The sequence below is a fragment of the Delphinus delphis genome, chromosome 12 (assembly GCF_949987515.2).
Source record: "Delphinus delphis chromosome 12, mDelDel1.2, whole genome shotgun sequence".
Taxonomy (NCBI): domain Eukaryota; kingdom Metazoa; phylum Chordata; class Mammalia; order Artiodactyla; family Delphinidae; genus Delphinus; species Delphinus delphis.
In genome coordinates this window covers 40842112-40914200 of record NC_082694.2, presented here as the reverse complement: position 1 = coordinate 40914200, position 72089 = coordinate 40842112, and the positions used below count along the sequence as shown (strand labels likewise).

The following is a 72089-nucleotide window of genomic DNA, read 5'->3' as shown; positions in this document are numbered from 1 at the left end:
ATTGGAGCCACTTGTAGCTGCATTGCATCTTGCCAGTTGTGAGTAATGTGGTTAGCGCAAACCCAGGCACATGATTCGCTACTTTTAAGATAGTTCTCCCAGTCATTTAAGTAATTCACTCAGACAAAGGTGGTGTGGGAGTTCTTGAAACTGTTTCTTCCAGTAGTTTAACAGAGATGAATCCTCCCACATAAACAACTAAAAGTATTGATTTGAATATAAAAATACATATTTTAGGTATATCAGTAGTATGGGAAGAAAGTTAGTTCTCAGAGGTCAAAAACGAAGTGAAAGTAAGAACCCAAGGGGCAAGTAAAACAGTTAGTATAATTTTTGTCCTCAGGGCAATGATCAAACCCAGTTAAACTTGTTTCCTTTTGACATTCTCAAAGGTTGCAGTGCACACAAGTGAAGAATATGGCATCTAAAGGTGACCCTCTCCATAAAGCTGGGACCCTAAAGAGCCACACTCTCAGTAAGTAGAAATATTACCTTTTCCCAAGGGATCAGCAAGATAAACTGCTCATCTTGAACCTTGACTAAAGGAAAGACTTCTTCTTTGGGAATTCATACCACAAGCCAATCTTTACTGGCTGGGTTTGCAGACGGAATCCACAGTGCCTGGATATGTTCAAATAAAATTCAGGCCATGCATCAATTAAAGTGATGCTGAATTACTAGTGTCCCCAGGCACCTAGCCAGAGTAAATGCAGATTCTATCTAAAGGAGCCTATTTCCATCCAAGCCACAACAAATTGGTGTGAGTAAAGTTTCAAAGAATATGAACTCAATTTCAAAAATTACAAAACACAAAAAGCAACAGGAAACATGAGCAGAATGAATGTTACCCGAAATCTTCCTATATTGGAAATATCAAAAAAGACTAGGTTTAGTATATTTAATAAATTAATATAGAGGATAAAAATGAGTAGGAGAGGGGAGTTTATTTAGAACAATGACCAAGCAAGTATAAAATTAACCAAAGAGATCAATGAAAGAAAAATATAATAATTGAAATTTAAAACTCAGTACTTTTAAAATCAAATTAGACACAGATAAAAAGAGAGTTAATAATCTGGAAACTATATCTGAAGAAATTATCTGGAATGTAGTACAGCAAAAACAAAAAGGGAGAACACATGATTGAGTTATCCCAAGTAGGATAAATTTAAAAGTCCACATTTAAATATATAATGCTAAAGCTGGATATCACCAAAGACAAAGAGATGATCTCAAAATCAGACAGAAAAATAAATTGTCTAAATAAATATGATTAAATTAATAGTTGACTTCTTGTCAGTAGCAGTGGAAGCCAGAGACAATAGAATACCTTCAGTGCCTTAAAAGAAAATAACTGTGAACCTAGAATTCAACAAGTATTTTTCAAGAGTAAGGGTAAAATAAGAGCAGTTCAATGTGAAAGGTCTGAGATGCAAGGAAGAATAAGGATCAAAAAAAGTAACTAATAAGTTGGGAAGTCTAAACAAACATTGACTATATAAAACAATACTTAAACTTTTGTGTTTCTAAAAGAAAAAAATAAGATTACATAAAAATCCATAAAGCAATAATGCGTGAAAAGGGAAGAAGTTATCAAAGTTATAGTCTTCTAACATTTGTTCAGAAGGAGAGTAAAGAAAATGATTAGCTTTAGAATTTGATAAATTAGTATGCATGTTAAGATTCCTAAAGTAATCATTAAAAGAAATAGAGTGTTAAGTAAAAAGAAAAAATATATAATCAGAGACCATATTCTGTTCATTCAAAAGAAGAAAATAAAGACAGCAGAAACATATAGAAAAGGTGTGACCAATCTGTACTTCAAAATAAGGTAGAAATAAGCCTGAATCCATCAATAATTATAATAAATCTAAATGGAGTAAATGACACAATGAAAGACAAATAGACATATATAGTACATTAAAATGCAAATAGGTTGAATGTATAAGAATGCAAAAGGTATACCACTAATACTATACTCCCCCCCAAAAAAAGGAAGAGAAAAAAAATCTAGTGCAGTTGATTAATATCAGACAGTGTAGACACTGAGCTAAAAAGGATTACTTAGATTAAAGGAGATAACTAAGTAATGATGAATGACTCAGTACAATGGAAAATAAAAAATTTAAAAATATTATGCACCTAAAATATATAAAGCAAGATTTTATCCTCAAAAATATATAAAACAAAAATTAAGACAAATACAAGTATAAGTGAATATTTAACTATACCTATAATTAATTGAGAAAAATAAATCAGGATATTTATTTGAAAAAATTTATACAAGCTTGATCTAATGAACATATATAGAACATGTTTCATATTCTTTTCTTTTTTTCCTTCAAAACTTAAAGCAAATTTTGACTGTGTTATTATACCATCTCTTCATAATTCTGCAAGAATTTCTAAAAAACATGAACTTGTTTATACATAACCATAACATAAATATTTCCGATAAAATTATCAATAATTTATTGATATCATCCAAAATCCAGTCCACACTATATTAAAATTATCCTGATTGTCTAAGAATGTGTCTTACACTTGGTTTATTGGAAATAAGGTCAAAGAAGCTGTTCTCCTTTATTACCCCTTGTTTTTCTTTTTTTTTTTTTTAAGTAATTAATTATTTATTTTTCAAATTTTTGGCTGTGCTGGGTCTTCATTGCTGTGCATGGGCTTTCTCTCTAGGTGTGGTGAGTGGGGGCTACTCTTTGTTGCAGTGTGTGTGCTTCTCATTGCAGTGGCTTCTCTTGTTGCAGAGCACGGGCTTCAGTAGTTGTGGCACATGGGCTCAGTATTGCGGGCTCTAGAGCGCAGGCTCAGTAGTTGTGACGCGTGGACTCAGTGCCTCTGCGGCATGTGGGATCTTCCCGGACCAGGGCTCATACCCATGTTCCCTGCATTGGCAGGCAGATTCTTAACCACTGCACCACCAGGGAAGTACCCCCGCCTCCACCACCACCCCAACCCCCTGCCTCTGTTTTTCTTTAGGCCATTGACTGATTAAAGAAACTGGGTCATTTCTAAAAAGATCTCACATTCTGGATTTATCTGATTGCTTCACTGTGGTGTTAATTAACTTGTTCCTCATTCTTCTTTAGTCTCTGTAAATGGAATTTAACTCTAAAGGCTTGAATAGATTTTGTCTCAATTTGGGACTGGGAAGGGTGGAATTACTTAACATTCTTGCATTACAATGAGATAGCACCAATTCTGTTTGTCCTTCCTTTAGTAATGCAAAAATCAGCCGATTCATTTGGTGATTGCCTGATTCCTCCAGGCTTCATTCTCCATCAACCTTTCTCCTAATGGTTTTATCCATGATAACCATTGTCTGAATCTACTATTTCAGTAAGTTTTGCGAAATGATATCTATTATTTTCAAGTACACAGAATACTTGTAAAAATTCAACACATTTTGCCATAAAGGAAGTATCAAAACATAAATGTTTATTAAAAATTGCTATCATACCAACTACCTCTATTATCAGTAGGAAATTCAAACGGAATTTATAAAAAGGCAACTTGAAAAATATCAATACATTTCAGTTCTTTTTCAGTCAACCTTAAACGTGATATGAGGTATGAGACAAAAAATTGTCAATTTCATTTTAAACTAAAATTCAAAATTCCTAAACAAAATATTAGAACACTGACATCTAGCAATGTGTAATAATATGAAATTCTTTCCAGAGGGAAGATTGATTAAACATTATAAATATCACATAATGTAATTTACCAAACTAAGAGATGAATGGGCAAAAATAGCATGATTCTCCTAATAGATTTAGCAAAATCCTTCAATAAGTTAGGCATACATAGATAGCTGTTATTTTTTAAAAAGTGATGAAAGAAAAGAGAAGGAAGGAAAAGAACTTAGCAAAGTAAAACTAGAAAGGAATTACATTAATCTGATGAACAGTAATCTACAAAACATAGTACTTATCTATAAAATAATGAAAACATTGGCTTTAATATCATAAAAAACAAAAGGGTGCCTGCTATCTCCAATTCTGTTTGACATTATATTACAAACTTCAGCTAGTACAGTAAAGGAAGAAAAAGGAAGAAAATATAATTAGAGGCCATATGATTTAATGTTTAAGAGTATAGACTTTGGATCAGACTGCCTAGGTTTAAATCATTTCTGTATTGCTTGTGAACTAAGTAATGAATAAGCTCAATAACTAAACTTATTAGCTAAGTATTTTATCCTCTATATGCTTCAGTTTTTAGTCTATACAATGGAGATAATAATACCTACCTTGATGGAGGAAAGTTAAATTAGTTATTATTTAAAAGTGCTTAAAACAGTACTTGGAATGTGGTAAGTACTGTATAAGTTTGTGTTAAAATGAATTGGAAAAAAATCCTATCATCAAAAAAAATCCTATCATCATTAGTCAGAGATGACAAGATTGTCTATGTAGAAAATTCAATAGAATATAGATGTAATTTTTTATAACTAATTAGATAGTATAGCAGTTTTGTTAAATACAAAATTAGCATATAAAAATGAGCAATACTACTACATACCAATAACTAATGCTAGAAAATATATTCTAAAAAAGATAACCTTTACAATGACATAAAAGGTAAATAAGGTGCCTAGTGAAAATTCTAACAAAATATGTATATGATATTTGTGGAAAAATAAAAGTTTATTTAAATACAATAAGAAAATCTAAATAAAGAGAGTTTTACCATGTTAATGGATAGGAAAATTCAATAGTGTTGAAGATGTTAGTTTTTCCTAAATTGATCTATAGAATTGTGGCAGGTCATTTTTTTCCAATATGGCCACAGTAAGATTTCCTTTCTCATCTATTCTCCTTACAATGCCTTATTGACATTTCTGCCACAGAGAGGTGAGGACAGGGGTCTATGTTCATCTCCCTTAATTGGTTAAGCTGTGGCAGAAATGATGGTATGTGATACTGAGGCTAAGTTGTAAATATTGATGTGACTTCTGCCTGGACCCCTTGTGACACTAGCTTGTTCTAGAAATCTAGTCCCTGTGTCATGGGGAAGTAGAGAAACAACAGGGAGAAGAGGTGTGGAGTAGTTCCAGCCAACATCCCAGCTGAGGTCACAGCTGACATCCAGCTTCAACCTCCAGACATGTGAATGACTGGCCTTAAGATGTGTCCAGCCTCCATCATCATCAGACTGAAACCACATGAAAGATCCCAAGAAAGAACTGTCCAGCTGATCCCAGCTGAACCCCAGAACTGTGATACATGAAAACCAAAATGATTATTCTTTTATGTCATTAAGTTTAGGGTGATTTATAACAAAATAATAGATACCTGTTAATAACAAGAGTCAATTTTTGCTATTTAAAATTCCTATAAATTTTTAACCTGTAAGCTAATTCTAAAATAACAGGTGCTCCTGAATTAAAAAAAAAACAAACTCAAAATGAGGAGACTTTCCTTTTCAGATATCAAAAATTTAATAATTAATAAAGCTATAGAAACTAAACTAGGTGACAATGCCACAGGGTTAGACAAATAGATTAATGGAACAGAAGAGAAAATTCACCTTTACAGGAAGCCCACATAAATAAGGCCCACCTCTATAAGCAAACTTCATTTATAACAGAGTTAGCATTGAAATTAGCAGGGAAAGGAAAGACTTTGGTAACTGATTCTGGGTGTAAAAGCACTTATCCTATAAAAGTGCTTTATAAAATTTAGAAGATAATATAAAAGAAAAATTTGACCCATTTTTCCTTGTAGCATAATTTTTTTAAACTTTTGAAAGTATGTAAGTATCAGAATATTTTAAGCTGAAGGGTACAGACTTCCTAACACTCAAAACAAAAAGTGTCTAATAACTTAGCATGCCATATCACAATAATTAGCTTATAAACCCTGAGTGTCATTCTTCAAAAGTAAACCATATGATCCTCTCAATAGATGCAGAAAAAGCTTTCGACAAAATTCAACACCCATTTATGATAAAAACCCTCCAGAAAGTAGGCATAGAGGGAACTTACCTCAACATAATAAAGGCCATATGTGAAAAACCCACAGCCAACATCATTCTCAGTGGTGAAAAACTGAAACCATTTCCTCTAAGATCAGGAACAAGACAAGGTTGTCCACTCTCACCACTGTTATTCAACAGAGTATTGGAAGTTTTAGCCACAGCAATCAGAGAAGAAAGAGAAATAAAAGGAATCCAAATCGGAAAAGAAGAAGTAATGCTGTCACTGTTTGCAGATGACATGATACTATACATAGAGAATCCTAAATGTGCTACCAGAAAACTACTAGAGCTAATCAATGAATTTGGTGAAGTAGCAGGATACAAAATTGATGCAGAGAAATCTATTGCATTCCTATACACTAATGATGAAAAATCTGAAAGAGAAATTAAGGAATCCCTCCCATTTACCATTGCAACAAAAAGAATAAAATGCCTAGGAATAAATCTACCTAAAGAGACAAAACACCTGTATGCAGAAAACCATAAGACACTGATGAAAGAAATTAAAAATAATACAAACATATGGAGAGATATACCATGTTCTTGGATTGGAAGAATCAACATTGTGAAAATGACTCTACTACCCAAAGCAATCTAAAGATTCAATGCAATCCCTATCAAACTACCAATGGCATTTTTCACAGAACTAGAACAAAAAATTTCACAATTTGTATGGAAACACAAAAGCCAAAGCAATCTTGAGAAAGAAAAATGGCACTGGAGGAATCAGGCTCCCTGACTTCAGACTATACTACAAAGCTATAGTAATCAAGACAGTATGGTACTGGCACAAAAACAGAAATATAGATCAATGGAACAGGGAAGAAAGCCCAGAGATAAACCCACGCACATACGGTCACCTTATTTTTGATAAAGGAGGCAAGAATATACAATGGAGAAAAGACAGCCTCTTCAATAAGTGGTACTGCAAAAACTGGACAGCTACATTTAAAAGAATGAAATTAGAACACTCCCTAACACCATACACAAAGATAAACTCAAAGTGGTTTAAAGACCTAAATGTAAGGCCAGACAGTATCAAACTGTTAGAGGAAAACATAGGCAGAACACTCTATGACGTAAATCACAGAAAGATCCTTTTTGACACACCTCCTAGAGAAATGGAAATAAAAACAAAAATAAACAAATGGGACCTAATGAAACTTAAAAGCTTTTGCACAGCAAAGGAAAACAAACAAGACGAAAAGACAACCCTCAGGGTTTCCCTGGTGGTGCAGTGGTTGAGAGTCCGCCTGCCGATGCAGGGGACATGGGTTTGTGCCCCGGTCTGGGAAGATCCCGTGAGCCATGGCCACTGAGCCTGCGCGTCTGGAGCCTATGCTCCGCAACGGGAGAGGCCACAACATTGAGAGGCCCGCGTACCGCAAAAAAAAAAAAAAAAAGACAACCCTCGGAATGGGAGAAAATATTTGCAAATGAAGCAACTGACAAAGGATTAATCTCCAAAATTTACAAGCAGCTCATGCAGCTTAATATTTAAAAAAACAACAACCCAATCCAAAAATGGGCAGAAGACCTAAATAGACATTTCTCCAAAGAAGATATACAGATTGCCAACAAACACATGAAAGGATGCTCAACATCACTAATCATTAGAGAAATGCAAATCAGCAAATCAAAACTACAATGAAGTATCATCTCACACCAGTCAGAGTGGCCATCATCAAAAAATCTAGAAACAATAAATGCTGGAGTGGGTGTGGAGAAAAGGGAACCCTCTTGCACTGTTGGTGGGAATGTAAATTGATACAGCCACTATGCAGAACAGTATGGAGGTTCCTTAAAAAACTAAAAATAGAACTACCATACGACCCAGCAATCCCACTACTGGGCATATTCCCTGAGAAAACCATAATTCAAACAGAGTTATGCACCACAATGTTCACTGCAAGTCTGTTTAGATACAATAGCCAGGACATGGAAGCAACCTATGTGTCCATCAACAGATGAATGAATAAAGAAGATGTGGCACATATATACAATGGAATATTACCCAGCCATAAAAAGAAACGAAATTGAGTTATTTGTAGTGAGGTGGATGGACCTAGAGTCTGTCATACAGAGTGAAGTAAGTTAGAAAGAGAAAAACAAATACCGTATGCTAACACATATATATGGAATCTAAAAGAAAAAAAATGGTTCTGAAAAACTTAGGGGCAGGACAGGAATAAAGATGCAGACATAGAGAATGGACTTGAGGACATGGGGAGGGTGAAGGGTAAGCTGGGGCGAAGTGAGAGAGTGGCATGGACATGTAGACACTACCAAATGTAAGTAGATAGCTAGTGAGAAGCAGCCACATAGCACAGGGAGATCAGCTCGATGCTTTGTGACCACCTAGAGGGGTGTGATAGGGAGGGTGGGAGGGAGATGCAAGAGGGAGGGGATATGGGGATATATGTATTTGTATAGCTGATTCACTTTGTTATACAGCAGAAACTAACACACCACTGTAAAGCAATTATACTCCAATAAAGATGTTAAAAAAAAAAAAAGTTAAGTGGCCAAAGGCTGCTGATCTTTTAGGTGTATATTCAACTATGTGGAAATGGTTTATCATCATCCTACCTAGACCTGATAAGCCTGTAAAGCAATGAGAGATGGAAAATTTTGCTGTCCCCTTTTCTCTGACCATCCCCTAAGCGATGTTCCGTGATCGTATTCCTAGTGTGCCCCTCATTCTACAGAAACTGAAAAACATTCCAGTTGTAGAAAATGGGAAGATAGTGTGTGGTACTTATCTACTGAACTCTGTTACCATTTACAACTACTGGAATAATTAACCCCACATTTTTTTTCTTTTCGCCAGAATTAGTTGAGTAAATGCCTTAGTTTTCAATTTTACTTAATCATTGTAGACAGAGCCAAAGGTTCCCTCCTCAGAACACAAGCTTTTCCAATGCACAAACGATGCTAATGCTCTTGATTGGCATGACACAGCACTCTAAACCATTTGACTCCAGTGAATTAGTCAGGCAAGAATGTCTGAAAGCAGAGTGACCGTTTAAGTACTTAAATGCACAGCAAATAACTGCTTGCCTGTTTTTCTTCACTAGTGCTGTCTCATGAAGCAGTGTATTATTACAGATAATCTACAATGAATAAAAGACAAAGCATTCTGTATTGAAAATATATACACATTTGCCAAGCTGACCGAACCTGTGATTTTTCAAAATAAAAGATACAAATATTTATTTGAAAAATGATATAATTAAGAGGAACTCACTATAGAGCAGTAACTACACATGCTGTATAACCAAACCATAACACCAATAAACAGGTTTTGCCAACAGGCACCTATTGTCAATAAGATTAGTTAAACTAGTGCCAAGAAACCTCTTTCATGCTTCAACAGAACGTAATTTGTTTAAAGTAATGATGACTAGTTATGTGTAATTATCTGATTATCAAAAAAAAAAAAAAAAGAACTTGCCTAAACAACTTTGGTGTGCTCCATTATAAGGTTTCATTTAGACTCTGAATTATTTAATGTTTGTATAATCCTGAGACAAACTGCACAATTCAAAACCAATTAAGAGATTTGCCCAGATCACCCATAACTTGTAAATTGTCACAACATGGTAGGATACTTATTAAGTTGGGATTTTTTTTTTTTTTTGGAAACTAGTAGAGGCTTCAAAAAATAATGGTTTTCCAGAAGGGGAATAGTTTATAAATCATCAGTCAATGAAAATGATTCATGAAATTATATCAATTTTAATATAAAAAACATAATTCTTATCTCTTGTGTAGGTAGACTTTTAAGATGTATGAGAAAGTGAATTGCTTATACTATGTAAATGAAAATAATCATTCAGTGTCTAGCACAGTCTTGCAAATCAGTAAACATATTTAGATTCATACACAGAGAATTTTTAGTCATTCATATTCTTCTGGTTTACTTGGAAGCACAATGAATTAAACTAATATTATTTTCTGTTCAACTGGCATAAATTAACTTTGCTTCTTGGAAAAATTTATTTTGAATGCTTGCCCAATGAGTTAAAATGCTAAAATTTTTCTTCCCAGGTGAGGTCTCTGTTCCTTATGGGAGGTAACTTAATCTTGTTAATAACAGGAAAAAAAAATGATTATAACTTATAAACTATTTCTTTATTATTCAAATTTAAGATACATTTATACATGATACTGAGCTTAAATCATCTCCTTGCATCTACAACACTATCAGTTGATAGTATTAGGAATGCTTTGGCCACAAGTAGTATAAAATATTACTAATATGGGTTAGACAAAGAGAGGCCTATTTTTCTCCTGTAATAAGGGGTTTAGAGATAGGCAGGGGGCTGATGACATTGGTTCCATGGCTCAACCTTGTTGAAGCTGGTGTCAACTGAATTGCTCCTGGCCTTTTCCTCATGGGTCCACGATGACTGCCCCGAATCTTGGCACTGTGTTCACATCAAGCCAAGATGGAATGGGGGAGACAGATATCAGCACTGCCCACTGCTTTATCAGAAAAGCAAAAGCTTTCCCCCAATCCACCCCTGCAGCAGAATTTCTTCCATCTCATCAGTCAGAAATATGTCACATGGCCACCTCTAGCTGCAAGGATAGCTGGGAAAATGAGTATTTTCCTTTATAGTGGAGATAGGCAAGGAAGAAAAAGACTGAGTCAGCTAAACAGCAATGGGTTTTATATTAACATTATCTAATATTCTCATTATAGTCAAGTGATTTAGTTGACTGCTTACACACACCTGAAAAGTGGGAATAATATTTCCCTGTCTGTGTCAGAACTGTGTGAATGTTAGATGATATACATGAAATTGCTCTATAAGCTATAAAGAACTAAACATAGCTTAGATTGTCAATGTTGATATGGGAACACAGCTTCATAGGTACTATGCCATGACTCCCTTAGGTAGGTGGCCACAATTTAGCCTCCCTATTTCCAGAAACCCATCCTGCAGACCTGTAAACACAGTTGTTCTACAAGTACTGACATAGAGAAGTCTTAAGACATTCACAATAAGTGCAGAGGGAAAAGACAAAGAAAGAAAAGTAATTAGAAATAAGGTATTACAAAGGAATGAAGATTAAGATGATTTAATGCAATTTATAATGTGCATCCTAGCATTGAAAATCTATAAAAGGAACATACAATTCCACCATGTAATAGTAGAAATTTTCTCTGAAATTAAGGGAAAAACTGATTAAGTACATTTAAAGATATTACGTTCCAGAAAAAAAAACTGATAAAATTTAGCCTGGTTAAAATATTAAATTTCAAGTAATTAAAAAAATGTTTATTCATTGAGGCAAAAAAAAAAGTATACTATCATATAAAAAAATCATGCTGGCCTCTGACTTCTCCAAGCAACATTTAGTTCCAGAAGACCATAGAAAAATTACTGCAAAGTCCTACTGTTAAGGAAGTGTGACTCAAGATGTTTATCACCCAGGTATCAAAACCAAAACCAGATATTCTTAAGCATAGAAGGTCTAGGGAAGTACAATGTCTGTGAACCTATCTTGAAATGAAGAACTATATGAAGGTGAATACCAGGCAACAGAGAGAAGAATTAAAATAAATAACTCAGGAATGGAGAAATGATTGATAGTGACTGTTGACTATATTTGAATATAAACCTCAGAAAACCAATTGTGAAATTCAGTTTTGGGGACTGAGTTTAAGTGTTATATACCTTGATGATGCAAAAATTATACCAAAAGCAGAAAACACCAAGAGATAGACAAAAGGAGAAGCAGAAAGGGTTTGGGTTTTTTTTTTTTGCATATTTCTAAAAGAAAGTCAAACCTTTCTAAACTTGAAGCTTGTTCTAAAAACATAACTTCAAACATCTAGTATTTTTATAACATTTTATTTTAAAATTTAGAAGCATATTTTTTAAAAAGTAACACAACTTAAAAATATCTATTTAAGAACAGACATGTGGTTGCCAAGGGGGAATGGGGCTGGTGGAGGGATGGATTGGGAGTTTGGGATTAGCAGATGCAAACTATTATATATAGAATGGATAAACAACAAGGTCCTACTGTATAGCACAGGGAAGTATATTCAATATCCTGTGGTAAACCATAATAGAAAAGAATATGAAAAAGAATGTATATATATATATATATATATATGTATAACTGAATCACTTTGCTGTAAAGTAGAAATTAACACAACATTGTAAATCAACTATAATTCAAAAAAATAAAGGAAAAAAGCATAAAATAAAACCATTAAAACACCAAGTTAAAAAATATCTATTTAGAGTTCAGTATTTATCTCATATATATATAAGATATACATATATGTTTATATATATATGTATAAATTTTTTTGCAAGCAAGATGCCCAAAGAAGTCCATGTCCTTATCCCCAGAACCTGTAAATATATTACTATACATGGCAAAGTAGAATCAGGTTGCAGATAGAATTAAGGTTGTTGCTAATCAATCGACTTTAAATTAGAGACATTATCCTGGACTATCTGGTCAAGCCCAAGGTAATCAATAAGGTCTTTAAAAAGGAAAGAGGAAGGCAGAAGGTCAAAAATGATAGAATTTGAGGTCTCAACTAGTCATTGCTGGCTTTAAAGATGGAGAAAGGGGGCCACAAACCGAGGAAAGTAAGCAGCATCTGGAAACAGAAAAAGGCAAGGAAACAGATTCTTCTCTGTAACTGTCAGGAAGAGGCTGACACCTTGATTTTAGCCTCATGAGACTTCTACAGAACTGTCAGATAATGAAGTTATCTTGCTTAAGCCACTAAATTTGTGGCAGTTTGTTATAGCAGCAATAGGAAGCCAATATGCATTTCAATCTGTTTATATGCAAATAGATATATAAAAATGTTGTTCAGTTAAAGTTAAGGTTGCTTCTAAAGGGGAAGATAAGTAGTTTTACTTTGGGGGTGAGGGTGGAGGTTAGCTCCACCATCTAATATTTGACATGACAATATTTTTGCATTCTTATTTAAGAAATGCTGTCAACGGTAAGTAAAAATTGGCATTAATTCCTTAATATCACTTACTTCGTGCTTAGGAGATCCATTTAAAAACCATAGATACACTAATGGTGGAAAATAATAGGTTTACAAAGAATGTATCCTGCTGTGACTAGCAGGGCAGGGGAGTGGGAGAGGATAATAACAATTATCTAAAGCCAAAATGTTTATCCCATAGCACTTGTACCTAAGAAGGAAGATATTGAATTGGTTGAATTTTGTGATCTGCCAGACAAGTACTTACTGAAAATTTCAAGGTCAGGCTCCCCTCTTCCCTTGATGCCAGAAAAATTATTTACATTCTCTCCTCCTGTTTCTACTCTCTTTCATTTTCTCTCGTTTAAACATTTTAACTGTAAGACATTATATTGCTAGTGTTGTTGAGGTTACGTGGAAAGTGAACATGGGATATTTATTTTTGTGAAGATATTTATTTTTGTGATATTATTTTTTGAAAAGAGTAAAAATAATAAGTGCTTACAGAAAAAAATTTCCCTTGCTGAAATTGTATCTCTTTTTTTCTTTGCTTTGGTTCTTCTGATTTGATCTCAGTATGGAAGGCAATTTCCCAGCCCAGGCTCTGACCCTTACAAGTGAATAACATTTTTGCATGCTCTTTTGGCAAAGTAAGTATTCAAAGAAGGATATTCCCACTTTTCTCGGGTGCTAGAATGGATAGTTGACTCGACATCACAGTTTTCAAAGTCTAAGAGGATATACTAACTTGGATGAAAAACATATATACAGGGTCAGGAAAAAATATATAATGTGTAGGAGCTAAAGGGCTTGATTTTCTTGGCTGGCAGAATATATTTTATGCAATTCCAGAGCTGAAGTAAAGACAAATGAATGTCCCCATGGTGTAATCACCGGGTTGAAAAATCAGGTGACTTCAGTCTTCACATTCCCTGTTAGCACAGTAAGTTTTTATGTTTTTTTATATCTTGGTTGGTGGATGAGTCAATGTTTAAATGGTCATTTATCATTTACTATATAAAAGAAAATCTATTGCCTGAAACTCATTTTTACAGTTGCAGGCAAACAGAAATAATCATTTTCAAGGACCTAAAGCTGTTTCTTGAAGAATGTCATCATTTTATCCTTATTTTACTTACTATTTACTTATATATGAACCAGGTTCTGAGAGCTGTACCCTGCAAGTCTTGGATGTAAACAGTTTCTACCAACTTCTTGCTGCAGCAAGTGAGGACAGGAAATTAGACTTTCCAGAAATCAAAGTTATCTTTCAGACAGATCAAAGACCCAGATGAAAGGCATCATGCCAGCCATAAGTGGTTGTGGCTTCCATCAGAGCCAAGTTGGATTAATTCTGGGTAGTTAGGTGATGACCAACTCCCTGTCTCACAGGGAGTGATTGCACTTATTCTCAGGGTGGTCCTGCTTTTTTCAGACATTTCAATAATTATTATTTCAAATATATAGACTTGAGTGTTGTAAACACTTGCTGCCTTTTCTATTCATGAAATGAAATAATCTGTTGGATGTAGAAAGGGATGATGATATACAAGGAAGTTGAACAGTGGCCATGAACATTGATAAGGGTGACTTCATAAAGAGTCTATAGGAGAGATAGGTTGGTGATTTAGAAGGAGCAGAAGTGCTCTAGAATCACCTAGACCTGATTGCAAGTCCTCTGCTGTTTAATAACTGAGTGGATACAAGGAATTTACTGAACCTCTCTGGCCTTATTTTTCTTAAGGTCATAAACAGGAGAAATAATCCTATCTATATCAGAGACTAGTTGTGAGTATGAAATAAAACATACATAAAAGACCTGCTAGACTGGCTGATGTGCCCTAGGAGCTCAATAAATATTAATTCACTCCTGGTTAATCACTCTCAGATCCAAGAATTCCCTTTGACTGGATCAGAGCAACTTGCCCCTGCAGATATCCTTGGAATGTAATCCTAGGCTAACCATAATTCAGACCTACACTAAAGCAGGTGGAATATGGATAAAGGGCCTTGTTTTAGTCCCAAATCCCCATCTATCCCTCCCTCTTCTTGAAACTCCTGTTGGGTGCCAGCTATGTATCAGTACCACGCTGGACCCTTACATACTTAATTTCCTGTAGTCATTATAACTGAAATGAGGTCACAGTGGTTATTCCAAGTTACCACAGAGGGGACTGAATTTCTGAGAAATCAACTAACTCAAAGTTTCACACCTGATAGATATAATTCTTCCCCCAAATCTTGTCCCACTTTCCCATTCTACCTCCCTCTAAGTTCTGTGATGCTAGAGAGAATTCTGAGATACGGTTTCTGTAAATCAGCCTGAGTGTTTACCATAACAAACTAATCAACACATGAACAAAAGGTAGAGCTTTAGGATTACTCTGCAGCCAGGGGGTATTGGCAACACAAACAATTTTGTGCTTCTCTCTGCTTGCTGGTTGATAGCACTGCACTGGGTGCCAGAGATACAGTGACATAACATGCCAGGCGGAGAGGAGAATCACCACCACGTATCAGACAGATCATAGGGAGGTGGTGGGAGAGAAAGCTGGGACCTGGCACAAGGGCTAAGCTGAAAGCAATTGATCCCGCAAGGCTAAAAATGTGAACTTAGAGACCCCTGCGTTACATCTGTACACATGTTCTCTTTTCCACCACCTTTTTTAGGTTTCTAAAAAGTATGACTGAGAGGACAACGCTGCCAAATACATATCATTCATTGAAGCTTCTGTCCTGAATCCTGATCTGCTTACCCTCTCTGATCACCAGAGCTGGAAAGTGTAGAAACATCAGGATACATGTATTCCTTTCTTTTCAAGTCTAGAACTGAGTTAGACCTGAGCAGCCTTTTTTTCCCCCCAAGGCCTTTCTGTACCCCACAAAGTCCTCTAAGTCTGTAGTTCTTATCCAAGGAGAGAGGAAAGGAAGAGAGTTGCATTTAGGCTATTGTACCCTTTCACTTTTCCCTCCAACAGCTGAGGTCCTAGCCTCCCATAGTTCCACTGTGAATTGATAATAGACCCTCTCTGAAGATAGAGTAGGTATTTAATGGCCAGTGAGGACCCTTTCATTATGAAATACAGAAAACAAGTAGCTGCACCTTTAGAATCAATTGCTGGGGAAAATAGAGGGTGGGAAAAAGTTACGATGAAATGTAATTTTAAGAAGCGAATTTGTATTTTAATTATCAGAAAAACATCTATGTACCTTTGAAACATAGAGATAGTGGTGCATCTACTCGGGACACTCAGCATCAGAAAACTCTCAGTGTGTCCAATGGGACTTGTGGGCCCCTTGAAGTCATTTTGCAGCATCCTCACATGGGACAGTCTCAGCCACAGTTTGACAACCCTGCTCTTGGTAATGGGGAACTACTGAGGAGGACTGTGATATACAAAGTGGTGTATAGATAGATCACTGACCGATAGATCACTGGAGACATAAGAGACTGACCACAGGGAGACTGGTGATGACATTATTCTAAGGATGAGGTTTGGGGGTTTAAGCCCTATAGGGGTGATGGCAATAGAAACAAAAACTATTTGACAGACGTAAAGAACATGTGAGTTTGTTTTTTTCTTATTTTTTGCTACTTGGATGTTGGAAGGAAATAAAGACACCAAATTTTCAAATCCTAGTGATTGAGTGCCTGATGTAGTAAAGAGTTGGCTTTAGGGAAAAAATGAAGTCAGTCTTAGCTACCTTGAAGTAATGGTGATTTATTCTTTTGGTGGGTGGGTAGGTGGGGATGCTGAGTAGGCAGTTAGAAATCTATGATTGAAGTTCAAAAGAGAGGTCATGACTGTAAATAGAGGTTGTGGAGTCATTTCTACAGAAGAAGGAATTGAAACCATAAGTAATGAAAAATACACTCTCTGAGAGAAAGTATGCAGAGCTAGAACAGTTGAAGATGAATCTGGAGTCTACCAGGGTCAGCCAACTTTTTTTGTGAAGAACCAGAGAGTAGATATCTTAAGCTTTGTGGGCCAAAGTTCTCTGTTGCAACTACTTAACTGTGCCTCATAGACCAAAAGCGACACAGACAATAGGCAAATAAATTGGCATGACTGTGTTCCAGTAAAAATCTATTACAAAAATAGGTGGCTGGCTGGATTTGGCCTGAGGGCTTTAGTTTGCTGACCTCTGGTATAGAAAGTTAAGTTCCATAAGGGCAAGGACCACATCTGTTTGGCTCACTATTGTGTCCCTAGCACCTGGCACAGCACCTGGCTTATAGTAGTTTCTTAGCAGACATTTGTTGAATTGATGAATGCTGTGGTAGAATGATTATGTCCATTCTTAGCTTTATTGGAGAAAAAAAAAAAAAGCAAGAGCGTTCTAAGAGTTATGAGGAAAGTCAGGATTGTATGACATAGACAAAAATCAAGAAAAGAGTGTGTCATTAAAGAAAAGTCTAGCAACATTGATGACTAGTAGGTTATGAAGAATGAGGAGTTATAACACGTTTGACAATTAGTAACAAGTATAAAGATAAGAATAAAAGATCACAAGAATGTTATCAAAGAAAGGATATATACACACAAAATAACCTGGGTGTTAGGATAGAAGTATCTTTATGAAGGAGTTTGCATGGTGGAACTTCAATAGTTACTGCTATTAATATTTTAAAATTTTCAGTCAAAAAGATATGATTTTAATTATAATCCAAATCTGTGGATTAGGTTCGTATAATTCTAACATGATGATTTTGTGAACTATTTAAGGAGAATCAAACTTGTTTTTTGACATTATGTAGATAAAATAACCAGCTCGACTAATTTTTCTGAGTAGTTGTGTTGAAATTTGTCAAGCGTTTTCTTTTATTTTTTCCTAAATTTATGAGCTTTTAACTTTTGTGGATTTCCAACCTCACTTTATGAAGTCAATATTAAACATACGATTTAAACATTTTCTTCTTATTATGAGAGTCCAATGTTTACTTATTCCTTCCAGATTATCCCACACGGAGCTGTTGGAATTACCTTGTGATGATTTCAAAGAACATTTTCTCCTCTACACACTCTTATCCCAAGGTAAATTGATGGATTTCTAATGAATAAATTTCAGGACGAAAACATCAGCATTTTTATACTTCAGTTCAGAGTATTTAATTCCCTCCCCCTTAACTGTAGCCACGAGTCATTCTAAGTTTACGCAGCCCTTTTTAACAATGGAAAATTATTATTTTTTTGTACAATGTCGATCACCTCTGAATCATTTGTTACCTAGTGTGTTTAGTTTGTTATGCCTATGCAAGTGGGAGAAAAACAATACCATAAACATGTCTAATCATGTCATTGAAGCTTTTCTTGGAATAATTGGAGTGTGATGATGGAGCAGGGAGAAAAGAGGGGCTGGAAATTGAGGAAAAGGGTCTCAGCCTGAATTTTCCAAATTGGCTATTTATCTGGTTAATTCTTCATCTTTCCTCATCACCATGTCTGAATTGAGAAAATCTTCCTAATGATAATAAACTATGTCAAGAACAGATGGCTGATTTGATGTGATGAAAATAGCTGTGTCAATTGAGGGTATTTTTTTCCTTACCCATTTTGCTTTTCATCACTCTGGGGTTGGTGGTTCATATGTTTTTTTTTTTTAATTTTTTTTTTTTTCTGAATTTACCCTCAGCCCAATAGAATGTGGTGAATTTCTCCCCAAAAGCAGTTTGGACCCTTTTTTCTGAAAGAAAGAAAGGAGAAATGGCTTAAAAAAACACAATTATCACCTTTCCTGCCTTTTCTGCTTTAGCTAAGTTACTTTTGGAAGGATCAGTTTACAACAAATGTTTAGTGTCAGGAATTTTGCAGTTTCATAGGCCCTGACAGCTTGGCATGAAAAAGAGGTGGCATTATGTCAATTGTAAATGAGTATGCTATTTACATACTAATTAAACTTTGCACTAGTGGGGTGAAAGAATGTCATTTGGAGCACCCCACTTATTCTGTTTATATCATTGTTGTCTATTTAAACAGTCTATTGTTTGGCATGTCACAGTCTCATCCCCTAAATGCCATTTTTGTAACCTTGCACTGCTTTAAAAGTACTACCCCACTGCTTGGTAAATCAAACAAAATCAGTATATCTAAAAGCAAAGTGAATTCCCAGACTCACCTTGCTGCATAATAGCACTGAGTTTGATGATGCTGATGATGATAAAGATGCTGATGATAGTAACAGCTTTTATCAGATCATGTCTATGGCGTTTTGCTCAACAATTTTTAAATATTAACTCAATCTTCAAAGTAAGGTGTTTTTTGGTTATTACACCCCTTTTACACATGAGGAAGTTGTGGTTGCACAGTCTATGAGGACATCAGGTCTTCAATGTCTGTGTTGTCCTCCACTATACAATACTGCTTTCTTCTCTGCTGTGTCATTGATCCACAAGGTGTCCCACTGCTATTAGATGTTTCCAGGGTTACTGAAAATATGCCAATGGCAGGAATTTCACTTATCATCTCAGTCCATTCACTTAAGGAAAAAAAGTGATCAACAATAGAGAACATATGTGTTCTCCAGTATATTATATTTCTCTGGTATATTTCTTATTTACATTAGAAATCTAACACTAATCCAGGCTCACATTACATACATATTTCCCACTGCCCTCCAGTTGCATTTTTATCCTTTCTTGTACCAAGGCAGGCTGCCCCAGTCTGTTGGTGTATGCTGTAACATAGAATCCGTGTGTGCTCTAGGAACCTGATTCAGGAACACCGGTAGTGTCTGTTAGTTTATAAAATAGCAAGTGATTAATAGCTATTTTATGCTTCTGCTTCACGTCTGCAGAAGGTGGTTTATTGGATTTGGCTAAGGACATTTTTTCTCACTGGATAAGGAACAGAATCAACATTATAGCATACCTGTGTGGGAGGTGGCTTAACATGATTTGCAGCGATAAAGCGCAAATCAGAACTTTTCCTGGCTGGCTCTGCTCACATGAGCTCACCATCCATGTGGATATTTATACCCCAGCGTTGAGAGTGCAGAGTTGGCATTCCTTGGCATTGTCAACAGAGTGCTGGTTTGTACTTCCTTTTTCTTTGAAAATGACAGAAACAGAAAGCCTAGGTAGTTGACATTAAAATAACTTGCCAAGAGAGGGTTGAACATATGATCCTTTATAGCTTTTTCCTCACTATTTTCAACAATCTTCAAGGTTGAAATAATTCCATAATAAAGTCAAAAATCCTGCAGAAGAAAAGAAAGAAAATATACTTTAGCTCTCCATCATTCCAACCACCATACCATATTTCATGAAATGTGACAGAGTTTTGCTCCACAACCTTGCCAAAGGAAAAAAATTCTAAATTTTAAGCTGATAACTTGAATGGTTCCAGAGATATCAACTTGTGAAAAGTCACAATTTTGTATTGTGCTGAAAAGCCACCTTACAACCCAGGGACTACCATCACTCTTTAATATCCAGCAGAGCCCCCTGCTGTGCTTTGTCAGTCACTAACAACATCCAAGTCTTCCCGTAAAAGTAATTCACACTTTTTTCACAACACTGTTGCTTTAATTACCACTGAACTCTGCTGATGCTGAGGCAGGCCTGGCAGGACCAAGGGAGGGTCAGAGACACAAAAGAAGCAAATAGCTTTTTTCCTTCCTTACTTTATTATTAACAAACCATCTTTGATGGAAATGTTCCTAGTTATGAGGCCTAGACTTAACTCTGGGTCCCTTGGCGTATTCATTATCAAAAGAGACCCACAGATGCCATTCAGAGAGAAAGAGAGAGAGAGAAATATTACCTAGAATCCCAATTAGAAATTAGAAATTTTGGTAAAGAACAGACTTAGCTATTCAAAACTGGCAAACAATGAATGCATTTCTCCTATTGCTGTCATTTTGTGCAAATGAACTTAAATTTCATACCAAACTGTCTTGCTGGACCAATGTCAACTTATCCACTTATTTACTGCAGATTTTTTTTTTCAGGATTAGTTGACACAATAAATCATGTACCAAAGGAAACCACAGAACTGCCAAAATCTACCAGTGCACAAAAGTGATACAAGGGCTTCCCTGGTGGCACAGTGGTTGAGAATCCGCCTGCCAATGCAGGGGATTTGGGTTCAAGCCCTGGTCTGGGAAGATCCCACATGCCACAGAGCAACTAAGCCCGTGTGCCACAACTACTGAGCCTGCACTCTAGAGCCCGCGAGCCACAGCTACTGAGCCCATGTGCTGCAACTACTGAAGCCCGCGTGCTTAGAGCCCGTGCACCACAACAAAGAGCAGCCCCTGCTCGCTGCAATTAGAGAAAGCCCACGCACAGCAACGAAGACCCAACGCAGCCAAATATAAATAAACAAATAAGTAAATTTATTTTTTTTAAAGTGATACAAAAAGCCTCTGCTTTATAAATAATATGACAGCAGTATGATAGGCATAACATCTTATGTGTCTAAGGCACCTTTCATTCCATATCACAAAGTATTTCTCCAATAAAACTATCCCTGTGAAACCAGCTTTCACTGTCTCCTCCACATAGAATATAAGGGTGCCTATCAGTAAACTTCATACATACTTTTAGGGAAGAAATAAATAGGTCTGTGACCTTAAGAAAATGACTTAAAAGACTGCTAAGCTTTCTCCTGGCTCTAAAATTGCATGTTTAAAACACTAAAATTTAAAGTCACACTGTAGGCTTGTCTAAGTATCCTCACGTATGTAATGCTACTATTGTTTATCATTTTTCATTTGCTAATTTATAATCTGATTTGTCAACCCTGTGCAAGGTTAGATTTAGCTGAAAGCGTGGTCCTGTGATAAATTAATATAGGTGAAATAATCATTGGCACCTATTGCAGACCAACTGACTCATATCCCAAGTCTTCTATAATTTGGGCCCAACCTTTTTTTTTTTTTTTTTTAATTAATTATTTATTTACGGCTGTGTTGGGTCTTCGTTTCTGTGCGAGGGCTTTCTCCAGTTGTGGCAAGCGGGGGCCACTCTTCATCGCGGTGCGCGGGCCTCTCACTATCGCGGCCTCTTCCGTTGCGTAGCACAGGCTCCAGACGCGCAGGCTCAGTAGTTTTGGCTCATGGGGCCAGTTGCTCCGCGGCATGTGGGATCCTCCCAGACCAGGGCCCGAACCCGTGCCCCCTGCATTGGCAGGCAGGTTCTCAACCACTGCGCCACCAGGGAAGCCCGAGGGCCCAACCTTTTTGTATAGATATCTTTACTCCCATCTATGTAAACCCTATGGCTCAGTAGTTCTAAAATCTGATTGATCATCCAGATTTTCTGGCGGGGGAGAGCATTTAATAAATTAAAACATCTTGGAAGTGGGGTGTAGAATCTGTTGCTCCACAGGGTTCTTGGTTTCAGATAATGTGCTGGGCTTGGAGAGCTTCTTCACCAAACTCTTCTGCTGACTTCCTTACTTTCAACACCTGTCTTCCAGCATCTTCTGCTTAGTAATCTTTCAAGTTCTAGTACTGGTAGCACACATTTCATGCAGCAGTTACTGGCTTCTTCAGCTGGTAGTAGTCCTTGCCCTCTCAAAGCCCTGATAGTATTAAATACCTTCCCCTATGTTTTAAACCTTCTATGACAAGTTGCCATTACCTATGTTTTTCTCTTTATCTTTTCTTATATATTTATCTTATTAAAATATAAGCTTTTCCATCCAAGGTGTAGGTTATAACATTTTTCTCTGAATCCACATTATATAAAAAGATGCATTCCAACTGTCTATGGAATGGATGCCTGAATTTAATTTTATGTAGCACGTAAGACTGCAAACCAAGTTGAAATGACTAACTCCTGTTCATATATTCATTTTATGATACAAACACCGTGTAGCATACTGAATTGTTCAAAGGTGGCTGAACCAATATATATGCCTTCCCACATGCTCTTCTTAAAATGTTGACAAATATGTTGCGAGTTCCCCCACTGAGAGGTGGGGTCTATGTTCTCTTACCTTAAACCTGGGAAGGTCTTGATAACTGCTTTAACTAAAAATAATGTGATGACAGAGATCCTTTGGGACTTCTGGAGCTAGGTCACTAAAAGGTGACACAGCTTCTTCCTGTATCTCTCTTTTGGGAGCCAGATCTTGAGAGCCCAGACGTGACAGGGAAGGAGTCTGGCTCCCCTGGAGCCTCCACGTAGGAGAGACCACATGACTGACTACATGGTGATTAAAAGGAGCCCTGATGCTTTCAGTTCCCAGCAATTTTGTTGGGACCCCAAACACCATGGAGCAGAGAGGTACCATCCCAACTCTGCCCTAATTCCTGATGCAAAGAATCCCATGAGCATGACATATGGCCATTTTATGCCACTGTATTTTGGGATAATTGTTACTCAGAAGTAATCATTGGAACACCTAATCCCAGAGATCCAAAATGAGCAAAATAAACTATATCTCTGCTCTTATGAAGCTTGTATTCAGTGATAAGAAACCAAAAGGAATATATAAACAAGATAGAAACCTTTCATCTTGTTAAACTATTCTTAAACAGCTTTATTGAGGCACACTTGACATAAAATAAACTGCACATATTTCAAGTGTAAAATTTGATAAGTTTTGACATAATATATGCACCTATGAAACCACCACCATAGTCAAGGTAGTGAATATATCCCTCATCCCCCAAAGTTCCTTGTGTCACTTGGTAATCCTTCTTTCCTGCACTCAAGCAACCACAGATCTGCTTTCTGTCCCTTTAGGTTCATTTGCATTTTCTAGAATTTTATATAAATTGAAACCATATAGTATGCTCTCTTTTTGTCTAAAAAGAGCCAAAAAAGTATTCTTTTTTTTTCTTTACTGAGTACTATTCCATTGTATAGCTATACCACATTGTACTTATCCATCTGTGTTGTTTCTAGTTTTTAGCTGTTACAAATACAGCTGCTGCTCTGAACATCACGTGCAACTCTTTGTATGGACATCCACTTTTATTTTTCTTGAGTAAATATCTAGGAGTAAAGTGGTTTCTCCTCGGTACCATAGCCCACGAACTCTCGCAAGGCAGTAAGTTGAGGCAATCTTAGGACTTATCTCATTGATTTTCTATCTCTCAGATATCACTCACTTTAGATACTTAATGTCTAATGTCTTAAAAACTGCATATATATATATTTTAAAATAAAGAAGAATTTACATATATATACATAAATTTACATATATTTATACATATTTTGTGGAAAATACAAATATATGTAAAATACATATATTTTACAAATATATATATATAAATTCTTCTCTATTTTTAGTTGTTTCAGGTGGGACGGGAAATTATATGGTTCTTGTTACTCCACTTTGGTACTGTCTCCTTTAATTTCTTTCCAGGTTAAGGACTGAAGAGGTAGAAGAATGTTTGCCTGTCTTTGTGTCTCCTAGAAATTTGCTTTACAAACGCAGTTGGGTATTTGTGTCATGAAATAGAAAGCCTCTGCAATCTGTTATAACGTCTGGTTTTGACTCAGGGTCCTGCCACTTATTAGCTATGTGACTTTAGACAACTTACTTAGCTTCTCCAAGCCTCAGTTTTCTCATCTTTATAATGATAATATCAGTAATGTTCCAATAAAGGTGTAAAAATAATAATATCAATAATAACAATAACAGGAACAATGATAATAGTAAAAAATAATAACCATAACCATTTCGTAAGGTTGGCATAAGGTTAGAAGAGAACTTATTATGAAAAATACCAAGCGCAATGTCTGGAACGTCATAGGCTCTCAATAAATATTATTGATTATCATTGATATAATTTTTGGAGCAGGTCTCAGAATGGTGAGAAATTGTGTCAAACCCTTGGATAAAAGGAACATGGCAAATAGCTATAATATCATTGTATGGAATACTTAGTAATAAAGGTGGTTCCTCACTCTGAATAAAGGCTCTGGGTTTCGGTCCCTTTTCCAAATCCCATCGCTAGAGAATTGACATTCTGCAACCTTTACACACAGAAGCTTCAAGAAATTCAGTCAAATCATGTTAGGGATCTGGGAAAAGAACTTAAAGTTTGGTTAACAGAAATGATCCTCTCAGAGAAACTTGTTCTGTCCACTAGGGCTGCAGGAGGGTAGATGTGATGTGGAGCCTAACACAATTTGTAGAGTGAGTTTGTAGAGGAAAGCTCTCCATTTTGAACTGATTGAGAGTTTTCTGGTTGAGTGAACTGTGTGGCCAGGCCAGTAAGCTAAGGCAGAAGCTAAGGCTTCTTAGGTTCAATTTTCTGGTGAATTTCAGCCTTTACGTAGGACAGTATTGAATAGCTAGTTAAACTGTGTGTGTGTGTGTGTGTGTGTGTGTGTGTGTGTGTGTGTGTGTGTGTGTGTGTGTGTGTGTGTGTGTGTGTGTGTGTGTGTGTGTTGTCAATGGAGAAACTAAGGGGCGTCTCAAAACTTTTCCATTGTTTTATGGCAATTTGAATCTTTGTGTATGAGCTGGTAGGTATGGATAATGTGGACTGCTGCATGAGAGTTTGAAAGATTTTGAGCTGCTTGAAATTTAAAAAGATTAACATTAAAACTCATAACAACTTTTCAAGGACTCTTATTGAAGACTATGCCTAATGCAGGGCTGCCATGTGCTGTGACATGACTGGGGCCACCTGAGACTGTGCCAGGCTAGTGAAGCACCAACGAGAAGCTTTGGTGCCAAAACAGTACATACGGGTTGTAGGAAGGTATTCTTTTTACTTCTTTGTGCAATACTGTTTTCAGACCCAGGCAAAAGCTGCCCCTGCCTTGTGTCCCATGCTTTACTGAGCCCACTTTGTTCCTCCTCCTTAAGGGGTCAAGTATCCAAAGTACCAAAGGACTTTCCCAACCAGATCCTGAACACCTGCCCCCTTCTAGGCCAAGCTCTGAATATACCAGACCCCTAAATTCCTGCCCAAATGGCCCCAAGTCCACTTCTACGTCCTGTGCAGGCCTTTCCCCTTAGTCCATTCTCTTAGAAGTTGACCTTACCTGTGGCCTTTGCACCCCTGAGAGCTGGGTATGCCCTGAGCATGGAAATGTAGGAAGACGTGTCCACACACACATGAACACCCTCCCCGTGCAGGGATGGGGAGAGAAGGAGGCGGGTCAGGGGCTGGTATAAGTTTTCCCTCTTCTGTCAATTCCAGCACAGAACTCCAAGAAGCCCGAAGATTCTAAATTGACAGCTGGACTTCTTCATTGTTATTACAGTATATTAATCAAGATAGGAGGATAGAACCTATTTTTGTCAACAGTTTACTAGATTGCTTTGTAATGTTAAAATATTTTCATATATAGTATATGGGCCTTGTGGTCTTCCTCCCGACACTTCAAATGTTAGGGGTAATCCTTGCTTTGTGACTTTCTTCCAAAAAGGTGTGTCCTTCTCGCTCTTGCTTATCTCCTTCATTCTCCTTCATGTACAAAGTAAAGGTAAAACAGAGGTCAGAGGGACAAAACACTGATGAATCAGCCAGATCCTTTTGTCCTAAGGTGTCTACTTTATGATCTGCTGTGTAATTACCACTTCTGCCGCCTGTAGAGACAGTGTAATGAAATGCTTTCCTCTTTGGCATCTTCAGAGGAGAGAGTCAGCAGTATGGTCATTAAGTCCTAGAATCCCTGGATCCCTAGTCAGTCTCAGTGTCTCCTTTATCCTCTCCGCAGACTGCTTGAAATTCTCCAGCTGGTGCGTGGGTACCAGTTTTTGATTTGCCCTCGGAGAGGTCATGTGATCTGAGCAATTTCTATCACTATTTTCCCTCATCTTCCTCTGTCAACTGCCCAGTGCTCTTGTGACCCACCACCTACATCTGGTGAGACAGGAAGGTTTCCTCTCTACAAATGTTGACCTCCTTCTTGTCTGCCTTGTGTGCACTTAACACCTTCTTCAAGTTGCAATGCAAGATTTCCCTCTTCTTACAGAACACCTCCCTGATGTAGTCAGAAAAAGTTAAGTTTGGAGTCACACAGAACCGGATTTCGGTTCAATGCTTTGTTCATGACTGTGTCACCTCTCATAGGTCACTCAACCTTTCAGAGCCTCAGTCTGCCAGTAAACAGGTATGACAGCTTTCTGCATGTCTGTTGGGGTGATTCAGAGATTTAATTTCTGTAAAGCACCTGGTGTGTTTCTAGGTCATTCCTTATGTTGACTCTTCCGGTCAATGTAAGAACTTCTTCCTATATGCGTTTAGAATTTTTATAACGAACCTCAGATAACCCGGAACAACATAAAGACATCAGGCCATAAGAAAATCTGATACATTTGAGGAAGGGTTACTAGTTTTTAGTGCCCGGATTTTTGAGCATATATGCTGCAGAGGTAGACTGAAACCAAATTGGGACAGACATTTTAGATTAAATGAAGAAATTTGACCTACTGTGATTTCTTAGAATTCCTGGAGTGGTTAGGTAATCTTTCTATCTTCTTTAGATAAAATGTAATTAAACATCTTAAAACACCTCAGCTTAATGTATACACGGTGATAACATGTTACCAGGGGAAGCGTTGGGACTTCGTTGCCTACAACCATGCACCTGCTTAGTTACCAAAGCATGCTTGCCATCACATCAGAGATAGGCTCTGAATAAATTAGCTATGTTAAACGTGGCCTTATGCTTTGGATCCAGCGAGACTCTCATATTCTTCTTTTCTTCCTACCTTTATGTTACAGTTTATTATGATTATGTTTTAAATTATACAGCAGGTTCTTATTAGTTATCTATTTTGTACATATTAGTGTATATATGTCAATCTATTATACTCTTAATCCTCATTTTCTCCCAAACTAGACAAACTGTTTCATATAGATTTTCTTCGGTGCCTGTGTTTCAAAATGAAAATTCCTACCAATTTGAGATACCAATGCTTTAGCCACATACCAAGTTGGAGTTTCTCCAGTGTGCATGTGCTCCTTATGAAATGGAAGAAGGCGAACTGCCAATCAAAAGACTAGTTGCAGGTTGCAGGCAGAGACCAGATTGGTGACAATTGCTGGCATAGTGCCCGGCACAGTGCCCTGTACACAGACATGCTCTAAAAATGCTGTTGGGTCCGGTCAAGCCTTCTGTATTCCAGCTAAGAGCCCTCCTTTGAAGACATGACATTTGTTCAACCTAGAACTGGGGGGAAGGCAGCAGTATGGACAGTCTCCAATTAGTCAGAAGATTTTAATCTACTTTGCAGAACTAATCGAATGGTTGTGCTTCCCCAGCGTTCACGTGAATTGCACCCTAGCTGGAGGTTAACAGACTAAACAATAGCAGCAGCAATTAAGTGGATGTAAATGAATGTGATAGGCTAATTCTCACAAGGAGAACATCAATGTGTCAGTGTCAATGCACTGGTGCCTGCAATGAAAGAGGAATTGACTGGGATGAAGGTAATATGTAGCAAGTTTGCTAGGTTGTATAGACTTCAACTGCACTAGTTGGGAAATTCTCTGGATGTAGGCAGGAGGAATAAACATAAGTAATGACAACAGTCCTCTTCTATATATGCTCTTGTGGGAGGGTAAGAAAGAAAATGCCATACATTCACATAAATGCATTTAAAGTATTATACCTCATGGTGTACCTTGACTATGAGATGAATTGTTGGATATGGAATTGAGTAAAGCATAAATCTACTTACAATAAGGAGAAGGACAGTTTCATGACCTGAGAGGCTGAGACTTCAAAACAGGACAGACTTCTCTGGCCTTTTTCATATTTAGAAATGGGGACTGATGGACTGTAAAAGTTTATTGCTGCAGGGTTTCAGCAGAGTCTAGAAAGACAGAAGTTGTGGAGCAATAGGGAAATTTGAGGTTTTGCTTAGGTTCTGTTGTTCAGCACTTTGATGCTTTTAGGAAATTTCCACAACTGTAGAATAGAGCTTGGGGCTTGGAGGGAATATGAAATCTGTAAAGGTCAATTCTTTTTGATTAAAGCGTCTGCAAACATTATATGAGCTGTCTGAAAGAAAAATGTATGAATGCAATGAGTATAGACTGACGCCCGTTCTCCTGCTCCTGGGTCATCCCAAAGCACTTCTAGAATCCACTGAGTGAGGCAGAGTTCTGTCCACTCTTCTGGCAGGGGATGAGCCACCATCTACCTTTCCCCATAAATCTGCAGAGGACATCCCTACGTGTACTAGCTCCTTGGTTCTTGATGGACATATCATAGATGGTCCCTCTTACTGTCATAATGCATAGCCTATCAAAAATTAAAGGATGGAAGAGAAGAGTCGATCAGATGTGTAAATGAAGGAAGTCAATCACAATACAATACATGAGATAAAAAGTCTTCTGTTGAAGACTCATTTCTCAAAAAACGACTGAGTCATTACAATAAACCAAGGGAAATGGATCAAAATTATTAGACTGGTAGAATGAGAGAATGATTGAGAGAATGGAAAACAAAACAAAACATCTGTCACCTGGAAAAAGAAAAGTGGAGAGATATATAGAGAGAGATAGATATAGATAGATATAGATATAGATAGATAGATAGATAGATAGATATGGTCTTTTTAAGAGTATGTTCAGAAGATTTTTCGAAAGCATGGTCTGAGAAATCAAAGTTTTGAGAGTTGGTGAAGCCCAATGAAGACCCAAATTATTTATCATTATACAAATACGTTGTATAAACAATGAGATTGAGATAAAGCTGTACATGAATGAAGTGACTTACAGTTTTGGTTCTTAACTTTTCTGTTACTTTTAAAAATTGTTGAATAGAAAACTATAAGTCCTCATTTCTGCCAGGATCAAACCTATGACTTTGTCTACTTATAGAAATAAATTTTATTGGGAAAAGTTTGAACTTGAACAATTGAATGGTAAGGAGTTAATACAAATTCAAGTTCAGGTAAATTAGTAGCATAGCTGATTTAGATCAGTCTCCCAATCCCATCTTTTTGTAGGCAAAGCCTCAAAGAAAGGTGAAAGCAATTTAATGAAAACTTACTTAGCAAATTAGGTAAGTATATTATAAATATTACAAATTAGCAATTTCTTTCCAGTAAAGAAGAGATGAAACAATGAGTAACATAAGTTAGACTATCATGCCTCAGTGATTTAAGTAGTCAGTCATTTTAGAGATACGAGATCTTTGAGGTTGTAATGCATCTGAACTGTATGTTTACTAGGACCATTCTTACAAGCAGAAAATGTGAAAACAACGAAGCATCGGTAATAAGATCCTGTAAAACAAACAGCATGCGTTTAAAAGGAAGGAAAAAATAGAGGCATAAATTTGACTCCATTGAAACAGATGACTGATTTCATCTCCAGGTGGAAGGCAATGACTTAGACATAGCTGGTGTTGTGCAACAGATGTGGAATTTGAGGAAATATTGATCTATTTTGCTATTATTTACGCAGGCATATTGTCACAGAAAGAATACATTCTCTCTCTGTATAAATTAGGTAAAAATGTATTTGTATTATGGGGAAGGTGAGTTAGGAGGTGAGTTAGAACTAGAAAACTTTGTGCCTTTCTTTTTTTTTTAAGTCAAAGAAATAGCAGCCTAAATGATCAACTTGTAACTATGTTCCTGATGAAATTGTGGAAAAACAAAGAGTGTGATAGAAGGTATTTAAATAAATTGTGTTCTCTGAGTCCTGATAAGCAATAAAAAATATAGTATTAAATGTACAGCATGATAACTATAATTAAAATAAGGTATTGAACACTGTGAATACGCTACGAGAGTGGATTTCAGGTGCCCTCATCACACACACAAAAACTGGTAACTATATGAGGAGAAAATATGTTTATTAGCTTGACTGTAGTCATCAGTTCACTGTGTATATGCATATCAAATCATGATGTTGTATACCTTAAACCTACACAATTTTACTAAACAAAATCAAATAATAAAAAAGGAACATAGTATTCTCTTAATTTCTGAATTTTAGTAACATCTCCTGGGAGTCAGTAGGGACTGGAAAAGTAGTTAAAGATAGTTATCCTAATTTTATTGGAGAAGAAGGTGGTTCTCTTACCTGAACTTACACAGTCATCATGGATGGAAATCCACAGATGGAAATCAGGTTTCATAGCATCTAATTTGATTCTTACAAAATGTGTGGACACGTATCTTTTGGCAAAAATGAAGTAAAATGTCTGTCTTGCATGGTCAGTCAAACTTGCATGATCTGTTTCCATTGTGCCTGGAACTACTCCACATCCTTGATGTACATCATCCTATTTCATAGTCATAATAAGTCAGTACATTAAATATTATTATTCCCTCTTTATAAATGAGCAAACTGTTCCTCAGAGAGGGTAAGAAACTTGCTAATGCTCTCCCAGCCTCTGAGCAGCTGGGGCCAGGAGTCTAACAGGTGAACTGCCCACTAAAAGGGCGTTATAAAGTCTATAATGGTAATACGCATACATTTTGGGACAGAAATCATTGCATCGAGTAATAGTGTTATCAGAAAATTTCTGCTAATTTTAAGATCCATCAGTTCATAAATGGCTTCTTCACAAGGCTCTGGTCATTTGAAGTATTTTAGGTATTAAAGAGGACAATTTGGTCATGGCTGAAAATGGACCAGACACCTGAATATTTCCCTTTTTGGGGGCCAAATTCCAATTCCTATGTTAATACAAAGAAAAGGAAGGAAGGAAGAGAGGGAGGGAGGGAGGGAGGAAAGAAGAAAGAAAGAAAGAAGGAGAGAGAGAAAAGAAAACGAAAAAGAAAAGAAAAGACAGGGACTTAGGGTAAAATCTGTGGCCATTGTAAATGTTTGAAAACTTTCTAGATGTGGAAGGGCATTGGTGCATTTTCCTAACAATAGTATAAGATATATACAATCTATGTATATTCAAGGGAGATGAACCAGAATTGACAGCAATATGTGGCCATTAATGACAAACACTAGTCTATGCAGTCTTTGATTTGTATCAAAGATAAAGTATTTAAACAAAGTATTAAAGATAAAATGACTAAAATGGATAATTGGCCATTTTGAAGTCCATTCATTCCAGTGGGCCTGTGCCATGTACCTACATAAAATGTTTTTTTAAGGAGCAAAATAGGCTTGCAGGATTTGTTGTGAATTCAAATTATTTAACCCCAAGTTCCATGCACGTCTTTCTAATGGGTGAATGGTAGCATGCTCTCTTTTTTTTTTTTCAAAGACTGTCTTTGATGTATACCATTTTTAAAGTCTTTTTCTAAAATATATTTATTCGGTTGCGCCGGGTCTTAGTTGCTGCAGGCGGGTGGGCTCCTTAGTTGTGGCGTGTGAACTCTTGGTTGCAGCATGCATGTGGGATCTAGTTCCCTGACCAGGGATTAAACCCACACCCCCTGCATTGGAAGGCGAAGTCTTAACCACTGGACCGGACTGCCAGGGGAATCCCCATAAAAGTTAAGGCTTTTTTTTTTAGATTTTGGCTGCACTCCGTGGCATGTGGGATCTTAGTTCCCCAACTAGGGATCGAAGCATCCTCTCTTTATTTAGAGTTAAAATGATAACAGAGCTATGCCATGCAGAGTATGAATTCCCATGCCTGGACCAGGTGTGCTGGCCAGTGGAGAGGCAGTCAGTCTGTATGCAGCGAGTATACACCATTCCTAGTCTATTGGAGTCCGGCAGGTGACACCTTAGCCTCTTCTAGAACATATAACATTCTTTCTCAGATTCTCAGGATTCTGTGTCAGCTGCCGTGTACCAGTCACTAACTTCTCTGTGTGCGATGTGAGGTTCATGAGAAATGACAAGTTGCTTTTTTGCCTCAGTGCATAGAAGCCACGAGGCACACTTTCCCAATTGCCATTACCGTGACACTCACTTATGACGCATGGATCATATTTCAACATACGAGAAGGCATGCACAGGTTTAATATGTATATCCCAGGTACATGGCAATGTATGCATACCCATTCAGGGTGAAATCTACAGAACTGGGTTTCTACAACATTCTGTCTAGGTCCATAAACTCTATTGAAGTGAACTCAGTGGAAGGCGGAAGCTTTCTAAAGGAGCAACAAAATACTTCCAAGGAATATGAGTGACTTCTCAGTAGTCTTGTATGGAATGAAAAATGCAGTCACAGTGTTTAATAACTTACTAGAATAAGAGACAGTGAATACAATCATCTGCTCTTCTGAGCTGACCCCCCTACCCCCATGATCTTTATTAGCTTTGTCCTGACAATCTGACCTTCTTGAGCTCTACCCAGTCCTGACGGCCACATAAAACCCACAGACAGATAGGGAACCAGTGCAGCTTTTGCAGATTGAGGATCGTGTTCAAGCTTATGAATCAGTTTTTTCTATGTGTGGACATGACAACTATGGAAAAACTGTAATTTAGGACATATTTTCTTTATCCTTTTATGTCGAATTTCACTTTAATGTGATGCAAATGACAGTAAGAAATACATTCAGTGAATGTTAAAGCCTTCCCATTAAAAATTCTGTATGCATTTTACATTCTAATTCATGTACAGTCAAAAACCCTGATAAAATCACAGTGCTGATTTGACTGCTGCACTTATCGTATTAATGAGGATACTTTATGCCTTTTGAAAATTGGGATATGGTCCATTATGTGATTGTAAATGATGTGATTGTATCACATAAATTTGTTATTCAATCCCACCCCTCCCTCCAGTCAGCTTTGTATATAAGAAGATTCATTGGTGAGCCAGAACTGAGGCTGGAAAACTGAACTGCAAATTAGACTTTTCTTTTGTCTTTATTTCCATTTATAGAAAAGAGTATGATAAACACGCAAATGTATGTGTATATAAGTATATATATATGTATGTATTTTTTTCTTATTTTTAAAAAAATTTTCCTAAAAAACAGAGGAAAGAACATACCAAAGAAGTCGAGATGAGAAAAGGAAGCGGCCGGGCCTGAGGCTCCATGAGGTACGTAGTGCTTTCCCCTCACAGGCACGGCAGTTCCCTCTACTTCTTGGCCAATTCTGGATTGACTGTTGTGGGGAAATCTTCCCTTCTCTTTCCTTGACTTTCAACCAGTGAAAGGTTTGAGAACTGTTCTTGGCCAAGGTTTCCTGATTTTGAGTTGCATTTGCATTCCTATAAATACACGCTTCTCTTTCTATTGATTTATTTTTCTGTCTTGCTGGCCTAATTAGTCATCATTACCTCCAGGAGCACCCAGTGCGGGTGATCTGTGAACACAACTGCAGGAGTCCTTTGGCTTCCTTCTGTCCCTGGAGCTTCTGTTTCTGAATCTGAGGCATAGATGTCTACCTTGGTAAAGGTCAAAGAACTATTTTTTTCTTCTCCTGCCCATCACTAAAGACACTGACACCTAGCCTAACATCAACACTCCAAAGTCCCCGCAGAAGAAATTAGAGCCCTGACCACAGAAGTGGCTTCAGAGCTCTCAGATTAAAACAGAGAAGGGGGGCTTCCCTGGTGGCGCAGTGGTTGAGAGTCCGCCTGCCGATGCAGGGGACACGGGTTCGTGCCCCAGTCCGGGAAGATCCCACATGCCGCGGAGCGGCTGGGCCCGTGAGCCATGGCCGCTGAGCCTGCGCGTCCGGAGCCTGTGCTCTGCAACGGGAGAGGCCACAACAGTGAGAGGCCCGCGTACCGCAAAAAAAAAAAAAAAAAAAAAAAAAAAAAAACAGAGAAGGGGACCCCCCAGTCTGTGGTGGAGTAGCTCTCATAGCCTCAAATTGTCCCTTTAATGATGGTCTCTCACCTTATCTTGTGATTATCCTAGAGAAGCCCACAGATTGAGGTGCTTTCTGCTTGCCCAAGCCATGACCATTGTCAGTTGTTGCCTGTACTTCCATGTTTCTTAAACATCACCTTTGCTTTGGGATTCCTGAGGGCTTGTAGGCTGGCTCTTTCTTTTTCTTTATCCCTTCCCAAAATTATCAGCTGTTGCCTGGAACTGGAGGAAGTGGTGATGCCCTTCACAATAGTGTGGAGTCTTTAGAGTTCGGACATGCAGATGCCCAGGTTCTTGACACCCACATGGCAATCTTCCATTTCTGACTCTTGTTCTTACTCATCCTGGAACCTGACCTTTAGGCTTTATCAAGCTCTGTGTTTTCCCAGATCTCAGCTATTGTGGATGAAATTGTTTTGTTTTGTTTTTAAGGTCTGTCTCTGTCCTGCTGTAACATCAAAACTACCATGTGTTCCTTCCCCTTAACCCCATTCGAAAGGAGAGGTACCATAGAGAATGGCTGGCATAGGAGAATACAAATATCATTATAAACTTTATTTTTTAAATGTCTTATGGGAAAAGATAAGTTGCTTGACGAAGATATACCAAAAGATCACAGGGGGGCTTTCACGATGGGAGGTAGGTTTTTTACCTACTTTTGGATTCAAGGCCAATAAGAACTTTATACAGTCTTCTGGACAAAGCTTGCTACATCCTAATCTCTGCAAATCCACTCTGTTCTGCTCACCGCTCTCCTTATTAATCAGTTCTGCCGAGCTGTACCCTTCTCAGTACTGTTACACACACTGCATTTTTATGCTTCTGTTACTGAGTGGCCTTTTCTATATTTTTGCTTTGTCTTGCATTCAGTTACTCACAGCGTGGTCTATAGAATAGGATACCATCCCTGCCTACATTTAGGCAACAGCATATTGTCATCTTGCTTCATATATTTCACTTCTATCTCTTTGAAGAGGAAGCTCATTTGAGAAATCTTCACTCTGCCTTTGGGGAGGAATCATTTACCTGCTTCTACCTGGGCTGAAATTTGCTCACTCCCTTTGTTAATAAAAATTTTAAAAAAAACTTATTTACATCTCCTCAGATACTATTAGTTAGCTCAATTGCCTAATTGTTGTAGCTTTAAGAAAGACCAAGTCATTTTCTTGTTTTCAATCACTGTCAGTCTATTTTATGGGTTCCGCAATACCACATTCACAAGTCTGCCTACTTTCTTTGGGAAGATTTTTCTATTTCACTCTGATGCGCAACATTGTGTACATGGTCCAGCTCCCCTTCAGGCATAGGAAATATGGCTAAACAACTCCGCCCCACCCCCCGTCCCATAAAAGAGCAGAGAGGAAGATATTAGGCCTGGCAATATGGCTTATCACCTTGGACTCTATGCCTGAGGCTCAGGGCAGCTTAGCATACTTGGTTCTATATGAATTCACCCCGATTTTTCTTCTCTCGTCTTTTCTACTGTCTTAAGAGTTCCTTAGAATAAATTTTCCTACCTAAGATGGATCTCCCCTTTTCTCTCTTGGCAATGCTGAGTAAATCAGGGTGTAGAATATTTACGCATGCAAACCACTCTGAGAGGTATTGCTGGCGGAAGCCACGCTGTTCGTATGCTATTCTGTACCCAACTGTGGATAATAACGGAATTGATTTTACCCAAGGAAAGACAAAGGAAACTCTGGGCTGCTTTCTGCATTATTTTGTTCTCAGGTTATTCTGTTCTGAATGGTAAGATCTCTCACTAGAGTAGTGGGTCACATTTAGCTTCCTTTTTGGCAAATCCCTTGTGGGGCAACTTCCAGCACTGGTCTGTGAGGTATTACTATTCTGTGTGTGTGTGTGTGTGTGTGTGTGTGTGTGTGTGTGTGTGTGCGCGCGCGCATGCGCGCGCGCGCACGTGCTATCAGGCTATAACATGAGTAAGCTTGTGTTTGCAAGTCTCCATAAATAATTTTTAAAGTTATTCTATTAGGAAAATAAATTTTAAGCTGGAACTAAAACTTGGCTTTCAGATGCTCTGAAAGTTGGGTTTAAAGAAGACTGTTCTATAATAAATTGTAATATGACCACAAGTAAGTCAACCTCCATAAATTATAAGGGCAATACTGATAACAGCCAGTGTAAATTGAGTGCTTAGTACTACTCATGTATTTCCAGGTGTTTCATGCTTATTAATTCACTAGATCCTTAAGAATAACCGCTTTAGGTATGTATTATTATTATCCCTATTTTACAGTTGTGGAAACTGAGGCATAGAGAGAGGTTATTTTCCTTGTTCAAGCCATAGGTGGTAAGTGGCAGATCCAAGATTCAAACCAGGTGGCGCTGGCTTCTAAGTCTTGACTCAGATACTGTACTTTCCACCTCATGGAGAGAAAAATCTACAGTCTCTTCTATAGTGAGCATCTAGTCAGCAAGATGCTTTACAAATAACTTAAGAAAATTCTGATGAAATAATTTATAATTGTAATGATTTCTTTGTGATTCTTTCAACTATATTATCTTTTAATGTTAAAATAAAAAACAGTTATCTTGCATAACGTAGAGAATTCAAGGAAGTTAACAACATTAATGGTGGCTGCCTTTAAAAAACTCTAAATCTTGCTTATTTGTTATATGATTTCTTGCACGATTACTTTCAATTTATATCTCTGTCTCATTCCTTGCTTTCTGATGATGCTCACTGGTGCTTTTATGAAGGTGAGAAGGTACATACCCATTGAGTGTGTCTCTGGAAAGTGCAGAGAGATTCAACAGGAAGTCTCAGTTTTTGCCTGTGCTTAAAATGTGTACCACCAGATGTGTCCCAGGGCTGATCTTCACAATCAGGTGTTTTCAAAGAAAGATAGTGAAAGCTTAAGGGTCCACCCTCACACCAACTTTCTGGGCCTTGTTAACGCGAGGTCAGGTTCTTTAGCTCAGTGCCCCAGAGTTGCTATGAATGTGCTAGAGAATCCTGCATACACAAAGACAAAGAATGCATTGGATGTCCTGGAATTTTGAAAGTTCAAGGAATATTTGATTTTATATATTATCTATTACTTGCTGAAGATAGCTTGCCTCTAGGTCACACAGAATTAAGAATAGGGAATAGAATGCTCTGTTGATCTTGCACAAGTATTACCCATTGGATTGTACGAATAAGCATCAAACTGGTGGTCAGGAATTACAGATTTGTGCAAGTTAGCATAAATATCATAAAGCTTTCGGGGGCCCCCAAAGAATTCTTTATATCTGGCTCTGGTTCCAACCAAGTCTTCGCTATTGAATCAATACATCGGATCAAGAATGATTGGAGCACCAGAGTCAAACCGTCCTATCAAAATAATTATCTTTAATTAATATAATTATTGATCATGTAGTAGAAGTCACTGTCTAAATGATATAAGGCTTTTAGGATTTCATGGGAATGCTTTACAACTTAATTATGTTTCCCTGGGAGATTATAACATAATTCAATTTATTTCTCCCACGTGTTTCATCAATCATTATGTGAATAGAAGGAATATCAGAATCTCATTTCTATGTCAATTCCTGCAGAATTTACACAAGTCCTTTCAGTAGTACAGAGCTGATTAGAAGAAGACAGGGTCCCTCCCACATGGGAACGATCCCCTACATCCCTGTAGTGTTGGTGCCACATTCTGTTGTGTTTTTAGTATGTAGTGGGGACACAGCTGCAAAAAGCCTGTGATTGCTGTGTTCCAGCTTTCATAGCAAACCAAACTGAGGCCGATGTAAAGTTGCCTTCTTAGATGTGTCAGAGCTGTGTCTTTCTCTGAGCCCTGATTTCCTTATCCAAGGAGGCAAAAGTTGGCGAGGCTTCCTTCCACTTGCAAAGCTCAATGCTCTAGTCTTGCTTGCCGTTTAGCTTTCCCAGTGTCTTCAGTGGCACCTCTCAAAGTTTAAGGTACTTAGGAATCACCAGGGATCTTGTGAACATGCACATTCTGATTCAGTAGGTCTTGGTGAGACCTGGGCTCCTTCCTTTCTAACGAACTCCCAGGTGATGCTGGAGCTTCTGGTCTGTGAACCACCCTTCCAGTATCAAAGATCTAAACGACGCACAGAGGCAAGGAGGGAAAAGCTAGCTCTTCGTCCTCCTTTGGTAGCACATCCATTTGCTTCCCTCCCAGGGCTGCGATTCTCAGCTGTCTTCAGGAGAGCACTGCAACATGCCTCCTCTTTCTAGTTCCACCAAAGCAGAAATGGGGTTTCAAGAAGAGTGAGTGCGTCCATACAGAGCACAAAAATCCCTTCTCTAAGGAGGAAACCACAGAGCTTATCAGGAAAGATGTGTGCCTCTAATGTCAGCCATCCCCAGCCGGCTGAACTATGAAATAAATGAGGTGGAGTTTAATTTTAGGCTCTACAAATTCGTAATGTGTTCATCATTCCTGTTGCCATTTTGCATGGCAGGCTGAAGTTGACAGACATGTTTTGTGAGGAGAGGTGCATTTGAGTTCTGGTATAATGAAGCCCTGGCATCCTCTCCTGTCCCTCCTCTAATCTCCACTCACAGCTATGAGAGAGAGACGCCGCTCACAGTAGAGGTTTTCACAGTTGACAGTGTGTATCCCTTTTGGCTTCCTGGGGGCAGGCTCTTGGGGGGATTTTTCCAAGCGTGTTTCCCAGCAGAGGGCGCACCGCCCCAGGGCCTTGGTCCCAGAGCAGTTTCCTCCTCTGGGGTGTCATGACTAGGCTGGTGAGGCCTGCGGGAGGATCAGAAATGGGCCCTCTGGAAGAGGGGAGATGAAGAACATTTTAAGGGAGAAAATCAAATCAAATCATTTTAGATCTGAATCAGTGACTTTTGAAATCAGATGTCTACCTGGCTACCGTTAATAGGCAGCTTGTCATAATTCTCAGCTATTGCAACACAAACTTTTCTTTCTTAAAGCTTCCCTGAACCTTGCATTGTCCAGCATTTGTATTCTTCACTTTAATGAGTGCTAAATAAGAATTATATAAAAATCTTTAATAATTCTCACTGGACAGTTAATTAAGCAGTGAGAAGTCCTTAGAACTGTTACTCTTTCTGCCTTTTACAGACAAGTGCTTCCACAGATTCCAAGGGAAGAGGTCACATTTATACATATATATATATATATATATATATATATATATATATAATGATGTGTGGGTTAGTAAGTTTTCTCAGTAACAAATGACCTCCCTAATGAGCTGAAATAGTAAAATAAAAATCTACCTTTTTGTGGCCCACTTTCCCTGAACTCTACTCTTCACTTTCCTCAAACTTCTTTGCACAGGAAATGAATTCCCTGTACCTCTGGGGGGGCGGGGGGGGGGAGGTTTGAATGTGTTGATCTCAAGTTTTCCAAGTTTTCTGTTCCTCTGTAAATCATACGGGCATGACCCACCCCAGTCATTCATTACAAAATTCTTTCCTTTCTTTCTTTCTCTCTTTTTTTAAAACAGCTTCTGTTTTTCCTCATTTTTGATGGATCCTACCACAAACTTCAGCTAGAGTGAGTGCAGACGACCATAACATTACTCTCACATAGAGGGTATTTTATTAAGTCCAGCAGTTAAAAATGTACAAAGTTCCTTGTAATAATCCGTTCATTCTGTTCTCGCCTGATTCTTGGAGTAAGCCTGCACAATTATTCAAATCCCAGCTTTTAGCTGCAGCATACACCTCGCCATGGGGCTATGCCTCTGTAATCTTGCTTTGGTCTTGCATGTCAAATGGAATTAACTCCCATAAGAAATGTGTGCGAAGACAACCCAAAGTGTCTAATCCTGCTGCTGTCTTAAATTTCTGAAACTCTGAGCTGTCATCTTTTTCTATTGCTTTGTTGAAGTTCTCACTTATGCTTCAGTCCATCCAAAGTTGAAGTTTAGGAACATTTGCATTTTTATATATTTTTTCATTTATGCTCTCTCTTGGCCTTTTCACATGTTCTCTTTGTAGCAGAAGGGTTTCTTTCTTCCTTCAAATTCCAAGACTATTTTATACACAGTGGAATTTCAATGGGAGGTGAATTCACTTTTTTTTTTTTTCCTGAGCGTGTACACAAGTTGAAACACAGATAACTCTAGCATGTGAAGAGTCACAAGCCAAATACAAAGAGATATAGGCAAAAGGGGTGTGTGTATGTGTGTGTCTGAGTATCGTGTGAGAGAGGAGAGAAAAAAATAATGATATCATTATGATTACTATACCTTAACCACTCAACCTAGCTAATCACAAAAACTAATTCTGTCTCGATTGAATCTCAAACTGCATCATCTCCCTCATGAATAAAATGCCTGGTGAAATGAGCGTGGTTAGGCTACTTGCATGTGGTATTCAGGCTCGTTCTTTCTTCTCTAGGGGGCATACTGTTTAAAACTACAATCCTCTTCCTCACCATATTCCTCTATTTACCATGTCCTGCAATTCCTCGCCTTGAGAAATCTGGAAAAATACTCAGTATCTGGAACACAAAGCAGGCACTTAAGTATTTGTTGAATTCCTTTGAATGAATAACAACAGTTTATTCTATTCTCTCTGAATGACGTACCCTGTTGCCTCGATTTACAAATTAAATCATTTGATCTGGATATGAGAGCTGCCCGGGCTTTTCAGAAACTTCCCTCACAGCCTGTGTGTTCAGTCTGATAATTACACGTGGTACCTATTTTTAAATCACCCGTTATTCAGCACTGTGGGTTTTTCGAGGTGTCTTGACTAAGTGAGGTGTGGAAGCTTTAGACTGTAACTTGGTATGGTGGCTATTTAATAAGTGGTAAACCGCAGCGTTCTCCATTTGAAAGTTAATTAAGGCCACTAGCTGACCGGGCTTGTGCAGAAAACATGTTCATGGTTTAGCCATGGAAACAGTCACAACAACACTCAGCTAAAAATAATGGCCTTAAGAGACATTTTTACTGATCATTCCTGTATTCTTATGTTTTGTTTTTTCATAAGGGGATCGTCACATTTTGGAGAAAATACTCATAGCACCAGCTCCTTTTGAGACTTGAAAGTTTTACTTATGCGAGGCCAGTAGAAATTAAGAGGAAGAATGACATCAGGGGACAGCCACGTGACCAAACTGTGTTTGTAACGCTCTGTGCAAGAATGTCTTTTATAAGGTAATCATCTGTTGTGCTCTCTTGATCTCTTTGCCTAGTTAATAATGGCTTTTAATATGAATGCAACTACTTTGGGCACAGGATAACTCTCTAGCACCAAATAGCTTATTTTATCCAAATTGGGTTTGAGTTTGTGGAAGAGCCCTCCCTACTGACAGACAATATAATACGAATTATGTTTCTGTGGGCTCATTGTTTCTTTGTGATGAGGGTACTGTAATAAGAAAATATATTTTACTGTACTTTGGCGAATAGGATTGAAAAAGCACATTAAATATAAACATCCTTTCAGCATCTGGATGGTGAAGCTAGATTATCTTATCACATATCTTAATGCTATTCTAGGATCCAGTGATATTTAGTGCAGGGGAAATAAGTGATAGCATTGGGCTGGTTGATTTCAAGTTGTTTTTAATGGAACAGTAAGAATTCTCATTGAAATCACTCTGCGATGGACATACTGTCATCTTGGTCCATGAATCCTTCCACTTAATTTTAAAGTATCTTACTGACACTGGAGCATATTGAAACCACGTATTACAAGAATCCATCTCCTGCCTTCCCATCCATCTACACTCCAGTGGGTCTCTCTAGGCACATCTTGAGCAGAATTTTGAGCTCAGCTGACACTTCATCCTTGGCAGGACTTGGTAGAAGAAAAATGTCACAACAGGACAAATATTTTCACCCCCTTCCAAGATCTCTACCTCATATCTCGCCTATGCCATCATTTCACAAAAAGAGATCATATCACAGTTCCAGAGCCATAAAAATTCAGGTCTAGGTTTAAAACATCTTCCTGTTTATCCTGGCCATCTCTGCCTCAGAATAGTCTAGACAAAATGGACCTGGAGTTGTCATCCCTACAATTTCTCACTTATGGATCTTTTTAGCCTGAGACAAGAGAACAGACATCAGTCTCTGCCAGTGTCAGCTGAGTTTTTCAGGTGCCATGTTTCTCATTGGCTACTTTAAATGAATGCCATTGTTGCTGGTTTGTTTCTCCTTCTTCCCACTCTCCTTTCATTTTTGCTATTTGTTCTAATTTAATTTGAAATGCCCAACATCTGACTGTAATCAGGTGAAGAGGCTCTGGAGACTTCCAGCAAGAGCAGGTCTCCTGAAAAGGGTCTTTTGGACACAACAGAGTGAGTGTTTATTTATTATCTCAGGAATAACAAAAAAGGGAGAGAGCAGGACTGTGCAGCTCCAGCCCTTTCAAGCGGCAGCAACTTAGTGAAACACCCCTGTCCCTTGGGTGTGAACAGACTGCCCCTTGGCTCAGTCGTCCTGCCACGTCCCTGGCTGATGGCTCCCTGGGCCAACAAAAACAAGCATAACAAAACCCGCAGAGAAAGTGTCAACAGAATCCCTCTCTAAGAGCCTAGCTTTTTGGAAGTGGACTGGATTTGCAGTCCATACAAAGGCTCTGGGCAAGGTTTCATTGGCCGTGGCCTCATACCTACACTGTGACTTCTGTCCTCGAGGTGAGACGGGTGGCTTATGCGGCACGGGTGATTTATTTCTTCCACGTCTCCCCCTGTATCAAATGAAGATTATTGGAGAGGAATAAACACTGGACTTTGCAAAGAATCACCTGGGTTTAAATTGTAGCTGTAAAACCTGAGAAAATGATTCTCTCAAACCCTTGATTAAACCAGGGACAGCAATATTTCCCTCTCTGATTGTGGTGATCAAATGAAATACAGAGATGTGTTATCATTGAGAAAAATATCACAATGTTTTTGTTAATTAATTAATTAATTTGGGGCTGCGTTGGGTCTTTGTTGCTGCGTGTGGGATTTCTCTAGTTGCATCGAGCAGGGGTTACTCTTCGTTGCAGTGCGCAGACCTCTCATTGCGGTGGCTTCTCTTGTTGCGGAGCACGGGCTCTAGGCACACGGGCTGCAGTAGTTGTGGCACGCGCACTCGGTAGTTGTGGCTCGCGGGCTCTAGAGCGCAGGCTCGGTAATTTTGGCGCACGGGCTTAGTTGCTCCGCGGCATGCGGGATCTTCCCGGACCAGGGCTCGAACCCGTGTCCCCTCCATTGGCAGGCGGATTCTTAACCACTGCGCCACCAGGGAAGTCATATCACAATGTTTATACCAGCACAGCTTGGTGTGTGGAGCCAATGAAACCATAGATGTGAACGTGCTTGAAAAATAGGGAAACCCTATAGAAATATAAGATATTACTATCATTCATGTTATTATTAGCTTCAACATATTAGGTCATTTTTTTCTAGAAGAGAAAAGGGTGGTGATCATTATCCCCAAATTCAAGCCTGGATCTACCATCCCCACAGTTTCTTCTGCGCTCTTGCAAAGGAGGAGACAGCTCGTGTCTGTTCCCTCACTTTGCAGAAACACTGCAGAGCAGCAGCTCAGTAAGAGGTGATGGAAGGCAGCATCCCCAGGGTCCTTCATGCAGCAGATACTACAGATAAGCAATTATCTTGGGTATTTAATGTTCATGTGTTGTGAGTTTCCAAGGAGGGTAGAGAAAAAGTCAAAAGTTCCTGATAGTCTGTGGTTCAGTTCTTGCAAGAGAGAAGCATGATGAAGTGGGAAACTGACAGCTCTAACCTATCAGACCATAACCAGTGTCCAGCTATATGATCTTTTCAGGATGTGGAGATACTAGCTTTTCTGTAGTCGGTAGCCAAATAGATTTTTGGTCGATGCAGTTGCTTCATTCTGCCACAAAATTCTAAGACTTGTGCATATAAAGAGAGATAATGAGACTCCTTAGGAAATAGAGGTAGAGCAGAGGAAGAAGGAAAAGCAGTGATAAAATCTATGGTCCAGGCATATCTGTTCTCATTATCCCTAGCATTTAACCCAGGGGCTGGCAGGGGCTGGCTTTGTTGAGCGTTGCATGATTGGAAATAATTGTGGAAGACTGTGACCATGCCATTCTTTTCTTTTTCTTTTTTCTTTCTAAGGTGACACTTCACTCCCTTAATAACCTTGGCAGAACTTACCGCGGTAGCACAGAAAGAGTGAGCACCCAGTGCGTTGTAGTTCCAGAAGAAACTTGTCAGAATTTTCAGCACTCACCTTTAAAATGAAGTAGAGGGCCCTGGAGGTATTGACGATGTGTAGATCATGGGCAGAATACAGTGGGGCGTGTTACTGGAAGCCTGTGGAGTAACCAAACCACGGAACCTTCTTCCATCTTTAGGGAAGGAGTGGCAGTGTTCTGAGGTCCAGACAGCAACTTGAATTGCCTGTCATCCAGGGAGCTTCCCAGCTGCTTTTGTAACACACATCCACAAGCCTATTTGTGTGGGGAGCGGAGAAGCTGAAAGTAGAAGCTTCGTAAGCTCTGTGAGCCTCTGTATCCTCATCTGTAAGTTGGGCTAGAGTTTTGAGTCCCAGAATTGTGGGGAATGAATGAGATAATGCAGATTAAGCCTCACCCCGGTACCTGGCTCAGAGGAAGCACTCAACAAAAGGGAGCAATTTTTATTAGGGGGAAGTACACAACTCTTGTCTTTGGAGAGGACCTCTTCTCCCTCCCTGTCTCCTCCTTCAAGCCTTTGAGGCGTTTCTGTAGTGATTGGCTGCTAGAGCTTGACATCTGTCTGTAGAGAAATACATTTTTGTGAAAGGGCTCTGAGGGGTGGTGTGAGGCATTTATTAGTGATCTAAGGCAACATAAGTTGCCTCTGGTGTTTATTGACTGTTTGTAGCTGGAGGCACAGAAATGCACAGGCACTAAGGGTGAGTTACTGTTGGTTGCTCGTCTCTGGACCAGCAGGGACCTGGCGAGCTCTTGGAGGACAGTGTGTCTTGCATCAATCAACAGTGACCCCTCTGACTGAATATGTACAGGCATAAAGAGTCTCCTAAATTAGCCTCTGTTTTCCTTAACTGGATGGATGGAACATGAAATGCAGTCACTGGAGTGGGAGGAAATGTGTGTGTGGTGGAGGACTGAGCTGTACCCTGGAAATCCAGGCTGATCTGTGCTGCCCAAAATAAATCTGATTGTAATTTCTATGGGTCTATTAAAGTATATATATATTTAATAAGTGGCCATCATGGGAGATGAAGCAGGGAATGGAAGATGTGGGGACAGAAGAGAACGGAGAGAGGGAAAAATAACCAGAACTACGTGTCTGATGAATGAATTAAAACAGAGCAGGAGTGGCTTAGGACTAACTCTAACGTTTTTCCGAAGTGTGTATTCATGAGATGCACTCTGCTCTGAGCAGAGGTGCGAGGTGTGGTATTAGGCCAGCTGATCAATTTTTAATACCATCTAGAAAAAAATGTATGTGTTTATTAGCAATTTGATTGCATATTAACTTACCTAAGCCTGCTAAGGATCTGGCTGAACCCCATAAAAGCCAGGAATCTTGCGAAAGTTGGCCTTCCAGGATATGTTGAAGGCACCCGAGAAGTAATGCTCTTGTTTTTAAGAAATGTTTGCATCTACTCAGGGATTCTTCTGCTTCCTTCTTAGTTGTAATTTCTCCTTTGGTCAAAAAAGGAAGACAAGAGAAGGACTCTCCAGGTAAAAGCACACTTTTGTGCCTCACATTTCCTAGGTTTTCTATGTGGTCTAATAGGATTCATTTCAATGCCTGCTTGAGAACCATTAGTCCTCAGAAAGGCTGGCGAGAGAATGGGAAATCCATGAACTCAATATTGTTTCCCATGTTAAGACATTTCCTGTGCTTGTTTGTTAGAAGGCACAAGACCATTGAATCCTGTTCCAGATGGGTGTGTTTCAGAACCACATCCCAGAGCATGGGGTCATCCCAAAGCCTACCGATCCAGAAAGTGTGGTTAACGCAGCACACCCCCAAACCTACTTCTGCCAAAGCAAATCCAGAAGGCCTGGTAGGCATCACACATGCTTCAACTCCGCAAAGCTATTAGAAGTATTCCCTTCTCAGAGTTTCCAGGCCCTCTCAGGGTTATCTTCTTTGGGGGGACAGATGTGAACCTCAGAGGCTGGTGGTGGTCTGGATACACTTGAGGATTCCTTCTTAATAATAACAGTTAGTATTTATGGGGCACTTAGTGAGGACCAGATGCTGTTGTACACACTTCACATATACTGATGCATTTAAATCTCTCAAGAACCCTATGAAATAAGTTCTATTATAATCCCCATTTACAATGAGGAATTTAAGCCACAGAGAGGTGAAGGTCATATAACTAACAAGTGGTAGACCTGGAATCTGAATCTGAATCCCTCTGACTCCACGTTATAGGCTCTTCACCATTAAAACCTACTTATTCTGCCATAGGCTGACACTGGGGAGCCTGGAAACGGAAGATGGACCCTTTACCATCAAATTATATATCTTTTAATCTTCTAAGTCAATCCAAATTGGGAACGCATTCTTAGAATTTCTCCTTCTTCTGGGATCTCTGGGTCCTCCTTATCAAACAAACAAACAAAAAAACCTAAACACTAGAGATAGTTTCCAGATTTAAAGGAGTTTTCCCAATTAGGACTCACCTCTAGGACAGCTCTTAACAATATAGGTACAGGAGGTAGCCTCGGGGTTCCCACCAAGCAGACCAGTAGCTCCCAGGTACTTGTAACTCTATGGAAGGCAGTCCCTTACTCTTAGCAGCAGCAAAGGATGCAGAAAAATGTCAACCTGAAGGGGTGTACTATGTTGCCACACGCATGGGTTAACGTTATAAAATTGTGAGCATTCAAGAATGCCAGGCAGTGACTCCATTTGCTTCTGTTTGCAAATTCATACAGGAAGGACCTTTGAAATTTATGTATGTGAAGATACAACCTAGTTCCTCCTCTTGTGTTTCCTCCCAGTGCCCCTTCTCCCCCTCCTTGCCCTACCAATTCACCATGCCTTTTTAAAGTCCTTTAAAGTTTTCAAAGTGCTTTCATATACATACTCCATGCTTTATGTCAGGTCAGGGCAAAATTTTATTGCATTTGGCCAAAGGCCATTTTGAAACTTTAATAAGAGAAAAAAGGAGATGCAACATGATCTTTGAAATAAAGAGATTAAGATAGAGCAAAGTTAAAGTTAGAAAGGAGTTATGAGTTTAAAAAATTATATAAAATAAAAACTTGTATGCATATTATACATATACAGAAACAGGACTGACTGACCAAATACTTCACGTGATTTTAAAAACAGATGGGGTTTAGGCAAAAACAACTAGCAGATATAAACAAATGATTTAAAAATAGCCTTTATCCATCTTTGATTTTAAACAGCTAATACATGTTCCTTGCAGAGAAATTGCTCCTCTCGCAGTGAAAAGTGAAAAATCAAAAATATAAACATCTGTAATATCATTATGCAGAAGAAAACCGTGATTATGTTTAGAATACAGTCCTCGAGCCTTATGTTACACATACACACACAGGCACACATACACACACACAGTGGAGCTAGAAATTTCTTTATGCTACGCTCAAATATGCAGAAAATAAATGCTGCCCTTTAATTTCTAGAAACTCTCATCTGGCCCATGTAATTCCACTTCATTGAATGGTAAAAACAACTTACTATCCATTAGCAATACTTCAGTCACTTCCGGTTTGTAAGTCTTCTTTCATTTTAACATTCAGACTAGTCCAGGTTACGATGGCTTATAGAGTCTTCATTGAAAGACTTAGTCCCTTTAGGAAAACGCTCACTCTTTCAGAGTGCCCCCCGCAGCCTCACTTTTCTCTTCCTCAAGATGATGTCCTGGTGTCTGAGAGACAAGGCTATAGCTAACACAGACTTAAACTTAGAATGAATTGTAAAAAGAGGCCACTCCTCTGAGATGACCAATGTCAGAAAGCTCCCTTCCTCCAGATCAGTGTGGCCTGCACCAGGGCACATGGTTCTCCAGGTGAGGGTGATGCCTCACATCTGTGCACAGATGGACCTCACATCTGTGCACAACCTTCCCAACCCTAAGACACGTCCCTGCTGAGGGGCCTGCTCTGTCTCCATGGAAGCAGAGGGGAGGGGTGTTTGGGTCCTTTTCCTGTGTCTGGCCCTGCAGGTCTCTGTGGCAAGATCTCTCCTGGGACGGGATGCTCTTTGCCCTGCAGGTGTCAACATCAGGTTTGGCCTGGGACCTGCTCTCCTATTATGTGGCCAGTACTTCAGAAACCCCTAGATGCCTCTGACTTGTCTCAGTTTTTGCTGATGCTTTTTGAGTCTCTGCCACATAATGTCCAGCCCCTGTCCTGGAAAGTCCGCCCAGAGTGTCAGCTGAGGAGGTACCCTAACTTTTATCACAGTCCCCCGTGCTAAGCCCACTCTGCCCAACTCAGCCCCTCCTGAGTACTTTCTTGGGGAGCATAAAGAAATTTCTGGGTCTTGCCTTTGTCACATGGGAAGTAATAATAGTTTATAGAATATAAATTCTCTTCCTTCCTCTTTCTAGCTAGGTGGCTCCACTGGGTTTCTTTTATGTGGTCATCCCCTTATTATACATCTAGTAGAGATAATTTCAACTTCTGCTTGAATTAGAACTGTTAAGTTAATGGAAGGTCAAAGGCACAATGGAAGTGATTTCAAGAAACTTTTGTAAAATTTACAGCGTGTATTCTGTGTCTGGTCCCAAGCTCACACTTTTTCTTTGTAAAGACCTTGAGCCTCTGTGGAAGGGTTTTGGTGCCAAACTCCTTGAGTCCAAAAGAGTTTTCAAAGGAATTATTTGATGCAGGGATTTGGACTTCTGCTAAGTTTATATTTATTATCTAGAACGATGTTTGGTGAAAACCAACAACAAGATATACAGAACCAGTTTTAGCTGGTGATTTATATAGTTGGTTGAAAGTTTGCAGTTATGCTCAAATTCTTACATATTTATTTTTTAAAATAAGAAGCGCTATTTGCAATTGTTACGGAGTTTGAATATTAGCCTTTTGAAACTTATGCAAAGTGAAAGAGCAGTATCTTCAATGTTGGGAAGATAAGAGGTTTTCCTCCAGTTAATTAAAGGGGCAAGAGTTATGGAACTTTATAGCCATTTAATTATGTCATTAGGTAAGAGTTGGCCGGCCAGCGGGGGAGAAACTATAGTGAGCTACCCTGTAGATTGAGTCTGACCTTTCAGGGCTCTGCCAACGCTCTGACTATGACTCACTGTATTTTTGAAAGTTTGTAACTAGATTGGCACATTTGTTTAAAAGATATTCCATAATTAAGTTTAAAATGACATCAGTACATAGTTTTCTAATGGATTTTTTTTTCTGGTTATAAGCGCTAAACATGGACAGTTGCCTCTGAATATTAAAAGCTCAAAGAGAAGGTTTTCCCTCAGTGTGGTCAGCATCATGGTCCCCTACCTTCCTTGTATGGACACCTATGTCTGTTAAATATCTCTCTCTCTCTCAGGATTCTCACGTGTCAAGTGGGGAAAAAAAGTAACACTTTTGCAATACTAATTCTACCTGGTATTACAGACTTATTTGTTTAGTCCTAGGTACCAAGGGCTTTATTTTCCCTCATTTAATCCCCACAACAAGCCTGTGAGGTAGGTTTGTTATACCTGTTTTACGAATGATGGAAACTGAGCCTGAGAGATGTTAACTGACTTGCACTAGATCCTATAGCTAATGAGTCAGATTCTACCCAGGCATCCATGACTAAAAAAACCATCCTCTTATCTGCTCTGACTGGCTACCTCCCGCCCCTACCCTACCCTACCCAATTTGTTATGAAGATCAAAAGTATAAGCTATTTTCAACTAGGCACATTCTTTTCAAAGAATTTTTCCTCTATATGTATTTTCAGTGATATTTTATTTCTTTGCACCATTGACAAAAATATATAAAGGAAGACAACGAAAAATAACAATTACGACGTGTTGACGATCATAAAAACATTTAAAAGAAGAGAATGTAATTATGGCATCTGCCTATTTGCAACATTCTTTGATTTGCCTTCAGTTTCTGTCAAAAGAATCATACAATTATTTATAGTTTTCATATTAGAATTTGTGGTTGGGAGGGAATTATCTATGGTTTTCCATGATTTGTATCTCAGTTAATAAAGAAGTGTGGCAGAGTTCCTATTAATGTGTCCCTTGAAAGAAAAGTTGTCTAGGAGATTGCATGCTCTCTTACTAAAATTGTCTTCCTCCAAAAAGACGTATACGTACCTGAGAAGCAAGTTCTTTTCAGGAAATATTAGAATAAGATTTGCTATTAGAACACCAACTCTGCATATCCCTTCAGGATGGTGGGAAGATCAGCTGGAGTGGAGTGATGAAGAGAGAAGGGAAGATAAATATTCAAAGACTAACTTGTACTGTCATTGGCACCATTTAGTCCTGACAGATATGAGAGATTAAAAAATAGAAAGCAGACATAAAACAAGCACTTTGGGGGATATACATTTACTTCACAAATATAATTAACCAAAAGTTTTCCAGCTATCTTCAAAAATGACATCTACTAAGAAAACTTTAGAATCGACCACATAAACTTTTGAACGCCTTGGCCTCAGGACACCTTATCTTGTCCAATGAATCAACCCACAAGATTTTATTTTCTTTTTTTAGTTTCTATAAAGTGTTCCAGACTCTGATGATCCTTTGTCCCTTCACACCCTTGCTATGTCAGACCAAATTCCATCCTGTTTTCTCCTTTATTATAGAATTTGGTCTTGTTTTTACAATCTAGACTTTCTTCATTTGCTTTTTAATTTCTCTCTACTGACTCCAAGTGCCTATGAAAAAAACAAAGCACTTTTAACAAGTGGACAAACTGCTTCAGTCAGTAGATTCTGCTTTTCTTTTTCCCAGAATAATTGCTGTTTTGTGTTTTCTTGCCATTTCATCACTTTTCTTGAGATTGTGGTAAGGTGTATATGCCATACTCTGAGAGTCTTTGAGGACTATGAAATCCTTTTTCCCTTTTCTAAGAGTACCTATCTGGTCACCCTTCAGTAGTTTTCTTTCAGGGCTATACTGATATTATTTTCTTATATTGGATGTAAGCATAAACAAAAACATGTTTGGGGAAATTTCTCTCACATCATTATCCTCATTCTTTACCTCCTACTTCCATTTCAAATTCCATGCTCTGTTGGTCCCTCAGTATCACTTAGATGTCCTACTTTTGTATTCTCATGATGTATTGTTCAACTGTAGCACTTACTTTAAAGCAACATACTCAGATTATGTGCCTTTCTTTTCCAATAGACACCTTGGTAGCAAGAACTATGTCTTATTCAAATGTTTCACCTCCAGGATTTCAGCACAATATATAGTAAATACTAGGGGCTGGGATGGAAATAAACTGTTCAGTGGAAGTACTGCCTTAAATTAAGGGTGGGATGTTTGGGTTAAAGGACAGGGTTACTAAGGAAGAATAAGAAAGTAAAATGGGTTGATTTGGAGAATATAGAAGGCTAAAAGACAAGTTCTGTTAAGAATATCTGTGAAGCTCCTGTTTTGGGTTTTTTGTTTGTTTGTTTGCTTATCTGTGGAAAGAGAAGAGTACCATGTTCTCCAAGGCTGATCCCAAAGGCACAACCAAGCTCCTCCCAAGTTAGAGAGTTTTCAGCAGAGCGAAGAAGTAAGTAGAGGCTGCATTATCTGCTATCATGTAGATATCTTTCGTAACTAAAGGCAAAGTAGGGTATATATCATCTATGAGTTCTGAAAGTCAATACATTTGAACTTACATGTATTGAGAACCCACTTTGTGCAGGAGCGACAGATATAAAGACAACTGTGACATTGTCTCCTAGTAACTCTTTTTCTCTCAACCAAATAAACTATTCCAGTCATCACAGCTGTCCCTCTATCAGCCGTCCACAATACCACTCAAGGAGATCTTTAAATTTTTCTTCTGAAGAACTCAAATGGCTTCTTTTTCCTATAGGTATTCCATTCTTTGCCCACTGTGAATTTAACCTTAAGTTTTCCGTAAATGGTGTATCCAAATAGCGCTCTAGTAGATAGCTCATGTTGAATTGGTAATTTCTAACTATATGTTTTTAATTTATTCAGTTAAAAATATGTGTTGTGCAATGTGTATATGCCTAGAATGTTTCTGTCCACTGAAATACATATGTGAACAAGATAGAAAAAGTTTCTGTTTTCATAGAGCTTACATTTCCATGAGGGCAGATAATAAACAAACATGTAATCAGTCAGCATTTATCCTACAGTCATGCTTTGAAACAAACAACTCTAAAATCTCTAAATTGAAGTACCAAACATTATTTTTTTATTAGCAGTTCTGTGAGTCAGCTGGAAGGTGACTGACCTTAGCATGGTTCAGTTTATCTTCACTCAAAACTGTCAGCTGGTATCAGATCTTTCCCCCTTGCCTATCTGGTTTCTCCCTGGACCAGCAGCTACCTGGGGCATGTTCTTCTCGTGGGGAATGGCAGGAGTGCAAGAGAACAAGCCAGAGCATGCCAGCAAGTCTACAACTCTGCTTCAGTCACATTTAGTAGTATTTCATTAACCAAGACAATTCACATACCAAGCCCAACATGAATGGACCAGAGAAGAAATTTTCATTCATAGGTGAGAAGAGCTGCAAATTTTATGGGAAAAAGTGTAAATGTATAATTTTATAATAGGAAATAAATAAAGAATTGAAAATAATTCAATCTACCCTCATGGTCGCAATTGTTCAGGATCCTTCTGCATATGGGACATACTTATTGCCATCCCAAGAAACCCACAAAATCTCACTCAGTTACGGCATCAGGCTCAAATGATTCGTGTCAGGTATAGATGGAACTGCTCTTGATCTGGACATCTATGAACTGAATTACATGTTAGCCACCCCCCATACATTTAACATACAATTCTGGAATAGGGACAGGATAAACCAATTAAAACAGTTGTATCCAACAAGGAAAAAACTAAAGAAACAGAGAAGTCACTGGTCTATAGCAAGTTCGAAATTCTGCCAGGTTCCCCTACAAAGAGGCTGTTATATACTTTGGTTAGGCCCTGGTTCTGCACCTGGGAGTTTATCACCGAGATACTGTTGTACGTGGGTCTGCACTCTGCTCTCAGATCGCCTTCCTTTCTCAACTTTGGCTTTTCTGATGAATACTGGGGAATATGCCCTTCTTGGGCAGCTGGGCTGATTTCTCAGCCTGCTTCCCACCTGTGAGATTTTGGGAGCCAGAGATCTTTATATATCTCAAACATAGTCTTTTTAAATCCAGGCTGTGGAAATTTTTCCAATACAGCTTTCTCAAAAACTTTATGGATTTGCTATGTATGATTCCAGTCAACTACATGTGCCAAATGCCTTACCCACAGTTGTTTTGGAGACATGCTTCTTTCTAGATATAAGTGCAGGTACTTTGCATGTGTTAGTCATCTGTGAGTCATAAATTGTTTCCTGAATCTCTTCAGGGGTCCTAAAAAAGGGTGTGACAAACCACTTTCTTGACTTTGTCTTTACTTTACGGCAACGTTCCGATGACCACATCTTTACATAGAGAGAAATGATTTAATGATTCAAACTTACAATTTCCAGAATCTCGAGGTTCTCTCAATTCCCCTCAATCCTGCTTGCAAACCATTTTTTTCCCAGGCTCACCTCTTTCTTGTAGTAACTTATCAAATTCAGATAATAGCAGCCAACCCATGTTCTGAACATTCTGCCTCAAAAACTTCCCAGCCCAATGCTACAGGTACACTTAGTACATTTTTTTTTTTTGCCTTCTAGATTATTGTAGTCAGTAGTTTTATCAAATATTTTGTTACTACAGCATATGGGTGGTTGTTTTTCCAGCTTCTTATTACAGTTTTTTATAGTTTTCTCTCTACTTACCACAAAATCCCAAACCCAATGATACATATTTTAAAGTTTTTTGACAGCAGAAGCCCATTTCTGGTATAATTTTTATAGCAACTAGCAATTGGCACGTTAATGATGAATGACAAGCCTTATAACATGACCCAAATCTCAGAGGCTCAAACAATAAGTGTTTACTTTCTTGCTAATGATTGAAGCAGCACTACTTCAGGTCATCGGGGGACTTGGTTCTAGGCCTCTGACTAGGTTCAGTTTTGTTCTCAGAGTCTCTTCATTCTTCTTCAAAAACGGTTTATTTATGACGTATCTTCCTTATAGGGAAAGGCAGGAGCATCAGGATGCAAGCAAGACACACGGCATATGTAAAGGCTCTGTTCTCAACACACCTGCCAACATTAGTTAACCAATTTAAGTCACGTAGCTAAGCATACATAACATGCACAGTTACGCGTCACCTGGCATGGTCATTAGAGCAGAGAGGGAGTCAAGAATTGAGAACATTTCAAATAGCACACATGCAAACAAACAGACAAACAAATATCAACTAGTACAAATGCTGTGAAGAAAATAGAGTTTTACTTAGAGGATGCCTGAAAAGCTATTCAGAGTAGTTTCTTGGAGACGACATTTACACCGAGGCTGAATGCTCTCCAGGCAGAAGCAGCAGACGGTGCGAAGACCCAGAAGCAGGGATAAGCTCAGGGTGATGGAGGAACTAAAAGTAAGTCCTTGGAAGGGTGGTAAGGAGATGAAATTGATGAAGTAGGCAGAGATTATTTAGACCTAAGTTATTATCACTGTTACACGCATTATCATATAACTGGACATTTTCAAAGGATTATTTATCAGATGTTGAAAAAAAAAGTTTTTTTGTGAGTTCTCTTGGCTGTCATGATAACCCATGAGTAGGGCAGCTGAAGTCAACCAGTCTGGAAAGTTTTATCCAGATTGAGCTGAATACTCAAATCTAAATAATTTACCTTTTCATTGGTTCTTATTGGAGTGTTGGCCTGAGTGTTTCAAAGGGAACACCTGAAAATACTAAGAATTCTTGACTAGGGTGGTCCCAGCTGAAACACTGAAGAGGTAAAATGGTGGCCTCGAAACTACTTGGCTTCTTAACAATTCCAGGTATTTCTTTCCCCCTGGGCTTCTGAGAGATAACTGGAGATATAAAGGCGTTGGCGCCTTCTTTTCCCCCTTAGTCTCACTCTTGGGAGAAACTTCTTATTCTTTTGCTCCCCAGAGGGTTTTCTAGGTCTAAAATAGTGACAGCCCTCTTTGTTGATGATATCCTTTCCTGGGAAGTCTTTGTGCTGGTCCTTGGGATACGACGCAACCCTTGGTATAAACCCCAAAGGTGCAGCCCATGCCTTTGGGAAGTTCATGATTCATTGGGGGGTGATATAAGTTCAAGTGGGGCACACTCATGACCACAAACAGTACGCTCACGTATAAAGTCACTTATAAGTATCTTAAAATGTCACTCTGTCAGAAACACAGAGGTGCTGATCGCTGAACTGCCCTTGATCATAAGATCTTGAGGACTTTCTAGAAATGACCATTAATCTTGGTCCTATGTGAAAAATTTGATTAAAAAATTGGCCTTTAATTAGCCAGATTTTCTTTTGCCCTTATCTTTGTATAGACTTAAGGAAAAGAAAGCTATTCTCCTTTCAAACACTTGGGAAAAAAAAGTAAATCAAACCCAGCCACATGGAGAAGCGGCTGCTCTCCCTGGGTCACAACAACACCTCTACAGGTGTGCCCTTGACTTCTATTAAGAACGACCAGCGAAACAAGTGAAATCCCCAGCTGTAACTTTGCGCCACAGCATCTTTTATCAAGAAAGGGACTGCGTCTAGATGAATCAGAGTATGCTGGCTGGTGGAGCTCAGACACAATCATGTGGTTTTTCAGGAGAAATAAATGTGACCGTGTTTATTTCACACACGTTTGTTTGTCAGAGGACTTCAAAGCAGTGGGCAGAGATCAGTTAAGCATGGCCACCTGTCCCAATGGCTGCACCTCTTCTTTTCAGGTGGGACCCGGAGGTCATTAGCACTGAGGCAGCTCATGCTTGGTTCAGCTCCTGTGCCACAAGGTAGGACGGGAATCCTGCCAGGAGGAGGACTTGGGTCCTGGCTCCTAACCACCCCTGTTGGATTTCAGCCGGCAGCACTGCCCAAAGAAGATAGCAAACTGAAGGAATCTTCCCGCCCATGCGAGTGGCAGGTTAAAACCTATAGGACTGTTCAATCAAAGGCATTGCGTCGCTCTGTCCTGAGCTGCTGTTGTACGCTGGGACACATGCTGCTAGGAGACAAAGAGGACACGCGTTTATTTTCAAGCGCAGGACTTTGGAACCACTTGGGAAGAATATTCTTGATTGAGAACCAAAACACTCCATGATGCTTAACCAACCTGCAAAGTGAAAAATCAGCATCGGCCCATGCAGCCGGAAGGCAGGAGGAAGGACCTATACCCTGAAAAATTTTTTCTTTCAAAATATCCCTTAAACGATATTTGTGTGCATTTGCAAAATTACCCCTTTCTGAATCAAAGTCTCAAGCTGTTTGCATCTGAGAACATATGTTGTGCCGCTAGACAGCCTCTCAGCCCGCCACAGCCCCTGATATCCCCCGCCGCATTGAATAAGGGCCAGTTCCCGGAAAGAAGGTGCCGCCGCTCAGTCAGTGCCCTGTAATAATATTTTAAAATAAATGACATGCATCATTAAATCACCAAGGATGACTAACTCAATTTTAGAAAACCCACAACTCCAGCAATCATAGTTACAGCTCTGATTTGAATATTTTCACTTTCACCTGAACAGCCAGTGGGAGCCAGTGAAGCAGATTCGCATCCGGGCTGTCGTCTCAGAGGAGCAGGAAGGAACCTGTGATTATGTAGTTACAGTAACGTCGGCTAGATGCCTCCCGTCCACCAGGGCTTTTTAGACTTTTCCTTCCTCCCTTCTTGCCTTCTAATTTACATATCACAGGCATCTTCTTTGTAAAGTTATCTTAAATAATTTATTAGATTGATCTTTTTAAAATTCTATCCTGGCTAAATGTCATAAGGAGAGGGGGAAAAAAAAGTCTTCTAAACTTATTTAAAGGTTCTACTGGAGTAGGCCAGTTACCTGCTTCACTGCTGATGTTCTAAAAATACCTCCATGTCCGTACTATTATCCATTCTTCACGTCCAATTGCTCTGTTATGGTAATAGTCAGAAGCACACCATGCAGTAATTACTTACAGCTGACTGAAGAAAAGAATATTCAACTCCCCCACTGTTCCACGAGAAGGTCTTTATGCTCTATTAACTCATTCCTGTTTATTAATACTCTACTGGTAATTCAGACTGCTGCCTCTTAGGTTTGTAATAGGAGGACCATTAAACTGCAATTACTGACCATATGGGTTGGCGAATATTTGTTGTTTTTTTTTTGGTGGGCTTTTCTCCCCCCACCTCCTTCCAACTTGTTTTTTAAGAAGCCATATTACAACATAGTAAAAGTAACATCACATCTGCATGAGATTAACAAGCTTGGCAGTATTTCTCCCTTAGAAAATGTGAATTTATTCCCAGATTATCATGGCTAGCTTAGGAAAAAGAGATCATGGGAGACATAGGAAAATGTGGAAGATTGTTCACATGTGGGAAGACCCCCTACTCTGGACGAGGATTTGGCACTTGTGTTCCCTAAGTCACTCAGCGGGCTGTTTCTTACTGCCTTTGAGAAGGCACTGACCGACCCTCAGGCACACTCTACTCCTGAAAAATAAGCATATTTACTGAGGAATCCAAACCTAATACCATTGTCCATTTTATGTTCCCCCAAGCATTTGGAAGTGGTCACTTTAAAATTTAACATGTAGTCAATTCATCTTCCAAAGAGCAGATACCTGAACTCTGGGAGATGACAAAAGGCTCCTCCTGGGAGAGGGATGACATGAGTAACGGGTTCAAGTGAGGCAGGCAGGTGGTAAACCATGAGTATGGTGATAATAACGTGTGCCTCTCTCTCAGGTAGTGAGCACTAAACATGTGGCAAGCATTAAGTACGTTTAAAGGGAGATGCGTCTTCGAGATATGTAGGAGACCAGGAGCTGACTTCCATTGGAAGATGCTGGGTTGTGATCCAGAGCAGGTAAGTTATTTGACCAGCAACCTCCACCAAGGCGGAGGCTGGGTACCAGGCTCCCTGACATAGTTTTATCTCCCTCCAAAGCAGGTGGTCCTCTTAGTGCCCCTTGGGGCTTGTCTTCTAACTTCTCGCCTTTCCCATAAGGGGTGTTTCTCCGCTTGTGTACAAATACTTTTAGCCCTTCAACAAACAGTAACAAACCTCTGAGAACTTCAGCTTGCCCCAGTCTCACCCTTTGCAAACTACCAAGCAAATTTAGCGTTTACCTGTGGCAGGTGTTTGTAGCTAATCTAACACTCTTCCTTTGTTACCTGCTGGTGTTGTGTGTGGAAGTTTCTTCTCTCAGATACGCACTAAATCCTTCAGTACAAGGACTGTATCTTTTAAACTTTTTTCTCCTTGCACCTAGTTTGGTAATGGATGCTCAGTTGGTGTTAAATAAAGATTGGAAGAATTTAATGGAAATACGTAAAAGAATAAAGGACATCAGTCCCTAAGTTTTCTTACATAGGGAGACGTAGAAGCTACAGTTTCTGGGGTAAGTTTGGAAAAAAAAAAACAGTAACAAAAATAAACAACAACAACAAAATGTCAAATCTCTGCCTCAACACGTAACAGTACTAAGTTAATGGGTAGAATATAATTGAATTGAATTGAATTGAATTGAATTACACTTGTTAAGACCCCGGAGCTTTTTTACGATATGTCTAAGCAATAGAGAAAAGTAATTTATTTCATCTATAACCTTTGGATGAATTAGAATCCTCAGTAACTCATGGCCTAGAGGGCCCTCGAGGGGAAGAGGGCTTCTTTCAGTTTCTGTGGTGGGCACTTTCACCAATGCAGACTGACCCCAGGCAGGCTCAGACCTACCTGGTATGATCGGAAAGGCTCCGTGAGGCCCAGCCTGCCCCCAGATACCTCATAGATTGGAGAACATGTGGATTTACAAGGCAGTTTTGTTTTTATTACTATTGTTTTTTAAAGAAGGATTGTGTTTGTGTGTGTGGGGGGGGGGGTTGCTTTGTTTTGTTCTGTTTCGTTTTGTTTTTAATCTGGCCAAGCTGCTCAGCTTGCAGGATCCTAATCCCTTGACCAGGGATTGAAGCCGCGCCCTCGGCAGTGACAAGTGCGGAGTCCTAACCACTGGACCGCCAGGGAATTCCCACAGGATTGTTTTCTGATTCAGCATAAGCAGGATACTAATGTAGATTAAAACAGAACAGGTCTGATTGAAGTCAGGTTGGGGACATGTGGATGCCTAACCTGATAAAACCATAGCAGTCCCTCTGGGAGACCCCAGTGTTCCTGGGAACACTATATGAAAAGCATTTTTCTATTCCAATCCCCTCTTGATACACATGTGTAGACTGAATCAAATCCACATGGTTAGCGAACAACAAAGGGCTATGAAATCCAATCTTTTGGTTAATTAGCCAAGTTTGCTTTGTTGTTGTTGTTTTTCGGTATCACCTACCTGTGTGAGTGGATTAAGTCCTTGTCATGAGCAGGCCACTGATAATAGGTACGTATGTGACATTGGAGGGCTAGGCCATTGGGCCTCCCTTTAACACAGCTGAGACAAGTTTAAAGTCGGATGAGGGACTTGACTAAGGAGGGATGGCTCCTTGAGGATCTTCAAAGACAAAGCAAATGTGAGGGTGGAGGTGGTTGATTTCCACTTGGCCATTCCCGCGCCTTCAGGGTTGAAGTCTTGGCGCTGGCTTCAACTCAGCTTGGCTGTCCCATGTGCACCTAGTCCTGGATCACAAGTTTACATCCATTTCAATCCTGCCTGTGTTGAGAGGAGCTGCCACAGGGATTTGCTTAGGGTGCTGGGAATTATGCTTCTCCTACACACAGCATGATATAGGTTATGCTGTAGTCTTTTATAGCATTTTAAAAATTGGCAGGGAGAGCCAGCCTATTAGTTGGTGCCACCTGAGCAAAGGCAGCGTAGAGTGGGGCGGCCACCGGAGATGCCTAACATTGTGTTCTGAAGAGCAGCCAGAGGCGCGATGGAGCGGGCCAGGGACCGTTTACACCTGAGATGGACCACAGAACAGCACATACCAGAGGGAGAAGTCCAAGTCAAACGGAGAAGCACAGCCTCACTGAACAACCAGGAGTGCCACCTGTACCCAAGGCGATCTCAGCAGCAGCAGCAAGTACCTGTGGTGGATTTCCAGGCGGAACTGAGACAGGCATTCTTAGCTGAGACACCAAGAGGTGGTTAAAGCAGTATTGGAACACCCAGGTAGCAGATTCCAAGAGAGAAAAACACAGGAAAAAACCAGGCTCTATCTACTATTCGAAGCTTCCGCCCCAGCTTGCATTGTTTGTAGGAGAACCTTCGTCATACCTTGATCTGTAGCCTTCCCTTAGGTCTTAAGGATCCTGAAACTTTCCTGTGGACATTGGATTTGGTGGAAAAGCAATCATGACTGTGGGAAAGAGAAGCAAGATGCTGCAGCACATTTACTATAGGATGAGATGTGTCTTGCAAGATGACCAGATCTTCCTTGGTGCCTTTAAGGCTTTTGACAAGCATATGAACTTGATCCTCTGCGATTGTGATGAGTTCAGGAAGATCAAGCCAAAGAATGCTAAGTAGCCAGAGCATGAAGAAAAGCGGGTTTTGGGTCTGGTGTTGCTGCAAGGGGAGAACTTGGTTTCCATGACTCTGGAGGGACCAACCCCCAGAGATACTGGCATTGCTTGGGTTCCACTTGCTGGAGCTGCAGGAGGCCCTGGGGTTGGTAGGGCAGCTGGCAGAGGTGTTCCAACTGGTGTTCCAATGCCCCAGGCTCCTGCTGGATTAGCAGGCCTTGTCTGAGGGGTTGGGGGCCCATCCCAACAGGTAATGACCCCACAAGGAAGAGGCACTGTCACAGCTGCTGCAGTTCCTGCTACTGGCAACATTGCTGGAACCCCAACTCAGTATCCACCAGGACGGGGGACTACACCTGCTGCTCGAGTAACCCCACCTCCAGGAATTATGGCTCTTCCACCTGCTATGAGACCATCCATGGGCCCACCGATTGGGCTTCTTTCTACTCGAGGCATGCCCCTCCAGGAATGAGACCCCCTCCCCCAGAAATAAGAGGTCCATCTCCCCCAGGAATGCATCCACCAAGACCCTAGGATACTATTGGTCCTTCTTAGTCACTTTTTTTCCTGCAATGTGTCTTGTGAAATATGTGGACTGTTTGTGAGCTTTTTGTCCCCTCTGCTGCATTAATATTAGCTAATAAATACATAGATCAATTAAACTGTGAGGTACTGTTCTACAAAAAAAAATTGGGGGGTTGTCTATATTGCAGGATGTCCTTTCATTCTTTCACTAATAGAGGCAGCAGGATGTATGTAGAAGAGAATATGGTGTGGGGACTCAAGGGATCTGTATTCTAGACCAGATCTTTTCACCAATTAGCTGTGTGTTTGGGGGGCGTATTATTTAGCCTCTCTGCACCCCCGTGTCCTCATCTGTAAAATAATGCCCTCTGGCTCAGATTTGTTTCTGAAATGCTTTTGGCTTTACTGGGCCATCAGAAAAATCTAATGTTCTCTGGTAACTTTGAGTTATATTAAAACAAAACAAATAATTATAAGCAGTCATTTTATGAATAAAATGCTTCTATATGCCAAGAATTTTAAATTAGGCTCCATGACAAAAGCATTTATTTCTGATATGAGTGAAAACTTGAGATAAGTCAGTAAGGATGGTATTAAGCCTTGTAAATATCATCCAACTGTGACCTGGAACTGTGGAACTGTCCCCATGGGTGAGAACATCTGGGCACTCTGCTGGCTTCATTTCAGGCGTTCACTTACCCAATACATGCTCGCTTTGTTTCTTCCGTATCTCATTATTCAATTAAAAAACATATATTCAGTTGATACCATGGATTCATTCAATAAACGTCATTTGATGCATCTGGGAGGAACCTGCTACCTATGTAACACTGTTTTCATTGTTAATAATAATAGTATCAATATAAAAGATAAGTTCCCAACTTTGGAGATCTAATAATCTCACTCAGGAGGGAAAATGTATATGGTAAAGAGATAGGTGACTTCATGTGACAGTACATGAATAGGGTCCAAGAGAAGGATACAGGATATAAGGATATAAGCTTTGAAGTGAGGGGGTGGGGTGATGATGTGGGCTAGAGCGTACAGGAAGTGTTCAGGAACGTCTTCCGCTGTTCCTTAACACATAAAATTAGCACAGGTGAAGAGGAGGAAAGAGGCCACTTTAGGTAGGGGAAAGGACTGTGCAAAAGCAGCGAATTAGGTAAGATTAAGAGATATATGAATTTGCTAAAGATGAAAGATATATGAATTTGCTAAAGACCTGGATCTTTAGCAGGTGGAGAGAAAGGCTTCTATGAGAGACTAGTGGGGGCAGGGATGGCATAGAATCTTCCATTCTGGGAAGGTATTGAAAGTCGGGTGAAGAATTTTGGCCATTATCTCACAGGCATAGAGGTCCTTCTTTCCTTTTTCTTTATAAGCTGTTTTGCTCAGTGGAAATGTTATTAGTAAAATCGCAGAGGAGTCCTAATAGAAAAGGAAAAAAAAAAAGACTGTAGAAAAGCCACTTGGGGAGCAGGTGAGAACAAGAGGTTATAAAACACTGGAAAGGCAGCAGAGCTTGGAAGGCCCATGATGGAGACAGAGACCAGACTGTGTGACCATTTCAGGGTTCAGTTTCTCTTGCTCTGGGTACCGTGGGCTGGAAGGCAGTGCAGGGTACCAAGGAGAAGTCTGGAGGAGAATGCTGGAGAAAGAGAGCAGAACAAAAGAAGAGACCAGGAGAAGATAGATGGAGACAGAGAATCAGACAAGAGTGAAGGATGAGGGGAACAAAGAGTGCGTGGTCAATGAGGTGGAAGACAAAGGAAATTAATCAAAATGATTATGTGGCAGGTTTGGAGTTCGACTCACAAATTGAGGTGCATAAGAATATGTAACTATTTTACGTAAATTATTCTCCTTTGACTTCAGGCCCCCAGTCTGCAGGAGGCAGAAATGTAACCTCAGTCATTTCAGCTTCCTCCCGTCAGATCCCCGAACTTGTCCCTCATTTCTGGGGCCTTCAGTAGTACCCAGGCGACGGAGGTGGCTGGAGCGGGCAGGCATCTGCCCTTGGTGGGGCATCCGTCCACTGAGCATGTGTCAATCCTGCCACAATCACCAGTGCATGCAGTTCACCGCGGAGGCACACCTCATTCTTACCTAGCAGGCATTCAGGGTCTCCCAGGGCCTTTTCTGGGCCCCTCTCTTTCACTGGAGAATCATGGTGTTTGTGCAATACCGGCGGTGAGGAAGTTCAATAGATTTGCTATCTCCCTGGACAGGTTTTCTTTGCTCTGGGAAAATAAAGTTATCTCAGGATTTCGTCCCTCTGCCCTTCTGGTACCCGCAGAGACCCAACCCCAGAGTAGGACCAACTTGTTTCTAGGTTTTCTTCCCTTCTACTCCAACTTTCCTCCTTCTCCCAAATGCAGGGAACTGTCTGCATTTTTGAGGGCAGATTGCACTCTTATCAAATGCTCCCCTCTTACCTTCCTATCTCTGATGAGGCTGAATCATTTTATACACAGGAAAGATGACACAGAGTGGTTATATGCCTTACTTGAGGTCACACAGCTTGTCAGTGACAAAATGGGTAAAATTGAAAATATGCTAGCTTGACTACCTTTTTCTCCTTCCCCCCTTCCCTCTTCCCTTCCTCCCTCCCCCCTCCCTCCCTTCCTTCCTTCCATTATCCCTCCCTCCCTTCTTTTTTTCCCTCTCTTCTCTCCTCTCTCTCTTCTTTCCTCCCTCTCTTCAAAAGAATTTATTATGTGCCAGACTGTATACAAGTACCAGATAGACCATACTGAACAAATTAAACAAATGAAATGGATTGCTTTCATGAGTTGCCAGTCTAGTAGGGGAGATGGACATCGAACACTGCATACACAGACTCGGAATTAAACTGTGGTCAGTACAATGGGTTCTATGAGAAAGTAGGAAGGAGAATCTAATTTAGACTAGACAATCAAGGAAGATCTTTCTGAGGAAGAGACATCTGAACTGAGAACTCAGACAGGGATGAGAGCATTCCAGGTATAGGGAATGGCTTATGCAAAGAGTTGGCATGTTCAAGGAGCTCAAAAACATGCCTGTGACTGAACTATTTGAAAGGGGGAAAATGAAACAAGATGTGGTTGGAGAATGAGAAGGACCAGAGTCTACAGGGCTTTATCAGCAAAGTTAAGAAGTTTGGATTTTATTCTAAGCTTAATTGAAAACAAAACTTAAACAGTGAATGACATAATCTGATTAACATTTGAAAAAATGTATTCTGGCTGCTCTGTGGAAAATGGATTGGAGTGAGGAAGGATGGAAAAGAAGAGACCATTTGTGAGTTGGGGGCCCTTTAAGTATTCTTGGGAAAGGTGATGTGGGTTTGGAGCAGGGGTGCGAAAATGGGGAAGGGAAGAAATGGAAGGATCAAGTCGTACTTTGGAAGAGTTGACAGATTACTGGATTTGAGATGTTAGTGGGGACATAGCTCCCCAATTTCAGACATGAATTATTATTCCCTCTACTCTAGAAACCCTATTGAATCCCATTAAGATGTAAGTTCGGTTGTTATAATAGAAAACCATGTGAGATAGCCTTTTCTAGAATAGCAGATGTCAGTGCTTCAAGGACGTATGGCACTGAGATGGCTAGATATTTCTAAGGCATATAAATTAGATAAGTGGACAAATCAGGAATCTGGTATAAGAAGTGTGTTTACAACCCCCAAGCCTATTCTTAGATACTGATTAATAATAAGTTTTTACCAAATAATTCCCAAAATTGTTATTAATATCGATCACCAGACACTTGTAAATTTTCAACCGCCTTTATGTCTCTCGCCTATATTTGATCCCAATAATAAATAAGGTGGATTTCTTCCCACACAATAGAAATAAATAGGGCCCCAGTAACTTGGCAGGTCATAGGTCAAATGACAGTAACTCATAGGTCAAATGACAATTCAGAGGTGGAGGAATGACTGGACCCTTCATCTTTGTAACAATCACTGAGATCTAGGAAGAGAGAAGAGTGGCCTAACAGTCCTTTAAACATGTTGATTCATTCCAGTCTGGGTTGTTTTCACTGAAAACTTAGAAAAACAATCTGTAAACTGGTCCTTGGGCCTTGGTGAGAATTTCTCAAAGGCAGCGAGGCCCACGTTGGGAGCATGTACAGTAAGGATGAGCATAGCCATCAGTCTTTCACAGTAAGACTGTTTCTCAGTCCAACATCTAGACTCTTATTTGGTCTTCCAGTTTGGGGCAGTTTGACACCCTAACAGAAGATAGTTTAGTCACCTTTGTAAATGACTTCATGTAGTTGTTATTACAGTAAGTAGTTCTAGCAAAGAAAGAAAGCAAATCTGAACAAAAACAATGTTGGAGCAGGTGTTCTAGCTGTTGGAGAAAAGTTATGAGTGACATCACTCAATCACCTTGTTTCTCTAATAATAATATATTACTTTTTAGAGGCATTGCTTTTTTTGAAGCATTGCTTTTTTTCTGTGTGCCACCTTTTATAAATTTCACATCTAATATTTTCCCCCTTTGAGTGTGCCACAGCAGAAGCAAGTTATGTTTGCAGAAGGTGAGCCGGAGGAATGTTAATCCTGTTTGGAATAAAGCTCTTTCCTAAGTGTATTTAGAAACCAACATAACACTTAGCAAGACACTTCTGATATATTTTGCCTTTTACTTGAGTTTCTCAAATCCAAAACGTTGCATTTTAGAGCTTAGAGAAAATTTAAATGAAAACAAAAAAAACCAATTTCTCATGTCCCTCAATTGAAAAATCTGAAAGGAAGAGTATCTGCATTAAATGATGTTATGCACATTTTAGTAGTAGACCAGACACAGACATCCATGTATCACATTTTCTTCCCATGTGGAAAGAGCACTGATTGAGGGGAATGCTTTCCCCTTATACCAATGGAGAGGAAAAGGGATTCTATTTTCTAGGTATCTTATTTAGTAAAATTAAGCAAAGCTGGATTTAAAGCCTTTAATGAAGACAATAGAATATGTTAAGTAACCAACTAATATTCTGCTGAAAACCTGACCACCCTCAGGAGGCCTCACAGAGTCTATGATTGGACTGCGAGTCTCTTCCAACGTGTTTTTGATTTGGATAACTCCAAATCTACCCCATCCCCTTGCCATTTCAAGCAGCACTATCACAGTTCAGGCAATCAACAGACACCTGGAGGAAGAGAATATTCAATCTGCTGTCGGGAACGCAGGGGAGACAGGATGTTAATTTGCAGCAGTCACCTCAAAATTGGGACACGTGGTGCTCCTGCGGACTCCCGCGCCTCTGAGAAGACTCTCCTCAGAGACTTCCTTTCGTTCCCTCAAGACTGGAGCAGGTTGGCTTGGACGTGCCATAAGAAAATGCTATAGATGCAGCAAGAGAAATAACTTTCTTTTCCTACGATGATTATCGCGAAGAACTCATGTCAAGAATAAGTAAACTTACCTTCAGAGTTTAATAAGCACTGATTGGTAGAAGGGGAAGGAAAGTGGAACTCGGAAATTCTGTATTTCACGCGTGCTTATCTTCTGTAGCCTGGGTTGGGTGTGTGGGCTAGCTCAGTTAGAAAGGAAGCAGGTCGAAAGGAGAGGTAGATAATAAAAAGGAACTTTATCAGGGAGCTTCCTATACTGTTGATAGTTAACGTCATTATTGAGTGTCTAGTGTTTCCACTAGAAATGTCCAATATGCAAATAAACAAATGGTCATGGACACAGTCCCTTCAGAATTAGCCACTTTAAGGGACGATTGAAATGTAGTGGGGATTTCAGGGGTAGGGAGAATACATACACTTAAATGGATAATTTGTCATTACCTGAGGCCCCTATTGGCATTGATAATGTTCCACAAGGGCTTAGAATTTAGAGATAGGTTGAATAAAAATGAACAAGGAAAACAACAGCAGTGAGTGTATGTAAACGCCCTCCAAAGCCAGTGTGATCGCTGCTGCTTCTCCTACAAATAGCAAACATTTACTGTGTCTTTCTCATGTGCCGATCAATGGTCTAAGTCCCCTCTATGTATAAGTTATTTAAATCCTCATAACAATGGGAATTATTATTCCCATTTTGTAAGAAGTGGAACTAAAGCACAGAAAAGGTGAGTAACTTGCTCATAGGAACATGGTACTAATAGCACATCCAAAGCACGTTATTCTGCCTCTTCACCATGATGACTACACTGCATCTGTAATGGGAGAACAAAATGGAACTTGCATGAAAAACGTACCTAGCAAGTAGGCTGTACATGGTTCATTAGCTTACCAGGAGGCATCATTTTAAGGGTTGCCTAATTAATGGTTTAAGAATAATTCCTTTATAGAAATAGTTTGTGTATAAATAGTTCAACAGATAGTGATATAATGGCATGCTCATTGTAATAAACATGTTTTAGATCTGCAGGACCTTACTGCCAAATGGTATGTACTTTTTATTCCTTCTTTTGAAGACAATTAATTGAACTCATGAACTGTTGGGCATATCAGGTACTTTAGTCAGTGTACGTTAATTTGAATAAAGTTACATTGAAGTATTGGGATCCTAGGTTTAAAACAGTGACTTGCATTTTTTAAGGGTATCAGAGGCAACTCCTGTAATCTCTTTTATTCCTGAATCTCTGTGTCTCATTCTGACAAATTTTGGATAGGAACTGTACAAAAGTCATCCTCAAAAAATACAGATGTTCTATTTTGCTGAAGACCTGACTTTATAACTATGTCTAAATGTCTTTGTCATCTAGAAAACACAAAAATAAGAGCCCGAGGATTTGAGGGAAGGTTTGGAACATGGCGATGGAGGAATAACATTCCTAGAAGAAGTGAAGGTACTTTCTCCTCCCGGGTCCACCTGAGCATGCAGCGTCCAGTGAAAGTGATGAGAGGATGGTGTTCGTGAAGTGTACACATGCAGTGACACCCTCACCTTCCTAACATCTACAGATGCCATCGTAGACATTTTTCAAGCCCTCTTTTTGCCATCCACACAGCTTGGAATACTTTGGTAGGCCTTTTACCTAATTTTTAACCCTCAGAGATGCTAAGGCAGGGGCAAACATATGGTATAAATGGAATGAATGAAGGCAAATGAGTGCAAAGAGAAGCATTTGCCTAACCTCAGGAAGATAGACAGGTCTTTCCTAAATTGTTGTAGAAGTAAAGAGCTATTGGATCGATCTTCATGTGATTGTTCCTCCCTAGTTTTAATAAAGTATTCCAGTTTGGGGGAAATTCCTTCCCTTGTCAATAAAATATAACAAGAAGAAAACTTTAAAATATTTGCAGCCCTTCCTCTAGAATTTCATGTGAATTTTGCCTGTCTCTCTCCTCTTGATACTCCTTTTCATGCAAAGCATTCTTGTGTATTTCTTCCATTGTATTTTTCATGAAGAAAATATAGTGATTATCCAAGATAAGCAGACAAGATCAGGGCAGAGTTTACCTTTCTTCGTGATGCGGTACCAGACTTGTTTAGATTTAGTGCTCTTGAAGGCAATAGGTGTGTCTTTTTTATCTTTATTGGTATCTGTGTACATATTAGGCACACAGTAAATTATCTGACTGTATCAATTAATGAACAAACAAGAACGAATGACAATAGTAGATGTTTCTGAAAGGTTTTCAAAAACGATTTAGAGAACATTTTGGAATTCAAGTTAAAAAAATTCACTCAAATGAGATTTTGGGGGATTTCATGTGATTAACTCTTTACATTATCTCGTAGTAATTATACAGAAATCTCTATTTATGTAAACACAGTGAATGCATCATAACACTAGAATAAGTATACAAATACTGCATGTCAAATTAGGTTATAATCACTTTCAAGGGACGTGATTTCCTAGTTAAACAGATTCGTTTACATCTTGTGAAATAAAAAATAAGTGAAAATAACTATATAAAATCAGGCTTACAGCTGGACAGATCTGCTTGGCAATGGTCCAGGCCCTGAATGGGGAAAGCCCCACCAGCTGAGGCATGCTCAGGACGCCCAGGATGACTTTACAGGCTCGGCTGGAGAGGGGTCTGTGGCTGCTGTCCTGACTGCATCCTGTCCCTAGTTACCTATGGGGAAGATGGGCTACCTTAACGTTTAAGATGAGACTCTTGCTGTGAGGGGGTTGGGATGGAATGGAAACTTGCTCAGTAGAGGAGAAAACAAAGGCAATTCAACATTACACGCTTAGGTAAAAAGCATATTAGAATAAGTCAGGGATCCTCTCGCTAGAAGAGCAAATAGGTGAAGCTGACATTGGAATCCCAGGAGTTTAGAGTCAGGGTTTGAGTATCACAGATCATCTGGTCCAACCCTTGTAATATAGATGGGGAAAAGTGGCCAAACAAGGCAAGGAGCAGTACCAAGATTGAGACCCAGAAGTTTTCCTCCCAAATCTGGTGCTTATTTATGACATAACTGAAGCTCATCCTTTTAAGGGAGATCATCCTTTTAAGGGAGATCATTTTTTAAAAGCTGCTCATTTTGATGCATATCTCTAAAAAATACATTTTGCCTTGCCCTGACTGAGCTAACACTTCCTGCAACGTTCCCTTGTGTTGACGGCAGAGGGGCCTATCTGTAAAGCTCGTTCATTACATGGTGTCGTAATATAGTGCCATTCTCTATGGCTCATTGTGAAGAGCATTTTGCCTTTTGCTAAGCTTCTGTAAGCCAGGTGTTTTTGCTTATCTTGCCTGTGTCACCATCATATTCATCTACTGCTTATTTTTGTTGTTTATAAGAATTCACTAAAACTATTTTCTTTTTAACCCGTGGATTCTTACTTGGAGGTAGGTCCGTATTTCTCCTACTGAGTAAAAAATCTTTGGTTTTTATTATTAGCTTAATTGATACTCATTTTTGTTCAAAACTACATTTGTTGAACACTTACTGTATGCCATGCTGTGCATACGTTGGTTTCTTCCCACATTCCGTTGGTTGAATTGCCCTGAGCAGGGCTTGGCAAACTGTGGCCTGGGAGCCAGATCTGGCCTGCTGCCTGTTCTTGTCAATAAAATTTTGCTGGAGCACAGTCACGCTCATTTGTTTGCATATTGTCAATGGTTGTTTTGTACCACAACAGCAGAGCTGAGTAATTGTGATAGAGACGATATGGCCCATAAAGACGAAAATATTTGCCATTTGGCCCTTAACACAAAATGTTGCCAACCCATGATCTCGAGTGTGAACCCTCGATTATCTGGCTGGCTGGATAAGAGAGCCAAATAAAATAGACACTACACTGTAGCTGCCCTGAGCACTACTTACTCACAAGTGTTTGTGGCCAGGAGTCATAACCATGGCACCAAACAACATGGAGAGAACCAACAACATCCTAGTCTGGGGAACACAAGGCTTCTCCAGATTTGTTTAGATTATTTTCAAACCCTGTTCCTAGAACCATCCCCAATCTGTACTAATACTATAAACTTGTAGCTTTTCCATTACAAATTTATTGTTATTTCTTTTACCTCTTTTTTTGTTCCTTAGGAAAAGGTAATTAGGCTATAAACTGAGGTCTGACAACTAATTTCAGTCAAGGCAAGATTAATACAAAGCAGGCAGATAATTTTCATCCTGTGAAATTAAAATAGATACATTTTAATGACATTCTGAAAAATCCATGTCTCATGTGTTTCCTTTGTTTTCCCTCACCTTCCTTTGTTCTCGTGTGATCCCTATTCTGTGTGGGTAGTGACATGTGCTAATTCAGGCAGACTACCAGCTCACTGCTTTGCTGTTCTCCACGGCTCTTCCTCCCATCCCCACGATTGACCTTTGGGTGGAAAGCTGCTTCTTTCCTTTGCTTGTAGGGGTTTCCCTACACTGAAAAGACAGGACCATCTGAGGGAAAGGTAGTCACTGCCCACCCCTTGAATTTTCAAATTTTCACTGACATTACAAAGAGCCAGTGTGCTTAATCTATATCAGAGCTTCAAGAATTAAAGGTTAGTGGCATCCTGGGCGTGGGTGTGCACCGTGCACATGTTCTGGGGAGAGTTTCCAACATTGCTGTGTTCTGTCACTCCAAGAACATATTGAATATGCATCTCAATGTCAGCAGCACCTTGAGATGTTATCTCCAAAATTATCACCTGCCTTCTGAAAACATAACCCTAGATATATTGATTGGTTAAAAGGCAGGATCTGAAGGAATAAGTCAGTGTCTCCGTGGATTATCCTAACCAAATAAGGCGAGTATTAACCTAGATACTCACTGATCTGCCAGTATTTGGTTTGAAATGTAGGCATCTCCACTAAAGTTATGTGGTTCATTCTTTGGAATATTTCTTCCAGACGTTTAAATACATTACCACTAAGCCAGAACCAAAGAAAGCACAAAAAGCATTTTAAGGAATAAATTCAGCAAGTTTCC

The 72089-nt window shown here is 39.3% G+C and overlaps 1 protein-coding gene, 1 long non-coding RNA gene and 1 pseudogene across 2 annotated transcripts; all 3 read left to right on the top strand.

Moving 5' to 3' along the window:
* Positions 1 to 41581: 41581 nt before the first annotated feature.
* Positions 41582 to 58518, top strand: LOC132435427 (uncharacterized). The gene is made up of 3 exons (XR_009521538.1): positions 41582 to 41718; positions 52159 to 52243; positions 58496 to 58518. It is a non-coding gene; the product is annotated as an uncharacterized lncRNA (long non-coding RNA).
* Positions 58519 to 60631: 2113 nt separating this feature from the next.
* Positions 60632 to 60881, top strand: LOC132435426 (SNRPN upstream reading frame protein-like). The gene has a single exon (XM_060027572.1). It carries the CDS (start codon positions 60632 to 60634, stop codon positions 60848 to 60850), a length of 219 nt encoding a protein of 72 aa, XP_059883555.1. The 3' UTR covers positions 60851 to 60881.
* A 172-nt stretch (positions 60882 to 61053) lies between these two features.
* LOC132435425 (small nuclear ribonucleoprotein-associated protein N pseudogene) lies at positions 61054 to 61757 on the top strand (annotated as a pseudogene).
* Positions 61758 to 72089: the final 10332 nt, after the last annotated feature.

Coding starts and splice junctions, on each gene's coding strand:
- LOC132435426 (XM_060027572.1), top strand. CDS start 60,632: ATGGAGCGGGCCAGGGACCGTTTACACCTGAGATGGACCACAGAACAG.